At 31.9% G+C, this 71328-nt stretch overlaps 7 protein-coding genes and 1 long non-coding RNA gene across 14 annotated transcripts; 4 read left to right on the top strand and 4 right to left on the bottom strand.

Moving 5' to 3' along the window:
- Positions 1-12496: 12496 nt before the first annotated feature.
- LOC109787955 (putative E3 ubiquitin-protein ligase RZFP34) lies at positions 12497-19204 on the bottom strand. Of its 4 annotated transcripts, none has more exons than XM_083063904.1 (13): positions 17332-19178; positions 16945-17236; positions 16636-16854; positions 16467-16554; positions 15968-16027; positions 15809-15841; positions 15054-15131; positions 14853-14896; positions 13684-13724; positions 13478-13560; positions 13291-13382; positions 13092-13203; positions 12497-12954 (listed from the first exon to the last, which is right to left on the bottom strand). In XM_083063904.1, the coding sequence occupies exons 3-13, from the start codon at positions 16821-16823 to the stop codon at positions 12844-12846; spliced, it is 930 nt and encodes a 309-aa protein (XP_082920030.1). In that variant the 5' UTR covers positions 16824-16854; positions 16945-17236; positions 17332-19178; the 3' UTR covers positions 12497-12843. The 4 variants fall into 4 exon arrangements, with proteins under 4 accessions (XP_082920030.1, XP_082920029.1, XP_020202157.1 ...); XM_083063903.1 differs by having other exon boundaries at positions 16636-16885; positions 16966-17236; XM_020346568.3 differs by having other exon boundaries at positions 16636-17236; positions 17332-17491; positions 17579-19177.
- A 10482-nt stretch (positions 19205-29686) lies between these two features.
- TAF7 (TBP-associated factor 7) lies at positions 29687-32890 on the top strand. 2 transcript variants are annotated; one of them, XM_083063200.1, is made up of 6 exons: positions 29708-29822; positions 30141-30161; positions 31560-31813; positions 31916-32035; positions 32125-32196; positions 32494-32890. In XM_083063200.1, the coding sequence occupies exons 3-6, from the start codon at positions 31562-31564 to the stop codon at positions 32650-32652; spliced, it is 603 nt and encodes a 200-aa protein (XP_082919326.1). In that variant the 5' UTR covers positions 29708-29822; positions 30141-30161; positions 31560-31561; the 3' UTR covers positions 32653-32890. The 2 variants fall into 2 exon arrangements, with proteins under 2 accessions (XP_082919325.1, XP_082919326.1); XM_083063199.1 differs by lacking the exon at positions 30141-30161 and having other exon boundaries at positions 29687-29822.
- A 249-nt stretch (positions 32891-33139) lies between these two features.
- On the bottom strand, positions 33140-36979 carry LOC109787942 (glucan endo-1,3-beta-glucosidase 4). Of its 3 annotated transcripts, none has more exons than XM_029269141.2 (5): positions 36694-36979; positions 36314-36392; positions 34445-35692; positions 33731-33758; positions 33140-33635 (listed from the first exon to the last, which is right to left on the bottom strand). In XM_029269141.2, the coding sequence occupies exons 2-5, from the start codon at positions 36378-36380 to the stop codon at positions 33476-33478; spliced, it is 1503 nt and encodes a 500-aa protein (XP_029124974.1). In that variant the 5' UTR covers positions 36381-36392; positions 36694-36979; the 3' UTR covers positions 33140-33475. The 3 variants fall into 3 exon arrangements, with proteins under 3 accessions (XP_029124974.1, XP_020202137.1, XP_082919324.1); XM_020346548.3 differs by having other exon boundaries at positions 36314-36420; positions 36694-36978; XM_083063198.1 differs by lacking the exon at positions 36314-36392 and having other exon boundaries at positions 36694-36976.
- Positions 36980-45207: 8228 nt separating this feature from the next.
- On the bottom strand, positions 45208-48861 carry LOC145951864 (uncharacterized). Its single transcript, XM_083064009.1, has 4 exons — positions 48189-48861; positions 48037-48109; positions 47861-47956; positions 45208-47774 (listed from the first exon to the last, which is right to left on the bottom strand). Exons 1-4 carry the CDS (start codon positions 48275-48277, stop codon positions 47685-47687), a joined length of 348 nt encoding a protein of 115 aa, XP_082920135.1. The 5' UTR covers positions 48278-48861; the 3' UTR covers positions 45208-47684.
- A 6-nt stretch (positions 48862-48867) lies between these two features.
- LOC145951863 (uncharacterized) lies at positions 48868-51099 on the bottom strand. The gene is made up of 4 exons (XM_083064008.1): positions 50331-51099; positions 49943-50204; positions 49666-49869; positions 48868-49583 (listed from the first exon to the last, which is right to left on the bottom strand). The coding sequence occupies exons 1-4, from the start codon at positions 50450-50452 to the stop codon at positions 49293-49295; spliced, it is 879 nt and encodes a 292-aa protein (XP_082920134.1). The 5' UTR covers positions 50453-51099; the 3' UTR covers positions 48868-49292.
- A 7694-nt stretch (positions 51100-58793) lies between these two features.
- LOC145951897 (uncharacterized) lies at positions 58794-60247 on the top strand. The gene is made up of 3 exons (XR_014429834.1): positions 58794-59302; positions 60039-60116; positions 60198-60247. It is a non-coding gene; the product is annotated as an uncharacterized LOC145951897 (long non-coding RNA).
- Positions 60248-61251: 1004 nt separating this feature from the next.
- On the top strand, positions 61252-62682 carry LOC145951839 (uncharacterized). Its single transcript, XM_083063950.1, has 4 exons — positions 61252-61430; positions 61519-61620; positions 61722-62006; positions 62406-62682. The coding sequence occupies exons 1-4, from the start codon at positions 61341-61343 to the stop codon at positions 62499-62501; spliced, it is 573 nt and encodes a 190-aa protein (XP_082920076.1). The 5' UTR covers positions 61252-61340; the 3' UTR covers positions 62502-62682.
- A 5649-nt stretch (positions 62683-68331) lies between these two features.
- On the top strand, positions 68332-70581 carry LOC109787949 (molybdate transporter 1). Its single transcript, XM_020346555.3, has one exon. The coding sequence runs from the start codon at positions 68639-68641 to the stop codon at positions 70109-70111; it is 1473 nt and encodes a 490-aa protein (XP_020202144.1). The 5' UTR covers positions 68332-68638; the 3' UTR covers positions 70112-70581.
- The last annotated feature ends 747 nt before the right edge of the window (positions 70582-71328 follow it).

Here is a 71328-nt window from a genome sequence, read left to right as displayed (position 1 = left end):
AATATATATAGCAAATTCATTCAAAAGGAAATGAGTCCAACATAAACACCAAAAAGCAAACAAAATAAGCTAAGTCTATTACAACAAAAAGCATGTAGGAAAAATAAAGGTTTAAGTAGCAGTATCCTCGCTAGCACTCTCGGACAGGTCATCCTCATTAACTAACTTCCCACCCTGCACATCTTTCTCAATGTGCATGGCAGAAAGATCCACCTCTCCCGTAAGTAGCCTAGCTTGACGAACTGCCTTGGAGAAACCCCGCCGGTGCTCCACCACAACGGCATGCTCAGTCTCGAGGAGCCTCTTCTCCAAATCTCGTTTTAAGGAGGCCAGCACATCAAACTCCATCTTCAGTGAGCCAATCTATTCCTCCCTACCAACAAGAAGCACCTCGTCGCAAAGACGCTTCTCAGTAGCCTCCCCCAGATCAGCCTTCAACGCCAAGTTCTCTTCCTCCAACGTTTGAACCCGGCTTTGCATAGCTTCTGCCTCACCCCTACAAGACTTGGCGACCTCTTGCAAGTCACCAACCTGGGTGGCATACGCCTCGTTGGCCTTCAAAGCAACTTCCAAAGACTTGAAGCTCGGCTTCACTCCTTTTTGCCTTCTCGAGCTCGCCCTAAAGCCTTGGCCACTTGCGCCTCCAATGGTCCACTATGGCAATGGACCTCTGCATAAATACCTCAGCAGAATCTAGGCCCTCCACCGGGCCGACCTTCTCTATCATCGCCTTGTCAGCAACGAGGGCTGGATCCTCCTTGTAAAATCCTTCAACGGTTAAGTTTGAACTCCACAGCAATGTCACGTCTGGCGACACACTCACGTGATCCAACCTCACAAGGGACGACTAACATCGAAGCGCTGAATAATGCACTTTGATCTCGGAGCGGTGGAAGAACCTGGAGGAGGAGAAGCAGCAGCGAGAGGAACTAATGTCGACACCTCAGAACTTGGACCTTCCCTGCAAACCTCGGCAAAAAAAGGCATTGAAACCACCTACAAGAAAACCAAAATAAGTTTCTAAGTTACAAAGCAGAATAACACACAAAGCAAAAGGAACACCACAAGGACAAAGTAAAAACTTGTTTCTCCAGAACGACCTCTACCATGGGCCCCCTCGGCGACCCTTCGGCCTGAGGACTCCCAGTCAGATCGATAGTAGCGGCGTCGGCAGCCCTCGATGTCACTTCCTCAAGAACAAGAGGAGATGAGGTCTCGTCGACCCCTTTCTCTGCCCTCTTCCTTTTGCTGCGAGTCTCCAAAGGAGAAACCTCCTCCTCGGCGGGCTCAGGCACGTCGAGCTCCTCTGTATTGAAGCGTGCTTTTAGATCACGCCACTTACTTTTCCCATCAGACCTAGAAACACAAATGGCACAACACATCAAAAAGTGAATAAAGGCACACAGAATCTAATAAGCAAAATGATGAGGTACTCACTCTCCAAACCCCTCTCCTTATTCGCCAAGTTAGCAAGAGAAAAGACGAGCTTACTGTCCAATGGGTGCGGAAGTTCGTCCGAATTGGCGATGGTAGCATTATCGGAATCCTACAATTCAAGGCAGCTCGACCCATTAAACTTGATCGAATTTTGCTGCCAAAAGAAAGGAAAACTCAACTCCCCCTCATTGTGAAAAACTTCGTCGACCCGCGGGTCGGCCTCGACAGGTCAGATTCGAAAAAACTCTTTCTTAAAGTTCTTATATGACTGAGAATAAAGTTGGAATAAGCCTCCAGCCTTACTCCCACTAAGGGACACCCAACCCAGGGGAGGCTCGCCCAAATTGAGTTAATAAAAATGTAAAAAAAATGGGGAAGGACACACCCATTCCTAGGGCCGAGCGTACAAAACTTGAAAGGCCCTTAAAAAACCCTAACTATTGGGGTGCAATTGGCAGGGAGCCACTTGACAAACTTGAGAAAAGCACACTCGAACTCAGTGAATGGTAAATAAACACCAAGATCCCTAAAAAAGCACTGATACATATAGAAGAAGGGGGTACTCAGAGTACCCGCCATATATACGCGCTCATCGGGCTGGAAGGGCTCAACCTAGATAAGCTTGGAAATGGCTGACTTACATATCATCAGCGATTTCCACATCGCATTCACATCGAGGAACAACCTAAACCCACTTTCAAACTCCCCGACATCCCCTCTAATCCACTCATACCCCGGAACGGAGATAGCGGGGTGAGAATCCTTGGGGTTGTTTCTGCCCCTTTTCTTCTTCTCACCATCAGCGGCAACCATTTCCCTGGCTGCCGCCTTGCCGCGCGCCTTGCCTTTGCCTTTGGAAGGTGTAGGAGGAGCAGAGCCCTCACCCTCCCCAGCCATCGAAAACATAGAAAACTAGAAAAGGGGAAGAACAAAAGCAAGGGCAAAGGGGTACATGCTACAACAACCCTCGGAGAACAAAAACCAGCAACGACAATAATGCAAAGAAAGCACTCAGAGCAACGGAGAAGGCACTCGGAGCGATAGAGAAGGCAAAAAAGACTAGAAGGAGACGAAGGCTATAGAGGAAGAATGACCACACGAAGAGGGAAGTGAAGTTTAAAAGTAAAAGGGACACGGGGATAAAGACATTAAATGGGGCTCATAATGACAGGGCGCATCCCATCAATACAAGCCGCCACTCTTCATTACAAGCTGCCCTCGCGTTTCGTGAAACGAGGCAACACCTTTGTGATACGTGGCGCTCTGCCCAAAAAGCAAAAATGAAAGGTCACGACCCTTCACATACTCGGTATTAACTCTTCGACCCGAGGTCCTCAGAGCTCGGGGGGCTAGTGTACTATCCGCATCAGACACCGAGCTCAAGCTCGGTGCCCAAGCACCGCATGACATCAGATAGGCATTACATGACATCGGCCAAAGCAAAGACCCATTATCTAAATGGGTCGTGACCAACCTCAGGCCCAGGTCAACCTTATCCTCGCCCAAGAGGGAAACCCTAATTTATATCAAGATACGTGCACTATATATATGAGACGCTTACACCATCAAATACTAACTTTAGCATCGGAGTCTCTTTTGCAGGTACGACCCCTACTTCGGAGCAGCCGACGTACCCAACAAGGAAGGCTCACCAATCATGCCTAGTAAATCGTCTCTCTCTATCGATCTCCGGTAAGAACACTTATAAATTAAATTTTAACATTTTAAATAAATTATAAATTAACTTAATATATTTATTTATCTTAAATCAAACATATAAAATTCAAAAATGTATTTATCCTTATTTTATTTTCTAACTATCAACCATTTATAAAATACTAACTTAAAATCTTATCTAATTATGTCATAATATTTTCATATCAAATTTAAAATCAAATATTAGTTATACAAAAATATCAAGATTATATAGTAAATTGTCAATGAAATTTTAGTTTAATAATTTTAAAAAATTAATGTTTTAATTATATTGTTAATTAGAAAATAATTTATTCCAAGCTAATTAATTTTTTATATATTAATTATTAGTAAAATTTAATAACTTTTAATTTAACAATTGGATCGATGAAATTCAACCCACACCATGAGTTATTAAGCGGAATAACTATACCACGAGTTATTTTGTAAGTTATTTGATTTCTCCTCTCTCTCTCTCTCTATATATATATATATATATATTCTCTCTCTCTCTCTCTCTCTCTATATATATATAGTTTTATTTATCTTTTTTAATATATGATTGTCAATTTTTGTAAATTTTTTTTTATATTTTCGACAAATATAAATTTGTCAGAAATATTCCATTAGTAATATAACTTTTCCTATAAATTTTTTTATCATAAAAATAAATTTTCCATCGATAATTTCCGACGGATATATCCATCGAAAATTTTTGACGGATTTATATCCGTCAGAAATTATCCGTCGGAAATATAAATTTTCCAACAAATTTGTATCTGTCGAAAATTTTCCATCAGAAAATTTATATTTTTCGAAAGATATATCCGTAAAAAATTATCCATCAGAAATTTACGTTTTTCTTGTACTGTTTGCTGCAATTATTTACCTTTCACTTTCTATTTTGCTTTCCTCTTCGTGAATTAGTCAACAAAAGTTTAAACTAAACACATGCTTTATTCTTTTGCAGTTTTTTTTATATATATTTCCTTGATAATAAGATATTATATTATTGGTATTAGTCGGGAAATTTAACATTCATTTTAATGAAAATTTTCTTCTTAATTAAAAACTTTCAACTTTAAGACCACTTTTTTTTTTTAATCTTTAAGAAAGATAATAAAAATTACTTTAATGAAAATTAAACTTAATTTTTTTTATGTATCTACTCGATCAATAGACTAATCTAATAGTTCAACTTTAAGATTATAATTTAAAATTTTACTTAAAAGGTCAAGTTTGATATAACTCTGATAACTTGTTAAAAGCAGTTTTTTAAGTTTAACTTAAAAATTACACATCAAATTCTCTTACTTTTATTTAGAACACTTTAATTCTTGATAGTTGTGAATGCATTCAGTCATTCACATTGTTTCATAAAATATTAATTAAGTTTGTTGTATATCAAATAAATTTTTAAACTTAATTATTTATTATTATTTTAATTTTTAAATGTATTATTATTTTACATATAAAGTTTTTAAGATTTTGAATTAATGTAATTGTTTATTTATATTTTTAGGGAATATATTTAATTTCTTTTAATTTAGAAATTAATATGAAAATGTATTTCATACTCAAAGATAAAATTAATTGTTTACTTTTTATATATATTAGTTATGAGTTTCAATAATATATACAAGTTCATAAACTATAATCTTGTTATCTAAAATTATATACTCTATGGTGAAAAAGTTATATAAAAAATAACTTAGGAAAATTTAAAACTATAAGAGCGTCTCTTATAGAAGTTCTTAAATAATAAAATATTATTTTGATATATAAGACATGTAATTTTAGGTTTATTATAGAATTTTTTCTTTGTGAATTTTTTTTAGCATTTGTATGTACACTCGTAAGAAATAGAATATGAATTATTAGAGAGGGAAAAATTATGTTTGTAAGTTAAACAAACTTTTTTATTGAATTTATATTGAAGTGAAAATTAATTGGATTTCTTAAAATTGAGGATGGCTTGATTGAACTGACTTGAAGAAATTAAACAAATTACTTATTTAAGGAGCACTAAAGATGCTCTAATAGAATAAACTAGTTTATTTAAAAGGATTTGATTTCAAGATATCCATTTAAATTTTGTGCATAAGACTAACATTCCTAGATATATAAAAATTGGTTATCGGATTTTTTATTTTTTTGAAAATGTTTAACACTACATTTAGTCTTATTTATATACAACATAACAAATTATCATAATAAAAAAATTAATTAAATTAATTATTTTTAATTAATTTTATTATAAAAATTCAAATCTTATTTTAAAGATAACCTTTACTAAATTATTAAGCACTTCATATCTTATGTCTTAAACTTTTGTATTTTGTAATTAAATGAATGCTCTTGTTTTACTTTCTAAGTTTTTTTGATGTTTCTTATGTATGTAACACTAGAAAGTGACCGATGCAAATTCTTTATATTTATCTTATCAGGTTGTCATGTCTCTTTGTTAGACCCTTTATCCTTCATGTATAATAAAATCAATATAATATTTATAAAAATAAAATATTTTATCGAATAACTCTAAATTAAGGTAAAAGATATCACATCTTAAATTCAAACACAAACCAAAAACCTAGCTATTACAAAATCAAGAAATATGTACAAAGAAATAAACTATAATTCTTAGAACAAAAGATAAAACATGTTTCCTAAATCTCTTATGTTGTAGGTATCAAAGTTATCCTTTCCATCAACCAAACTCCTCCAAAAAGGAAACATCCTACAAATACATGTAAAAATATCTATAAAAGAAAAGATATAGAGTGAGAACATATCTCACTTTGACTATCGGTGTAGAATAAGATCAGGTAGTCATACACAAACAAAGCACTTAAACATATAATCATATATTTCACCAAACAATACATAAGTAACAAAACAAAATTTTAACCTATACACTAAATTCATACTTCATCTCATCATAATATAAATCAATATATATAACTCAATACAAACAATATGTTATGATTATATCAAGACTAGACCCTCCTAACTATATGCATATAATGCTAGTAAAAATACTTTTCCCTGCCCAAAGGTTGAGTAATCTAGGAGTACATGTCGGGTCAAGCCATCATAGTACTCTTACTAAAAGGATATACTACTAAGGTGTCATCGAGATAAATGGGTCGTACAAGATACATTTCATGCACATAATTAACGAAATCGGGGCTTCCCAAACCAAGTTATTCTCAAGGAATAATCCTCAAATTTTAACACAAAGATGTCTTCCCTAGCTGTATATTCTGCATCATGCTCATCACAAAACACATATGCACATGATGTATGATGTTCAAGACTTTGTCCACTTTTAACAAGAAATCACTTATCAATTTATAATTCTCAACATTTTATGATTTATCACTTATCACATTCACTTAACACAAATCCCTTGTCATTTATCACATTATGAGTATCACTCATTTACACAATTCATACACATATACACACATATGAAACTTAAGTTCTAAGATAGGGTTGCACTGGCAAGACACCCTGCGTCCGGTGCGTGCAAGGTCGCGAGCTTCTGGAAAGATAACACTTGGTGTAATTTTCTCTATGCCATGTGAGATGCATCCAGAGGGCCTCTAGAGCTCTCGCATCTGGCGTGACCAAGCTCACGCTCGACATTAATATTATTGCAAGCATTTTGGGTGTCTACGCCCTGCGTGACGAAACTCACACTTGACATGGTCGAGGCTGCAAGCAATTCATGGTTCCTACACCTAACGAGCTTAAGTTGTCGCTAGTGCGGTATTAGTAACAACATTTTCTACATAATTTGCCAAAAAGGTTCTGTGTTGTCGGTTCGGTAGGACCTAGCCACTTAGACTACTTACCACGTTGTAGGAGATCTCCGAGTTGAAATGCATGACGACACATAAGTTGTTGATGAGTTGATTTGTTGTTGATAAGAGTTGTATCTATGTTGTTGTGTTGTTAAGCTGTGATTGTGTTGTATGTTGATCATGTTGAGGATGATGATAGTGCTGTTATGTTGTAAGTTGCTTAATTGTATACAAGTTGATGGTGATGCTAGTGTTGCTAGATTACCTGTGTTGTAAGTTATTTTAAACATGTGTTGATGAGAGGTGTGTAACACATGTGTTGGTTGTTGTTATGATGAATATGATAACTATTCCAATGGTTTGTACAATAGTTGCGTTGAAGTGTTGATACAACGTTGATATGTGGAATCAAGTTGAAATGATATTAAGATGTATAATATATGTGTTGTTTATCTTTGTGTCGGATGTGAAGATGATTATATAGTTCTGTTTCATATTTGATATTTATGAGTTGTTTATTGTCTCTAGCTTACCCTTGCATGTTTCCATGTGGTTTGGATTACGATGATCATACGTTGTATGGGAGCAAGGCAGGGATAGGCTGGGAGATAGTTGCTAGAGGCCACAGGAGGTGCCAGAAGATGGATATTTTTTTTTGTAGGCTACCTTATAGTAGCATACTTTGTTGTATATAACTAATTATTGTTGGTTGTTTGATTAGAAACTTGTGTTATAAATATTTTATCATACTATTTTAGTATATATATTCTAGTAGTATGTAGTGTTGTTTCGTAGTGTGATAGCCACGGCAGGTCGTTACACTTTTATGCTATCAAATATAGGTTTTATGATTTCTACAATTTTAATTCATTATAGGTGTATTTATGGTCTAGTTAATTCTCATTTTTAATCATGCAATTACAAATATTTCGAATTGCCTCCTACTCAATGGTTTAAATACATCCTTATGGATTTCTCCAAGAATCCATAAGCAGTCATAGATTCATAATTATATACAATTCATAGAACTAGCACATCACTACATGCATACCTCGTATTCAGGACACCACAATTCCATAGCAAATTCACACTAGATTTGGATTAAATCCCTTACCATCATGCATACAAGCAACCTAGGGATTAGGGGTTAATCCCATAACCCAACAATTACCTTACACCTTAAAGTGAGGTTTTCACTCTCCCTTATCTTGATCAATGCTAACTTTAAGGTTCTAACTTCTAATCTCCTCTCTAGTTGTCTCTAGTTCACCTCCCTTTTTAGACCGCAAATTATATGGTCAGATTAAAAGTGAGGTAAACCTAAAGTATTTAACATATTTAAACAAAACCCTAACCTTCATCCACATTCATAACCCGTTAGTAAAAACTCAAATAATTAACCTCACATATATTGAATTTAAAAAGATAATTAACAATTATTATCTTATCAAATCACTTAGAATATTTTATTCTCCAATCAATTAATTAGAAAATATTTATTAATGAATTTCAAAAATAAAGATAGGATGTTACACTCCCTATGTATTACTTCTTTGTGAGAAGATGTGTCTATTGGTGCATTTAATGTATTTCACTAAAATGTCACTTCTTATCTAATCAACTTTAGGATACAAAAAAATAAGAAAATGTAATGTGTCAGTTCAAAACAACTTTTAGATGACTTTACATACGCTAAGGGTTGTTCTTGTCCTTTATCTAACAAAAATCAAACCTCACCCTTTTAGAGTTGTTCCAAGTCACTAAGAAGCTTTTAATCTTTTGATCTATTAAGGTATACATTGAAAACAAGTTATAAACATCAGACATAATAAATATTGTAGTAAATTGATGATACATTTTGGTTGATATATGATCATACATAAGACTTAATCTAGTATAATTTTATGTATTCTTAAACAATTGTCTTATACATTAGTCTTTCTATGCTTTAAAAAAAGGAGTATGTTTGTTAACATTAAAAAATTGATTTTGAAGGATCCTAATTCATTCTTTGATCTAACTATGACTTTTCCCACCAAGAGACCTTTATATTCACAAGTAAGTAAATTTTAACTCATTCACACACTTTATCATAAAATGTTGACTTTGACATTAGAGTCCATACAAGTACAACCATTTGAGATGAACAATGATTGCTTTCTAGGCTCACTAGAGATTCATTCTTGGTTGTCGCACTCATTACTTATAAGGAGGTACATCAACTAATTGTTGATATCAGAAGCTCAACTAATATCATGTTCCATGACCTCACTTAAGATCCTATGGTTAGAGTTACCGTAGTATCTGTTAGAAAAGATGACCTAATCTAAAGGGTGTAAACTGGATCTTTAAATTTTTTAACTCATAACCTTCTTGGAAAATAATCTTTTATATAATATTTGATTGGCCCAATTGATTTAGCTCTAAATGGGATAAGGATGGCGAAATTGGATTATGCAATATGATTTATGATACCCTATATGATATGTATTTAAATCAGATCAAACAAATATATGATCAAACATCAATCATTGCAATCAAGAATAAACTAAATAAAATAAGACAAGGTAAGAAAAACATGCAAAATAATTTATATTGGTTCAGTAACTACCATCGTAACTCATATCTAGTTCCTTAATCAATTTGATTGAGATTCTACTAATCTTTAACTTTCCAAAATTTATAATCATAATCACATGTAATATACTTCAAAAAAAATTAAAGCTCCCACTTCTTGAACCCTTCAAGAATTACCCTAGTAGATACCTAGGGATGGCAAAAATACCCATACCCGCGGGTATCTGCGGGTAAAATCCGCTATAGATAATAAATGGATAGGCTAATTGGGTACCCGCGGATAATGGGGACAGATAATTTTTTACCCGTTTATAAACGGGACGGGGGTGGGTATGATGATATCCATACCCGCGGGTACCCGTTTAATAATATTTCTTAAATATCCTAATTATCCTTGTACCACATAACCCTAAAACTACACTCTCTCATCTTTTTTTCTTACAAAAGTGAGGTTGATGAAGTTACCAACATGTGTTAAGCATGTTATAGAATTATGTTGGATGTAATTTGATTAATTTTCTATCTTTGATTGGACCAATAAAATTTATGTATTTTAAGTTGTTTACTTTCATTTGAAATTATGAGATTGAATTATTGTAGCTTTATGATGAGACTTTAACTTACTTGTGAGATTGATGTATTTTAAGTTATTGATTATCTTGCATTTTTATTATTATTTCAACAAAATTAACGTTAAATACAAGTTCAAAATTAACATTGGATTTTTATTTTTAATATTTCAATTACATTAAATATAAACTTAAAATTATTTGTAATATAATTTTTTTAATTTCTTAAAAAATTTATAAATATCCATGGATATCCGCGGGTATTCAAGAAATTCATGGATACCCGCTTAATAAATACCTGTATGGATATGGGGTGGGTATGAGGCTAATTTTTATTTAGCGGAACGCGGGCGGGTTTACTATTACCGCCCTCATAGGGCCCCATTGCCATCCCTATAGATACCTATTACAAGAAATTTTTCTTTGAGAAACGTACTCAAAGATTATAAAAAGATATCACATAACAATCTGAATTAACTAAGGTGATAATTAAAACAAACTCAGTAATTAATCTTTAATCATTCATGTGAATTATGTTAACTCAAACACCTTGAATCTTAATGCATGATAGAAATCTCACAAGTGTTTCACTCTTATTTTTCAATAGATTCTACTAAGAATTTGTAGATTATAAGCTTACTTTAAGTTTTTAGAAAAATGAAACTCAAAGTCATATCAACTTCTCAATGTAAAATTTGTTTTATATTGAAAATCACTTAAGATAGTCAATTTTTATGGGATAATCATTTTTTTCCTAAGAAAATTATTTTTGTTTATCGTCTTGATTCTAGAAACCAATTAAAAATAAAATAATCGCCTATTTTGAGCTTTAATTGATTATTGTGAAGATTAGTATTTTCTACTTTGTAGATAATCAATTATTTTATTACGTAGTTAATTATTTGTAAAAGCCTTGTATAACTTTAATAAATCTGAGTATTATAATCAATTATATTAAGTATGTAATCAATTACTGTAAGTAAAATATAATTTTTGAAAAATTTTGAACTTAATTACTTTCAAAAATGCTTTTAAACACTTTGTTAATCATTTTTAATCTTCAATCATCAACTACATTAAGATTATAGACCAATTACTAGAGAGACAAGACAAAAAGTATAAAACAACACAAAATACAACTTTGCATTCTTTAAAATGCATTTTCAAAATTCCTAAGAGGTGATACTTAAGCAGTGATGCTGCGTGAAGATAGAAACACAAGTGCCAAAAATTCCATACTATTGTAAGAATTGGTATAAGAGGGAGAGAAAAGATAGTGAAATTAGCTACTAAGCAAGCGTCCAATTTAGCAATTGGTTTCCAGTAATTGATATAAATGATTCCTTTACATTTTTAAGCAAATCGTAAACCTGACTGTTAGCAACTTTTCAACTTATCAGGGGATTTTTCTGGTAGAGTTTAGCATGGGAATGGGATTAACACCGTGGTGAAGAAAAAGTAAAAACAAAAGGAATAAGGATTAGCGTGATAAGAGAGGAAAGATAGAGTCCAAACTCTGAAGTGATGAGTCACAGTTCTCTTACTGTCTTATATCCAGGGACAACAATTATAAAGAGGGAGCAGGACTTTTTTATTTTTATTTATTTTATTTTATTTTTATTTTTATTTTTGTTTTTTATTTATAATAAAATTATATAAGTATTAAATCATACCTCCTCCGTTCTTTATTATAAAAAAAAAAAAACTTTTATTTTTTAAATATAAATAAATTTTAACTATTTTTACCTCATTTAATAATATTATTTTAAAATATCTCCCTGACCTTTTAGTTGCATTACCTCATTTGACATTTATAATAAAAGATAATTTGATCTCTATTCATTGACATGTCACCACTATAATACTTAATAACATATATACAAGAATACAAATTTTTAAAATAACTTACCATTAGTATAATTTAACCTAGAAAAAGATGTCAATGCTATGCACTTGAACGCCTTAAATAATTTAATATCTACATTACCATTTGTATAAATATAGATCGTGGATACTACATGACACCCACATAGTTACAAAAAATATTACATATTTTAGAAATATTTTTCATTCTTATAAAATTTTCAAAATTTAATTTTAGTCACCATCAAATAACTAAGTTGAATAATAAAATCATAAAATTCAAATTTTTATTTTTATCTTATTTTAATCAATTCTTAAATTTACAATCTCTTCGCACTTCCACCCTACGTCACTAACATTACGTTCAAGAGTACGTTACTTTTAATACGTTATCGTCGTAAAGAGAAATGTTGCAAGCCAATTATAATCTACTCGGGTAAAATTTCTCTATCTTTGCCGAATATGCGAGGATCATTTCCCCAACGATGAAAATGTAGTTGCATCATTATTGTGACAAGATAATCGATATCTTGTCTAGAAAAATAAAAATAACTAGAAGCATGAATTTCACTTTAAAGTAATTTAAGTAGAATAACCATCGATTGAAACTAAAATTAGAAACAATACTTTTCGACAGACTCCTAAGTTATTATAATTACTAAAACAATTATCATACACGAAAACCTCTAGGGGCAATTCCATCAAGTGGCTCCAACAACACCAAATCAACACAGGAAACATTGTTCTATCCCTTTGAATGTGGTTCATCTTGCGGTCCAAATTCCACCTGTGCACATCAACATGGATTGTCACTGGCTTCACACGAATCACGACAATATCAAGAGAACTCAAGTGAAGGCTTTTGATGAAACCAATGAATAATCGTTGCCACTTCCTCAGCCTCTTGTTTGTCGTGTGTTGTAGGATTTGCAGTTCGGGCACTTCTGAGCCATAAAATGAAACTGGACGTTTGAATTTTTTCCACAATCGTTGCACAGGATCCAAACCTGTTGAGAGCAACACCATTAGGCAATGTGATACTTGATTGACATATATCAAAGTTGTAGGTTATTGAATTTGTTTAGTTTGGTTTGTATTAATAACAAGTAATACTACTCATCAGAGTTGAAAAAGTAACACTGACCATTTTGTTTTGATATGGCTCAGGCATTGGTGTAGCAGCAATCTCAATGTCAAATTTCTCCCAAACCTTTGACATATCACAGACTGACTTCGAGCAGAGAGGGCACGCATACCTGATATAGAATCAAATACAATAATCAGGATGAAGTTTCAGATAGAGAGGAAGAAAGTAAGGAGTTGAGAAACTTTGTGACACTCACTGGAAATGTTCTCTCATTTCATTCAGGCAGCTCTTGTGCATTGTATGTCCACATGGCATGACAGTGACATCATTTCTTGATTCAAACAAATACTGCAATCAATAAATTTGGTGTGCTTGAATCAGCCTCCAACAATTTGAAAAGATGTCAGAGTGATATTTAAATCATAAAAGATGTGACACGTTACCTCAAAACAGACAGGGCAGTCATGATGCATTGCTCCTTCTACGCAGGGGTGACTATTTTTAAGCAGAGTTGAGTAGCAACAACCTGTGCAGAAAATTACAAATGTAATGACAAACAGGTAGTGCATTTTAAAATAATCGCATTGCTTCTGTACTAAAACGCATAGGAATGATTTAAAAAAAGGGGGGAATTAAAATAATTACTTACCACACTTATAGCAATGGAAAAAATTCTCGCTTCCTCCAGTTCTGTATTATGTGAAAAGATATGAAAATAAATCAGTCTGAATTTTGATACAAAACCTAGTAACTTCAAAAGGGCAAAAACCATTAAAGCTTAGAGATATACTTAAAAAAGTAAGGGTGGGTATGCAGACTAGTTTGGCCCATTTAAGACCCTCCCCCACAAAGCCTACATTTTTAATGAACTAAATAAATCCAGTCTATAAAATAAGTGATCTTTTTTTTACTAAGCTTGCATACGTCTCACAAAACTCATGATTAAACGACAAGCTCATAGACCCAAAATTTTTTTTTTTAAAGTATTTTTTTCCTTCCTTTTTATGCCATGAAAATATGAGGAGAAATGCATAAAAAAATATTATATAAAAATATAAACATCAAACAATATAAAATAAATTTTTTTTATGACAATCTTAACATATAAAGGTTTATACATTTAAACTAAAACATTAAAATATTAACATATCAAGCTTGTACATTTAATCTAAAATATATTTATGCATAAAAAATCTAAAACATATTAAAGTAGTAAAAGTGCAATATATTTTAAATAGAAAATATATTAAATTTATTACTTATTACTTATTACTTATACTTATTTATTAACAAAATACGAAAATAACTCTCATTTCAAAATCTATCATAAAGTTAGAAAAAAAAAATTATTCTCTTAAATGGGTCAGCTTGCAGAGTTCGCAGATTAAATCTGTGAAATCTACGGGCATCTCTGATCAGCTTAACTCCTCTTATAATTACATAGATTTTAAAAAATAAGTCCGTTAACCTTGCAAGTCACAGGCTTAGATTTGAACCTATATTAAAAAGTGATCTTAAGTACAATACAAAAACAGAGTACCATAATCTAGGAGCAATTATAGTCTGCATTTCCATTTTCACAAAATTCCCTAACATTGTGTACAACTGCTAGACTAGATTAGTTATTAATTAGGGTGGGTAGCCAAGTGAAGTGAGAAAATATTATTACTGGGGGCCACATTAACATCTATCATAACAATAGATTGAAAAACGAAATTGATAGAAAAGGTGGAGCCCCCTTCAAACACGTTATATTCCCTGCCTAAAATGCACAGATGCTGATATTTCAGATGAAGTAACTAGATTAGCAATTCATACCTGCAAATTCCACAGCCACTGCAATGGTACTGCTGCTTAGAGATCTGCAGCACATAAAAGAAATAAGTAAATAACACGATACCAATTCAAAATCTCCGTAGCTTAAAAGTCTTATAATCATTCCCTTCTACAGATAAAATAAAAATATATATAAAACGAGAAAGAAACAAAATATCATTAGTTCCAGTATTATTTACTTACATCATCATCAAAAAGCTTGCATGTTCCACAGAAGTACTTGCCCATACAAACACCACAATTTATACAGTATTTCTGAACCTAGAAGCAGTTAGAATCAACAAAGAAAGTTAGCTTCAAATATTCAATGCAGATTGTAAATTACAAAATTCCAGCTTTCGTAATGGATGTTTTCTTGAATAAAATAAACAGAAATACTTTCAAGCAGCCTATTGTCTAGAGTCAATACTGTTTCCACAAAACATCTGGCAGCAATTTCAGAAAGTAATAAGGGTTTAACTACCCTTTTAATCTCTATAGTTTCATACACTTTTACCTTTTAGTCTTTATAATTAAAAATGTTCCATTTTAATCCCCATACATACTGTTTTTGTTTCCTGTTAGTCCTTGTTGTCCATTTTTAAAGAGATTAAAAGGTATATTTTATAAAACTATGAGGACTAAAAAATACAAAAACAGTATATAATGGGACTAAAATAAAAAATATTTTTAATTATAGGAACTAAAATGCAAAGTTTACAAAACTATAGAACCAAGAGTAATTAAACCAAGTAATAAGCTGTAAATTTTCTTTATCAACAGCACCCTTTGTTTCCTTTAGGCCTGTGAATGCACATATGAATTAACATACTAGGACTTTCTTTTTATTTCAAAATAGTAAATATTTTTCCTCAAAAGCTATCTAGACCCTCCTTTACAATATCTATATACCACAACATGAAGAACTTATAAAGACATTGAAGAAATTCTAAACTCACCTCTTGTTCGGTTCCACAAAGTGAACAAATCACCTGAGTATGTCAAAAAAGAAAAAAAAAATCATTAGCACTAAGGAATTCCTTGTCCACGATAACAGAAAAAATGTGGAAAAGAAATTGAGGATGTTCCAATCAGAGATGTCCATATAAATAAGCAACCTGTTTGACTTGGTGGCGGGGAATGTCATGTCTATGCTTCTGATCAATGTTTATATCATTCTGTAGAAAAAGTGAAATCATAATAACAAACGTAAGTTCCCCAAAAATAGAAGAAATGGTACAATTCAAGAAATAAACATAATCATGCAGTTTGTTATGAATGGAGAGCTTGGGCTCACTGTAGGAGTATGCTCTGTGGCAGTAGTGTGCTGAGGCTATTCTAATTTATACATGCTAATAACGCACACTTGATTCTCTTTCATTTATTCAGATATAACTGTTACTAGGGGTTTTGCGTTTGCATCATATACATGTTGCTAATGGTATAAAAGTAATCAAAGAATGGAAGTGGCACGGCAATTAACAAAAGGAGCATCAAACAAAATTGGGCTGAAACATAAAACAATATGGAACTATATCATTTGACAACAACAACCATAGATTAAGTATTATAAACATACAACTACCAATACGAGATTTGTTTGGGGAATTTACTTACTTTTGCCTCATTGTGACAATGGCGACAATCAAAAATCTCATTACAACAGGGGGCTCTGATACGGCATCTTCTCCGGTAATGTTGACATCTGCAGACAAAGCCTAATTTTAACAAAATAACAGGAAACACAAACTTAAAGACGGAGAAGAGTTTATGAATACGAAATTACCCATGCTCCATGTATCCTTTCTCTCGCAAGTCATTGATATCTTTGTGATCCATAGATTGACTTAATTCTTCTCCAGGTAAGTGCTCTGCATTTGATTCTGAAGGATACACTTCCTTCTCGGTCATGTGTTTAATGTCATTGCACTCAAACTGCAGAGGCTCAGAGTGCATCACTGCAACCTCTCCCATGGTACTAGCTACCCTCAGATAAGATTACGAACTATCTAGAGGCAAGAAGTAAGCTTAGGAACCTGCATGCAGGAACACATTTAGAAATAATCCTAAAATTTCTAAAGGCATATTTAGTCACCCCATCAAGCCAGGTAAACACCAATGAATCGGTGGTTTCTTCTACATTGCCGCAGACCAATTGAAATCAGCAACAACAAAACGCAGCTCCAATCAGCACTACTCCACGAGGGGAACACATCAAAACAAGTGTATATACAAGAATTCCATATACTACTACAAGCAGAACTGGGCTACTTGACAGCCTGCAGCTGTAAATAGAAAATCCATAGCATTGAATGATCACTTGAATCCTTGAAGAACTCCCAGAACCAAATCCAACTATACTGGAGCGAATCAATAGACACTCCAACCTATGTTGAAAGCAATAAATCACTCAATCAAATGCATCCCATACAATATAAATAGTATATGTGTTGATTTTATTGTCCATGAAGGGCAAGCCTACCTGAAATGCAGTTCTGCATTGACTCCTCCAAGAACTGAAACTTACCAAAAGGAAATACTCAATAAATTCCATATCATCTGCACCTCTGTAGATTCCTTTGGATCAAATTATATCCCTTTACTTTGTTAACTAGGTAACTTGACAGTGGACTATGCGTTCACTGCCAAAAAGAACATTAACACTTCTTCAGGGGACCAGGTTATCAATAATCAAGAACGAAATTGTTATCCACGTAGGGAGGACCAACCACAACAAAACAAAGGCTGGAAGAAGGAAACATTGGCACCGATAAACAATGGGAGTAGGATCAAGCCAGCCTTGTCACTGTCCATAAACTGGCAAAAAATCATATGAATAGTTCTAGGAAGAATGCACAAGGGATATCCCACATTCCCACCCATTAGAAGCTTTAACAACATCAACTGGCTCCAAAGTGATTCCCCACAGTACGGATCATAGACGAATAGAGACAGCTAAGGCAGTAAAAGGTATACTTGTTTGGTCAGTCTTCCCTTCAAAGGAGTAGTAGTATCCAAGCAGCAGTAGCTTTCTGCAACTGGGTAGTCCCCTTTGGATGCAAATCGCATTTTCCTGCAATAGACTTCTACATAGAATCTAAACTGATATAGCCATTCACCTGCCTCGAGTCTCCTAAAATTTTCTCTGAAAGACCTATACAGATCATTCCTATCCATTCAAGTAACTGGTAAAAGATGTCCAACTATCTTATTACTTTAACCACAACCTGCTTTGTGCCTTATTTTTCGCTTAGATTCTTATCATAACCCACTAAGGGCTGTGATTTGCACAAAGCACAGCAAACCAATGTTTCAAATACCGAACCAGATATTCAACAGGGGTTTGGATCATAGTTCAAAACTAGCTAAACCAAAAAGGGTTTGGATCATAGTTCAAAACTAGCTAAACCAAAAAGGGTTTGGATCATAGTTCGAAACCATCTAAGTCAATGATTCAACAGGGGTTGAAATATAATCAAACCGGTTCATGGTTCGTCCAATTGAACACTGATTTTTAAAAACATTGCAGATCGCGGACAACTAACGGTTTAGTTTTAGCTTTTTCCAACAATTCAACACAATATGAAGATACGAACTGTCACAATCCGAACCTTACAGCATTATCATATTCATAATTTGAATTATAAAACCCGAAAATTAAATAATAACCGTTGGAAGGAAGAACTACACAAAGTGCAGTTTTTGAACCGAACCAAAACCTTTTGCCACCAGCCACCGGTTGAATCGAGGCTTCATTTTCTGACTCAATTTCTATGATATTATTACACAACCTATACAATGCCATCATAGATCATCCACAGTAACAACAACAACAACAATTCATGCCAGAAAACCAAGGTTTTTATAAATTCCACTAAACCAAACAAAACCTTGATTTTCACAACATCGAATTGAGCAAGCAGCTACGTACCACAAAAGCAAACAAATCAATCACACAACCAAAACAAACAAACACTTAGAATTCAAAATTGCACATAATTCAAACACCAGAAAACGTAAAACGCAGCAACCGAAACGACTATCTTCGCCTACAAAACGGCAACGAAATTAATAATAATTAATTAATTAAAAAAAAAACACAGCAACATTACCTAACAGAGAAAACAGAATTATTAGTAATATTATTATTCACAAAACGATCACAGCAAGGAAAATAATAAAACCGCAATCACAGAACAACAACGAACTTTCGACTCGACGGCGACGCAATCGGCGATTGAAGTGAGTAGCAAACGACGTCGTAGTCTCGCTTTGAATCTCCGGCGACACGTTTTGGTTGGAATGCAGAGGGGAACGAAACGACGTCGAATTTATAGGGCAAGTGAATGTTCTAACTTGGATTCGAGAGGGTTCGAAATTGACCGTGCCTACACGAAAACAAAAATTATTATTATATACAGTAATTTGAAAGTGACTGCGGCATAATCATATTTGCCCCGCAAAATATCTCCATTACGATATCGATTGAGGTGCCGCCACGTGTTGCCTCGAACTCAGTGCAAGTATCTTAACATGCTTGGATTAATTAAGGAAATGTGATTAGCGATCTGACTCAGCAAGAATGTCTTTAGATTTGGATTGGATAAAAAAAAAAAAAATTTGTATAATTGTATAATACAATAAATGAGAATCGTTGGTCAAAATTGCAGGATCTAAATATAAAATTTTATATGTGTCAACATCAAAACAAATAAAACGTGTCAGAGGATTCATCACAGGAAAATATACGTGATTGTGAAGTATGAAATTGGGTTATTGAGGTCTAGCATTTTGTTTTTCTATTTTAAAAGAAAAGTTGGTATGATAGTTTTTACAAACACCTTAAGAATTGAAAAAATGATTTAATTTCTATAAATAAAAATGAAAGTAGTTTTTTTTTTTTTTTTTTGCTTCATGAAACTAGATAAATGAACTCTAGAAAAATTAGTCTCTTTTCTCTTTCCATTTTGTAGTTGTGTAATTATATATAATAAGATGTCAGATTAATTAAAAATTATAAACAGCTTATTTAATAAGAATTTTAAGATGAATTCTAGGGTGGACAATTATAATAGGTGATTTTGGTAGTTAAATAATATATAACATAATGTTGTTTTATACTATCTGATTTAATAATATGTCATTTGTAGTGAATTATTTATTTATTTATTTCCTTTTTATATTTCCTTTACCCTTCCTCCCCTCTCTCCTCATCTTACAACTAATCACCATTCTACCATGCACACACAAATGGAAGGTGTTATAAGTATGGCTTCAACAGTGTTACTCATTCCCAAATGAGGATCCACCATTTGCAACCCAAACTTCATGAACAAATCCAATAAGGGCCTCATCATCACACCTTCATCCCAAGGAAACGTTCCAAGACTACCATTTTCATAACCAACAATCCCCATGCAACACTAAATTTGGCTGAGGGTGGTGTATTCTTAAATTTATAGCAAATTAAAATCCTATATATGGTGTGTTGACCACCATAAATCACATGTCACGTGGATACAAAATTTAATGGTGTCCAATTTGATTCATAAATTTACTTATTAAGTTAAGAGTTCGCAGAAATTCATTAAAGGAATTTTTCCCTAATACTAAAGGATCTTCTTGAATATATATAGTAGGATTTTAATGGTCGTATGAGGTGTAAAATTGAGTAAAATTCTTTATTTTGTAAAATTTGATTTTAAACTTTTTTTTATGAGAGTAAAGATTTTACTAATGTTTTTCTAGATAAATTTTATTTGTGACTCTCTTTTTATTTATCGGCAATATTATTTTGAAATCATGGGTTGTCCTTTTATTGATAAATTTACGACTAAAGTAGTTAATAAAGTTGTTTACACGTTATTTGTTTTGGAAAAATTTAAAGAGAAAAATGACACAATAATAAAGGATGTAATCATATTTTTAAAAGTGATATTCCTAAATTGCTTGTTTTATCCCATGTTTTTTGGGTTATAAAGTTAAAGATTAAAATAGAACAAAAATTGTATTAAAAAAAATGTAATATAATAGATGCAATGAGTGTAATGTCATCCGAAGAGATCCTAAATTCATTTGACAACATTCTCCAACAATGAACTCACTCAATAAGTTTTGAGGCTCGTCCAACAAGATTTCTAAGTTATACGACAACTTTTTTTTTTTTTGTTTCAATATTACTCGCTGATAGTTGCCTAACAAGTTTTAATAGTCGCCCAATGAATTTTAATAGTTGCCTAGGAAATCTAGTTTTACAAATCTTGGTTTTTATTATTTTAACGTTGAGTTTTGTTAATATAATGAAGTAAAAAAACTCAAATTAAGTATAATAGATTAGGGTTCATAAATGGGATTAAATCATTTATCACTTAAGGAATTAGAGTTAAACTAATTTAAAGAGCTTGAAAGTAACTTGTTTAACAAAAAAGGACTTAGAATGAAAAGATATTATCTTAAAGAAGAATCAACAAGATTCTGATAAACTGTTTTAATTCATAGAGTTTTTTTTGAACATCTTATAAAAAATTAGTTGGAAAATATCAAGCCCAAGAGACTTATAAGTTTTCATAATCATATTCATTTTATACATTTCTTGCTTAGTCATAAAATTTAAGAGAAACTTCATATCTTTGGAGAGAAAAAAGAAACACTAAAAAGAGGTTGAATAATGTTAATTAAAAACTCAACATTTTTTTTCAAAATAGTGAAATAGTATCAATGTCTTACGAGTGTAGACGAAGAGTCAAGAGAAAAGAACATACAATATTTGTATACTAATTCATCTCAATTACTAAGACCACACCAGTTCTTGATCAACCTGATCAAGTTTCACTATTTTTTTTTACATAAATACAAATATTCTTTCACAAATTACTTTTGGCTCAACCTAAGTATTCTTTAATTTGTCTCTTCAAGTAATTATCCAAGTATTTTTTGAATAATAAAGTCTCTCCAAGCTTCAATAACCAAGCATTTTTTTAATCAAGCCTCTTTCAAACTTTAAGCAATAATACGAAGTTAAAGTTGAGAAATCACTTGTTATTTTGTTTAACTACCAAGATGTGATACAACTAATTTAAGTATAGAGCTTTTTACAAAAAAAAAAAGAATATGAATTTTACACTTGATGGTTTTGTCTTTATGAATTTTACACAAGCTTATTTCGTTTGTCTTCATATTTTTTCCTTGTGAAAAGAGGTGTCCATTGGAGCATCAAATGTGGACATTAAATGTGTTTCATCAAATTGCCAGTTTTTTATCTGATCAAGGAAACTACTTGTCACTTTTATGGTTCTAAACAAAAGAAATTATTGTGTGCATCAGTTAGAAACAACTTTTTTGAGACTTTGCATACTTCAAGGGATTTTCTTGTCCCTTTTCTAACACAAAGCATGTCCATGGTCCTTTTTGTAATGCAAGTATCGAAAAAAACTTTTTATTCCTTTCAATTTGTTAAGGAATAACATAGACATATACAATTTTATTATCAGACATGATAAATGATATATATTACATGTTTTTGTCTTACAGACAAAGCAATTCATCTGAGAGACTAAATGTTTTTATAATCAACCGTTTATAATGATACGTCTTATAGTATGACCCGAAAAATGTTTCTCTGAAAAACATCTAAATTTGTTATCATTAAAACTTATATTTTAAGATTGTCTTTTGGTCTAACAACATCCTAATCATCAAGAGAAGACATGGAGTTTAAGTTATTGACAACTTGAACCTTTTTTGTATCATCAAAAAGAGAGGTTATTTAAATAATTCATTGCTTCTTACTAGAGAACCTCATCATTAGTGCATTGTTTTCCAAAAAATAAAAAATTATGTGGATTTATTATTAAATTTGTGCTTAATCATTTTCCATGATTGACACTCATCATTAAGAAATTGATTTTAATCTATATCTTTGAATTGGGAAATTGAGGTTTAGGTTGTTCCAATTCAATAATAATACAATTCTTGAATCTAGGGATAAGGATTGATTATGTCTTTATGTGAATTTCCCTCTATTAATGTTTTTTTAATTGATTTTTTTTGCATAAGGAATTAGGTTTCATAATTGGGATTAAAAAGTTTATCACCTAAGAAATTAAGGTTAAATTATACTTTAGAGGGATTGAAGGCAAATTGCTTTATAAGAAAGAATTTAGAATAAAAAAAATATTATTTTAATTACGAATCAACGAGATTCCAATACTTAACTATTTTAATTCATAAAGTATTTTAAAGAAGATTAGTTGGAAAGTAGTATGCTTAAGGGATTTATAAGATTTGATAGTGTTTTATACATTTCATGGTTAGTTGTAGGATTTATCAAGATAAGCCATCAAACTTAAGAGGTAAAATAATTCAATACTTCCCCTTCCTGCTAGAGAACCTCATTATTAGTGCAACATTGTTAGTCAAAGTCTGTTGCTTTACGTGTTCTATTAATCCACATTTGTTAATAAGCCCTAGTTCCAAGGGATTCTATTTTTTAGGAAGAGTTTCTTTCATTCCTAGTTTGTTGCCATGTAGTACGTGGCTTTTTGTTTCATTTTTGTTTTGTAAAGGATTATATAAGCCATTATTGGTTTTCCTAATGAATAATACATTTTTCTCTCCTAATATTTTCTTGAGTCACAATTACTCCTGGTTCTAATAATTGGTATTAGAACTCCACAAGGGGCCTGGTACTGTGTGTGAAGTGAGTGAGAGAAAAAACTATGTGTGAGGAGAAGAAACATCGAGAGATCAATATGTCTACAACTGAGAAGTTCATACAACCGACCATTCCAAGGTTCGATGGCCATTATGATTATTGGTCTACGAAGTAAAGAAATGTGGCACCTCGTAGAAGAAGGAATACCGACACTTGGGACAACACCAACTGAAGCGCAATGGAAGAGTGTGGAAGAGGCCAAGCTTAAAGATTTGAAGGCCAAGAATTTCTTGTTTCAAGCTATTGACAGAGAGATTCTAAAAACAATTATTGACAAGGGAACTTCGAAGGCAATATGGAGATCTATGTAGCAAAAGTATCAAGGATCCACAAAGGTGAAAAGAGCACAACTCCAAGCATTGAGAAGAGAGTTTGAACTACTGGCCATGAAAGAAGGCGAAAAGGTCGATAGCTACTTGGGAAGGACTCTTACTGTGGTAAACAAGATGAAATCAAATGGTGAAGCAACGGAGCAAAGTACGGCTGTTAGTAAGATACTCAGATCTTTGACCTCTAAATTCAATTATGTTGTGTGCTCAATAGAGGAATCAAATGATTTGGGTGCCTTAAGTATTGATGAACTACATGGTAGCCTTCTTGTTCATGAGTAAAGAATGCAGGGATTTCAGACAAAAAGAACATGTATTGAAGATAACCAATGATGATAGATCAATCAGAGGCAGAGGAGGTAGAGGTCCATTTAGAGGAAGATGTGGTAGAGGAAGAGGAAGACAATCTCTAAACAGATCAATCGTTGAGTGCTTTAAGTGTCACAAGTTGGGTCACTTCCAATATGAGTGCCCTAACTGGGAGAAGAAGACCAATTATGCGGAGAATGAGGAAGAAGAAGAACTTTTATTGGTGGTGTATGAAGAATTGCATCAAACCGTACAAGAAGAAGCTTGGTTCCTAGACTCCGGCTACAGTAATCATATGATCGGAAACAAGGAATGGTTTTCAGAAATGGAAGAAGGATTTTGTAGAACTGTAAAGCTTAGGAATGATACCACAATGGCTGTTGTAGCAAAAGGAAGTATTCGAGTGCAAATAAATGGCATTACTTAGTTAATATCCGATTTTTACTTTGTCCCTGAGCTTAAGAACAATTTACTAAGCTTAGGACAACTCCAAGAAAAGGGGTTAGCAATTTTAATTAAAAAGGGCACTTGCAAAGTATTTCACCCAGATAAAGGATTAATTATGCACACTCAAAAAAACTTCAGGTAATTCATGCCGATATTTGTGGTCCTAACACACCATCCTCAAATAGTAATAAGAGGTACATCTTAAACTTTATTGATGATTTTTCTTGTAAAACTTGGATCTATTTCTTACATAAAAAATCATAAGCATTTGATGTGTTCAAAAAGTTCAAAGCTTGTGTTGAAAAAGAAATTGGTGCATTCATCACTTGCTTAAGGGTAAATAGAGGTGATGAATTTACCTCTAAGGAGTTTGAAGATTTTTGTAAGGATCAAGGAATTTTTAGGCAATTGACGGCTGCCTATACTCCTCAACAAAATGGAGTTGTCAAAAGGAAAAGCAAGACGATCATGAATGTAATAAGGACAGTACTAAACGAGAGACAAGTTCCAAAAGTATTTTGGCCTAAAGTAGTTAGATGGTGTGTACACGTACAAAATAGAAGTCCAACTTTAATAGTAGAACAGAGAACCCTAGAAGAAACATAGAGTGGTGTAAAGCCAAGAGTTGTCTATTTTCGGATCTTTGGATGCGTAGCTCATGCTCATATACCAGACCAAAAGAGAAACAAGCTAGACAACAAAAGCAAAAGGTGTGTATTTTTGGGAGTTAGTGATGAATCTAAAGCTTACAAATTATTTGATCCTATTGCAAAGAAAGTCATTATGAGCAGAGATGTAATTTTTGAAGAAGACAAGAGTTGGGATTGGAAAAGAACTAAAGAAAAATACAAAGTTGATGTTCTAGACTGGGAAGAAAAAGAAAATAGTGATGACCAAGAACCTACACAAAATGAAGAAGCAGACAGTGGTAATATCAAACAAAGTGCATCCTCAAGCAGTTCAAGTGAGATCAGGCCACCAAAAAATGAAGAAAATGATGGTGAACAAGAATTTCCAGTTGAAGGGAGAACAACAAGGAATAGAAGAAAACTAGTTTGGATGGTAGATTATGAAGAGGAAACAAACTTATCTAAGGAAGAAAAAAGCTTAATTGCGATGATGATGGCTAAAAATGGAAGTGATCTTGTAATATCCATTTTTTTTAATTATTATTTATTAATGACATTTTCGTAAATTTTTATAAAGGTATAGGGTGTTTTGGTAATTTGGAACGGGCTATTCCAAAAGCGGAACGGGCCGTTCCAAGCACAAAAAATGAACTAGGTTTAAAATTGAGAACGGGCCGAGAACGAGCCGTTCCAAAAGGAGAACGGGCCGTTCTGGTTTTGGAACGGGCCGTTCTGGAAGGAGCACGGGCCGTTCCGAAAGGAGCACGGGCCGTTCTGGATGAGTCCCGGAACGGGCCGTTCCGGTTCTAAAATTTACGTAGATTTTTCAGGCCCAGAACGGGCTTTCCGCTTTCGCAACGGGTCGTTCCGGGTTAGGTAAGCAGAATTCTATAAATAGGGGGATGGGGGTTGGAAAATTGGGGATTGGAGACGAGACCTTAGAGAGAGAAAGAGGAGAGAGAGAGAGAAAGAAAGGAAGAGGAGGGGAAAGAAAAGAGGAGAGAGAGGAAGAGAAATCCAGAGAACGAGGTTCTACCTTAGTTTCGGTTCCTGTTTAAGAAAGAGAGGAGGAGGTTCTGCCCTAGTTTCGATTCTTGTTTATTCAAGTAAGGATAGTACTTATAAGACTTAATCTAGTATGTATGAGCATGATAGGGGTAGTATAATTTTTAATATGCTATTTTGTTTATATGAAGATTGTCATGTGTTTAAGTTAATGGTTGTTTTAGGTGTTTAATTATTTATGTTATTATATTGAATGATTTGGCATGGTTATGGAAAATTTTGTATGTAATTATGGAATATGCTATATGTGTGTGGTTTGGAAAGCTAATAGAACTCAGAGGAGTAAGGTTATGGTATGGATTAGATCTCTTGGTGAGATCAGGATATAATCTTTGGAAAAATATGGAATTAGGAGTCCCATGGTGAGGATTCCAATATGGAACTTTTCCAAAGGTTATACAATAAACCACTTCAGATGTTAGGTGGATTCTGAAGTACTCCTTTAAGTATTCTATTTGCTACCGTATGGGGGCAAGGCCGAGTCATACCGATGGATGAAGTGGCCACGATCACCAGGGTTACGTGACGACGTAATCCAACTGTATATTTTCCATGAGAGGTTAGGTGTGTGACATGGGTTGATGACATGTTTCACCGAATCAACACTTGGTTTGGATGTGTTGAGGCCAACATTTGGTTTGGATGTGTTGGTTACATCATGGATTATATAGTGGTGTGACTTTGTTTTGGATGTGGAATATGTATACATATGGTATGAATTGTATACATTGGTTATGGATTCTTTATTATCATAAAATATGTATGCATTGGCATGGATGTGTATACATTAGATTCTGGATTGGTTTATATTTGGCATGGAAATAACTGTTTATAATGTTCATTTCTTTGGTATGGATACATACTGTTGAAAATATCTAGTTTAATGATATTCTATTTTATTGTACTATGGTTGGTTTTATATGTGCTAACCTTTATATTTCCATGATGTGGACTGTGATGATCTCACTATGTGGGGGAGCAGATCAGGTGTGAGGCTTTGCGATAGCAAGAAGTCTTTTTGGGTAACTGCTTTAAGAGGTGGTTAGACTTAGAGCTTGACCAGCACCTAGGGTGTCTCATTTTGATACTTTCATAATATTGTAATTATATTATCTTTTTGGATTATTGTATAATCATTACTGAGGATGATGACTCTGCTATAAAAATATGTTATATATGTTGGAAACAATTTATATATTATTGTATATTTACACTCTAGCGTAGCTGGTCCTTGCTCTATTTTCTTTATTATATATTATTTTATTTTGGTTGGTTTTGCATGTGACGGCTTAGGGTGGGTCGTTACAGATCTGCATTCCTTCGAAGAAGCATCCAAAAGCATGAAGTGGAGAGAAGCAATGAATATGGAAATAAAGGCAATTGAAAAGAACAAGACGTGGGAACTAACTGATGCCCCAAAAGGAGTTAAGCCTATTGGAGTTAAATGGATTTTCAAAACCAAGCTCAATGAAAGTCAAAATATTGAAAAGTATAAGTCAAGATTGGTGGCAAAAGGATATGCATAACGATATGGAGTGGATTATATGGAAGTATTTGCACCAGTAGCAAGACTTGACACTATGCAGGTACTATTAGCTTTGGCGGCTCAATGTGGATGGGAAGTGTTTCAACTTAATGTAAAAAGTGTTTTTCTTCACGTGGAGCTCAAAGAAGAAGTATTTGTACAACAACTTGAAGGATTTGTCAAAAAAGGAAAAGAAGATAAAGTCTACAAGTTGAAGAAAGCATTATACGACCTTAAGCAAGCACCGCGAGCTTGGTAGAACCATATTTTGCAAAGGAAAATTTCAAAAGGTGCTCTAGTGAACACACTTTGTTCACCAAGAAAAATGAAGGTAACATTTTGATAGTTAGCCTTCATGTTGATGATTTGATCTTTACTAGAAATAATAGAAGCATGTGTGAGAAATTCAAAAGTTCAATGATGCTAGAGTTTGACATGTCCGACTTGGGAAGGATGAGACATTTTCTTGGAATAGAGGTGATACAAAGTGATGCTGGGATTTCTATTTGTCAAAGAAGATATGCTCGAGAAGTTTTAGCAAGGTTTAACATGGCAGACAATAATCCAGTAAGGAATCCAATAGTAAGAGAGGATTATGATCAAAATGAGCTCTTTGAAGCACTTCCACCATTGCCTCAAGAAAACCTTACCTCTAAAAATGATCACAAAGAGCTTAATCGAGCTTTTTGTGAACAGGATTCATGTTAGACACCTTATGCCAAGTGAAATGAGACCCAATATGGTCTAAACCACACCCTACCAACAACTGGTTGATTCAACTAAATTTTCACACAAACCCACACACCTTACCAACAACTAGTTGATTCGACTCAATTAATTTTCACACCATTAATACATTATGATTATAATATTCCAAGACTTGAAAATGTGATTCAAACCAAGGTCTTGTTAAATTCACCTTAACATAACAAAATTCATAACTCATTTATGAATTGCTAATGATTAAACATCATCCAAGATCCTCTAGAGAACCCATGACCAGTATCCATTGCGTATCCCCCTTATAATCTCCACACCCATTTCAATCTCTCATTCATGGTTACATAGCTAACTAATTTCCCCAACAACTTCACAATAACAACTTCTACCCAAGGTGCTGTAAGATTTTGCACAACACTTTCATTTATGTAACACTGTGGCTTAAAACAATTTCCTTCCTCAAACTCAATTGGGAATACATTTTGTCTAATAAGATTCATTTTCACATTCCTAAATATAGATACTGTATTCTTCATCAACTTATCACTAAAAGACATGGGTTTAGAAATCTCATTATCTGTGCTTGTTTGGATTATTATTTAAAATGATGTAAAAGAAAATTCTCTCGTTCTAAAACAGAAAAATGAGAAGTAACAATTTGTTATTTTCATGTTTAATGACTGTTTAAGAATTTTTGACGATAAACTAATCACACTACTAGGTGCAGTAGTCTTGGTGGAAAACATAAAATTTTCCCACCAAAGGATTCTTCACATTCTTCATCACTAACTATTCTAATTTAATATATAAATTGAACTAAATTATGATTAAAGCTTGTACTAATTATTCTTTTATTATCAGGTGATACAAATAATTTTTATTTATTCATTATTTTTAAAAATATTAAAATACTCTTGTTAATAAAAAATAACTAAAAATATTTTCAATTAAAAATGATCTTTAAAATTACTCTCGTTAAATAAAATTATTAATTTATATAAAAAATTAATATTTATCAACATTATCAATGGTAGATATAATTCAAATTTAATTTATAAATAAACGGACCAATTTACCCTCAGTAACATTGTAATTTTACGTCTAATATCTGTTGCAATTGCCATTGGTTTCGAGGCTTCACGTTTTTCACTCTTTTTCTGCCATCTCTCTTACGCTTGTTTCATTTTCCGGCAAATCTTAGCTTCACTTCGCGGAGTTCAAGCTTTTGTGTTCCAGGTCTCTTTCTATCTTTTATGGGTTCGATGAACCATTTTTTTTTTTAAAATTTTTAATTTTTAATTTTTTTTTACGTAGTATTCGTGGACTGTGGTTGATGTTGCGGTGAATGATTGTGCGTGTATAAATCACTTTTTAGTTTCTAATTGTTTGGATTTTGTTTATTTCATCATATCCGCACTTGCTTTTGAGGATTTTTGTGATTTTGAGAATGGAGCATTAGGTTAATAAACTTACGATCTACATGTAAACACTCGATTTTTTTTTCCCACTGTCTAAAATCCCCTTCTCCGATCTCTTTCGGTCTTAATTTTGCAGATTCAATTGATCTCGCACCAGGTATTTCCGTTTTCTTTTACTTAATTGCAATTTGTTTCCGATTCTATCAGTTTGATTTTTTCTATTCATTCCTTGATTGCACGCGCTATGCTCTTTTTATTTTATTTTATTTTTAAAATTTCTGGAATATTGCAATGATTTTTGATTCTGTGTTTCTTGTAGATTTGGATCTTTATTTTTATGGTGCTAGTTAGATAGTCTGGTCAAGCAGAAGGAAGATTATTAGGAATTGACCTTAATTTGATTTGATTTGATTCAGCAATGGCTGCTCCTGTGGCAGTAACATACCATAGCCACCTCCCCCTAATTACATCCCTGTTATTAGGGGGACTTCCGATGCACTAGCTGATAATATGCACAATTTGAAGCTTAATCTGTCTCCTATGACCTCAAATCCTGTTTCTAGACCTCCCCCCTGCATTATGCTTCTTTGGCCCCTTGGCTGGGGTTCCACACCACCATTGTGGTTCTTATAATTTTTAATTCAATTATGATTAACTTTAGCACAGGAAAAATATGTTAATAAGTGACTTACTACTGTTATTTAATTTCTATTATTTCTATTTTATTTTTTAAGCAAAATATATAGAGGTATAATGTGCTTCTTTTCCACTAGTTTGCTTAATGCTTATGGTTGATGTGAAATCATAGTGCTAATGGTGTTACAAAAATATTTCCACTTATTTTTATTTGCAACAGTCTTTTATTTGTAAGATGGGGATGTTGAGTTCCTTTCCATGTTATCTTTGTTCACGACTGTAATCGTTGGAAGAGCTAGTTCTAAATAACTTCTTTCTGTAATTCATATGAATTTAACTCTTTTAATACTCTTTTGTAGCAACTGCTTTTTGTTGCAGGTTGCCTTTGACTGTTTTTGTTTTCACTCTTTTGTTTTCTCTTTTATGACTTTTTTATGTTCATTGTCCAATCACTGCACATTGTCCTAAATAAGTTGTTACAACATGAATTCATGCGTTTTATCTTCTGGGAAGTAATGAAGTTAATAAGTGTGTCACTCTTTTATTTCTTAGTTCTTGTATTAATATCCTGATTGATGTCATTGATAGCAAACTAATCAGGAGTATTACTTTTGCTGCTCGTCTTCCAGTTTTGATGATGTGGGATACTGAATACTGATGTTTCATGTTTTCTTTATATGTTTATTTTATGTTATGCCAAGGGTAGAAAGGGAGCTTAATGTTATAAATTCATTCATAACGACATATTGTATTAAAATGGTAAAAATGAAATGAAGTCAGTTCTATTTTAATAAACAGCAACCATAAGAAATGACATATAGGATTTGATTTCTAAATCAATTCAACTCAGTTCTATTATTTATTTTCTAAATCAAATCATTTTGCTTATCAAATTCCTACCATGTCCTAATGGATTTAGTTATGGAGGAGCAATTCATACTTCGTGTTCCACCTAATGTGGCAGAGCGGATAGAGCGTCTTCTGAATGAAAGCAATCCTTCTTCGTCTGAAGACAAGTCATTAGATTTGTCATTTAGTGAGGATGGAAGAAGCGGTACATTTGTGATTGGGAATGAACACTTCCCAGCTTCTCTATTGGACCTTCCTTGCGTTGTTGAATCTTATAAGACTTATGATGATAACTCTTTGATTAAGACTGCGGATGTTGGTCAGGTTAGGTATCCATCATTATTTACATAGTTCATTCATTCTTAATCATACTCTCAGATTCATATATAACTATAAATATAACTGCTTACTGAATCCAACTAACAGATGATTATGGTGAGGGAATCTGGTGATGCTGCTCCAGATGTAATTGAGTACAGACATGGCCTCACCCCACCCATGAGAGATGCTCGCAAGCGTCGATTTCGCAGGGAGCCTGATCTTAATGTATTATATTTATTTGCATATCATTGACATTAACATGCCTCTCTGCCTATGTGTATCTGTGCTCTCATAGTAACCTTTTATATTTTCAGCCTGAGCTTGTCTCTCGAGTTGAGAAAGATCTTCTCAAAATCATGGCTAGAGGAACTGCTGACAATCTTGATATCCTTAAATCATTGTTTGTGTCAAACAATTTAGTAAAATTTTCAATTCTTAAATACAAACATATGATTCTACTTTGAATTTTTATCTTTAAAAGGGACAGTAGTTATTTTGATCATTGTTGTTGCTTTTTTCTTTTTCCCCTTTTACTCCTTCCTTTCCTCACTTATAGACATGGGGTTCATGGGATAAACTAGAGTAGCAATTTGCATAAGTGACATTGTCATTAGCTAGTTTGTTGCCTTCTTGATAGTGGAAGCAATCTTAATTTTGAATATTTCCTTGACTGAGATTCACATGTAGAAGCAGCTGAGCAAGAAGAAGGCGATGAGAATGCCCGAGGCACTAACAAAAAACCTGCACCAAAGCCTGCACCAAAACATGATGCTCCAGAGAATCTTGCTAATGCAGGGGAACCTGACAGGAGTGATTCTGAGGAATCTGATGACTCAGTCTGACCGAAATTAACTACAAAGGATATTTATACAACAATGATGAAATGAAAGCATCTATAGTATAAACTTTGGCAGTTAAATTTGAATTTCACCCACCCGAGATCACCTACAGTGGATTTGCTGTTCCCCATCGTGCATTTGACTAGCTAAGTGTTTTGTACTAAACATTGATCGTTAATCTTTGAGGTCCTAAATTTCCCCTGGATATATGAGAATCAGGGTGAGCATGTGTTTATATGAAGCCATTTTGTTTTTCTTATCTAGGGCAGCATGGAGGATATGAAATTAGATGCAATGATGAAATGAAAGCTTGTATAGTATAAAATTTTGCAGTTTAGGGTGAATTCCATCCACATAAAGAAAATAAATAATAGAAGCTCACATTTAGGTTATGCCCATTGATAGAAACCCACATAAACCCACATTTAAGTGAGTCAATCCTTTTCACTCAAGCTTTTCAATCGACTCAGATCGTAATTGAAAATGCGCGTTTAAATAAAATATGCGGTTATGTACTCAAGTGTTGTAAGAAGTTGCAAAAGATATTGTGGAGAAAGTAAAGTAGAAATAACACTTCTCCTTACACATGACAAATTAACTACATTTGTATGTGACGAACACAATAGCAATGAATTCTCGAAGGCCCCATATCCCGTTTGGTCTTCTCCAGCTAAAGCACTGAATTCCTGCAACTACCTACCTAGAGAATATAAACTACAATGATCCCAAATACACCATACAAGATGGCATGTAGATCTGAAGAAAATTTTTTGACCAAAAAGAACAATTTATGAAATTGCAATCTAAATTAGTTTCGACCTTTGGGTCATGACAACACCATAGCAAAAAATACACTAATAGACGACATCAAATACTGAAGGGTGGACACGTGCAGGTTCCAACTACCTCCAACAGGACTTACAGGTCCAGGTCCAAATCCAAGTGCTGTAGAAGATGAACTCCTTCCACCAATGCTTGAGTTTGCACTGTTATCAAAATATTTAAGGATCAAATTAGATTTGAAAACATAAATACTTGCAATACTAATTCATAATTGATGTGCATAGAGTCATGTTCTCACCTTCCCGCATATATACAGGACCCATAACCTGCAATGCAGCAAAATATCCATCATTAATTGCTTAACTCTTCAATTCCTCAACAGAGGGCACGATAATACTCTTGGTAAAAACTTTAGTGAAAAACACATTCCCAGTTTTTACTAGAAAAATCTTTGAAAGAGTCCATCAATATTTTCTACCCCTTTTGGTTATCATCTGTAAATTATACAAGGAAAATGCTGATCCATACGAAAATTATTTTCATCAAATACATGAAACCGAAATTTCTTAGCCTTTAACAATTTTTATCTCCCTTAAAATGACTTTCCTTCCTCTATTTTATACTCCTTTGCCTTTTGATTGATTGAAAATCATTTGTAATATCAAAAAATAATTATACCAAATAGGGTAGCCGATTAGGACAACCAAGCTTATCAATGTCAGGTTGCAATAAGAAAAAAAAAATTCTAGGAACACATGCTTATATACAAGGTTTTAAATCACGGTCCAAAACTACAATTGAGGCCACAAAATCAAGGACTTTGTGGTCTCCTAAACTTCATTGCCTATGTAATTGTAGCTACATTTATCTGCCTTTTTGTGTAATGTAGAAGTTTAAAACTATGCATCTATGATACTGCAATATAAAACCTTGGTTACATATGGTTGGAAATAAAAGTAACTTCCTATGAAATTGGAAATAAAACAGAAAAGAAGAAGGCACACGGACTTACTAGGATCCTCGGTAGTAGTTATAGCTGTACCATCAAAGTCACATGTTCCACCAGCATTATGCATTTTTTGATAATAATCATTATAAGCATAAGATGCATGGCTTTTCAGGTTATTGGGGGAATAGCATGGTCTTCCTTGTTGAATAGCTACACAGTTAGCTTGGCCTTGTCCACAAGCCCAGTTCAAGCCAGCTTCCAATTTATCAGTGTCTGCATCATCTTTAGCCACACAAAAAGACCCCAGAGAATTTCCATTACTCATGTTGGAAGCACCAAAACTCAAAGAATACACACTACTTCCATTAGTATAAAAAACACCCCAATTCTTTTCAGATATAGGACCTTTCCTCTTGTCCTCATTAAATAATTCATATAGGTAGGTGTTAATGGCCATCTTTGGCTGACTAGGGGGACCTGAACCATTGAGTACTCTCACAATTAAATTATTATTATAGGTCTCAGCATTATTTGTAGTAGCATCTGGTTCATATGTTCCACCAAAACTTGGCCAACCAGTCTCTGTGACAACAACAGGTATATCATTGAAATTGAAGGCTTCTATAGCATAATAGGTAGCGTCCACCATAGCCTCAAACATGCTATTATAATGGAATAGTGTGTTTGGATCAACAATTTGCTTCACTGGAGAAAGGGGTCTGAATAGAGCATATTCAATAGGGAAAATGCCATCTCCTTTAGTGTATCCATAGTAAGGGTAGGCATTTAACATGTAAGAGGAATTTGTGTTCTTCAAAAACTGAAGGAGTTGGTAGATTGTGGAGTTCCATGAAGAGTTAAAGGTGGCTGTAGAAGGAGGAAAAGGCCTAGAAATTATGTCCATGGACTGTGGTGTTGAAACCTTAACCCTAAAGTTAAGGTTTGAAGCAACTAGTGCTTTGTGAAGGTGGTTCATGGCAGGAACCAGAACAGGTGCAACATTTGGAACTGAGGTGAGAACCTCACTGCCAACTGATAATGCTGTGATGTTTGTGGATGGCATATAAGCAGCCACATTCTTACTAATCCATGCTGCAGCAACTGATGCAGATTCTCCAATGCCAAGTATCTCTTCATCTGTGACACCAACAATTATCTCAATGCCAGTGTTTGAAAGGGCTTGTAGCATGTGCTCATTGGCATTATACAGACGCACGTGTCTAATTTGATGTGCTTTTAGAATTGCAACCACGTTTGAAGCAGATGGCAGATCAGTAACATCAGTGCCAATATTCACCCCCACAAATGCACCTACATCATAAGAGTTTCAAAAATGTGATGCAACATTCATTAAGCGTATATTTGGATAAACTACTCTAAAAGTACTTCTAAGAGAGAAAAATGGAAAGAAAAAATAAAATAAACTTCTCTATAAACTAATTTGTAGAAGTTTTTTTCTATTAACTTCTCTAAAATCTTTTTTTAACTGACATAAGCTAGTTCTAACTTAAAAACTTATTCTTATTTTTCTTCCAATTTTTCTCTCCTTAAATAGCTTCTGAATAAGCTTATCCACACAGACCTTAAGAGAACATGATACACATTATTCAAGTATCTCTTCCTTGTAATTGCATCTACTTATTCCTTCTCCTAACCTAGTTGTTGAAACAACTAAGCAGAAAAAAGTACCATGGATATTGTCAACATTTATGTAAGAAAATCAAAGGTTTTCAACTTATTAAAATCATTGATTCTAACTATCAACTGAATCAGATAGTTATTTTTTAATTTATGGATATGGTCCACAGAGTATCCTAAAACTAATAATCAAAAATTAATCTGGGTTCGTAGAACATAGCTTCCACTTTGAATCAGATGATTTAGTAGATGAACAAGCAAACCATAAAATAAAAAAGTGAAAATGTGATTTACCAACTGCATTGCTCACTGTGGCAACAATGAGGAATGAAACACACGTGAGCCACCTTTTAAGCTTCATCCTCTCCAATAGCTGCCAGGCAAAGCCTTAACAATGAAGGCTTCAGCAATAAAAAGAAATCACATCTTTAACAACTAAAATGGGTAACTAACAAATATATAACAGTTGCAAAGGTCAAGAGTTTAACAAGCAATGCAAGTTGAAGAAGTATAGATGAGAACACAAATATTTGTAAGGAAAAAGATCAAATGCTCGTGTTTGTTATTGTATTATATAACCTACTTTCCATTAATGAACAAGTTTTACTATTTACCATTTTTTGCCTTTTCATGTAGAAATCAAAACATGGGTGTATAAGGCAAATTGTTAATACCTCATCTAACTTGTCAAAAGTGAATGTGATGGATCAGAGGAAGTGGAAATGGAAGCTTCACTTGATAACAGTTTTGGAGTTGAGTTGGGTTTGGGTTGTGAATGTCCTTCTCCTTTCAACACTTCATTTGAGAATTTAGACTTAATGTTATGCCTTCCTTTACCATTGTTTTTGCTTTCCAATCCCAAAAGTCATTCATTCATTTTATCTTCTTTTGTTCTGCAATCATGTTCATAAGTCAGTCACAAATCACAGTGCTCATACCAAAACTAAAAAGGAGCCGAAAGGTCAAAGACGCGTTACTATATTTTATCATTGTTACCACTGTTTGTTCACAAGCTAAGCTATTCAATGAATGGGATTTGAAAAGCTCAAGGAGTTCGTAAGATGAGAAATGACAAACAAAAACGTATAATTTTCTTAAGAAATGTATAAATTAATTTGTAAAATGTTGTATAAACAAAAATTGAATAACTTCAATTTTGTGTGTATATTTCTCCATCATTTCATTTATTTTAAAGAAATATTATTAATAACGAAGAGAGATACATAAAAAAAAAAATAACAATGTCGTCAGTGTAACATCTACGGTAACAAAAATGTACAATATTATTTTTTATTTATCATTTTTCATCATTAATAATATATCTGTTTATATAAAGATAAATACAAAAGTGATGTTATATAAATTTTTGTATAATTTTTATTATATATGTAATATTACTAATTTTATTATATTATTTAGTTTTGTTATTATCTGTTAAAATTTATTAAAAATAAAAAAGTTAAAACTTATTTCTTTTATAAAAAAAAACAAAACTTAAATACAATATCATTTTATTATTAGTAGTATTTTCAATCAAAATTAGCATTTTAGTTTGAAAATGTATATTAACACTTTAATGCAATTATTTACGGTACACATTATCGTAAAATTATTTTAAATGGATAATAAGATAATCAACGATATATATATATATATATATATATATATATATATATATATATATATATATATATATATAATCTTTTGATTTAATAAAAAAATATAACTTTTTTTTATCAGATCAAGTATTATAAAAGATAATAATGTGATAATCATGACTCGTACCTAAGACGACAATCAAATAAGTAGTACTACCAACTTTTGATTATTATTTTTATTTTTAAATAAATATATTTCACATGCTTATTAATATATATATATATATATATATATATATATATATATATATATATATATATATATTAAAATGATGGTGGTACACGATAATTTTATTTGTACTATTTTAATCTATATATTTATTTTAATTTAAGAGTTATGATTGAGTATTTTAATTTTCATAAAAAAAATGATATCCTCAAGAGAAAATGAGTGATGTACATTAGTATAAAGTAGTTTTACACTGAAATCTAATCATAAACCACTATTTTTAGTAAATTGACTTTTATTATAAGTAAAATGTCATAAAAAAATAATATTTGATTAATTGATAATATAAAACTATTTTACATTATCACCATTAAACTATATTCTCCCAAGTGTACACACACATATACATTTGTATATATATCCTTACCTCTTAAAAATGAGTTATATTATTCTTACAAATTTTTATATAATAGTAAATTTTACTTTAGTATTATTTTGTCTTTTTTTTTAATCATGTTACTTATCCATTATATATTACATCTGTTCCTATTTATAAAATTCAATTGAAAAAATTATTTATAAAATCTAAATTCATATTACCTGATCTATTAATTATGTTTATACTAAAACATTCCTAATTAAAGTCAGTTATGTTAATTTGGTTAAATGAATTAATTATAAACTTTTTAAAAAAACATACACTCTAATTTGTTAGAAAAAAAAAGAATATTAATTAAGAGAGAAATAATATAATACATGTATTATAATTGGTTAAAAAATATATAAGTACTAATAATGAAAGAAAAGTAGTATAAGAGTAATTTTAAAAAATATGTATACATAAATAAGATAAATTTATTATTATTATTATTATTAACTAAAATAACTTTTTTTTCTTCTTAATTTTGATAAATCAAATAATTGAGTGTTATATATGAGAATGAAAGCAGTATTTTTTTCTCCAAAATTCTAAAAAAAAAAAAAAAAACTTAAAAAAATAGTAGTGAAAATTGTGGTTGTGTCAAGTTGTTAGGAAGCAAGAGAAAAGGAGTGTGAAGTGAATCGAAATTCAAAAGGGCGACAGAAGAAGAAATTTTGGGGCCATTTGGAGAACCGAGCGTGGAAAAATGATCCTCCTTCGTTGTAAAGTGCATAAAGCTCTCACACTGTTCCCTATCAAAGCATCAAATGTCAAAAAGTGATTTTAATTCTTTTTTCAGTACTTTACCACAACACGCCAATACCTACAATTGCTCCTCATTTCCCTCTTTCAAATTTCAAATGACTTGTGACTTAATTACGGGCGTCATGGTTACATTACATGATACATCCACTCAAGAAATAGTGTGGAGAGAGAACAAATATTTGACCAAAAATATGCTTGAATGTTTGTTTAAGAAGAGATTGGTTAGAATTTAGAAAATAATTTTATATATGTGGAATCTATGTCCTAAAATTTCTTCATAAATATGAGGAAAAGTAAAGAAGAAAGAGTAGAATTATTATTATTATTATTATTTTTTTTTACATTTTTATCCTTGATTGAAAGTTTAACCAAAATTTGTTGAATAGGAGTTGTTGTTTGAATAAGAGTTGTTTTGTATTCAAATAAAGATGAGAGTAAAATTGTTTTATATTCATATACAGTTGTTAACAACAATAATTTGTTTTTTTATTTTTATATATATTCATTTTATTCGAACATGATTATTCTTTTATTCAAATAAAACAATTTTAGACATTGTTTTATTATAATAAATATGTTGTTTATTTGAATAAAACTTCTTTTAGAAAGTTGTTTATTCGAATAAAATAACTTCCAAGAAATTGTTTTATTTAAATAAACAATTTCATTTAATTGTATTTTGATATGTAATAAAAGGTTTAAATGATATTTTTTTTATTAATTATAATTTATTTTCTCTTTATTTATTTAAATCAAATGATTTTATAATATTATTTTTCTTATATATATATTTTTAATTAATCTATTTTTCTCAAACCAAACAAATTTATTTTCATCCTATTTCTTACTTATTTTTACTCATTTATTTCTCTTCATCCTTTTTTTTTTAATCTATTTTTCTCCTCACAATCAAACACATCCATAAATGTTTGTTTAAGGCTCATCTCAAATTCTAAAGCTATTGAATGAAAAATCTATCTCATATAACTTTTCTATACAATAAATAAACATGATAATACAATCATGCTATTAATATATTTTTGTCTTATAAAAGCTGTAACTTTTTAACAGTCTACATTTTTTATTTGACTTTGTTACATAGTTTTTTTAATAAATAAATACTAATTATGTTGCTAAAAGAAAAATAAAAAACTTTGATTCTATTTAAATACAAGACCAAAAATCAAATCCTTTGAAGATCAAAAGTTTATAGGCGAAAATTAGGGTGGGAGACGCATGCAATTTTTTTTTCAAATGTCTCATGAATAAGTTTTAAAATCAGTGTATGAATTTATTATTATTTTTTCTTTATTTCTTTCATGATTTGCTTATGATACTTTTTTCCTGTCATATCACTTAGGCACCCACCCTTCCATCTCCTCCGACCTTAGTAAAAGGCAATTTTCTTATTCACTGCTTCATTTTCTTTCAATCCATTGAGACACTCTTCCTCTTTCTCACCCTCTTCCACCTCTTTGTAGATGTCCTCCATGATTATGCTTTTGCTCTCACCTTTTATTGTTTTTCTTATGTTTTTTTCCCTTCCATGTCACCTGCATATTTGTGACACCTTCTATTATGAAATAATTTATTATTAAAGCATTGTAAAATTATTATATAAAATAATGTGTTTATTTTTTTTTGCAAATACAGACTATCACAATTTTAGCACTCCAAAGACCATTAACAATGAATCAAACTCAAAGTAAACATAATAGTAGAATTCATAAAGGAAAATTTGCATGTCCTATTTTGATGTTACAACATATTAGAGCATAATCAATCCAAAATAAAACAACAGTTGAGAGGAAGAAACCACCTTATAACATCATCATCAACATCTAATTGAGCTCTCTCATGCAAATGATGATCAACCCAAATACAAACAAACATGGGGACTGAGATACATATCTCACATCTTACTCAAAGTAGAGTAAAAGTAGCGAATTAAACGCACACAATTACATATTTCATTCACAATTCTTCAATCATATGCATATGATTGTAAACACACCAGATTTCATCCAGGTTACCCTTACTAAGGTCGAGGGGCCTCTAGAACTAGAAGAGCAGCCCTTGAGGGCCTAGTAAGGCACTAAAATGGATTGAGACAGAACCTAGAAAGCCCAAAAAAACACTACAACACAAAAAACCCTAATTTCAGCCCAGAACGACCGTTCCTAACCTTAGAACAGTCATTCCTAACTTGAAATTTGCACATAAACCCTAGTTGGGAACATTCATTCCCAATTAGGTAACCTAGTGCTTTTTTAAGGTGTAGAATGGTCGTTCCGGTGCTGGGAATGGTCGTTCCCTTTCCATGGGTGACTATATAAGTGTGCCCAAGGCTCACTCTTCTACACACCTCTTTCCTGGCACACACACGTATCATATTTGACTGCCCTTTCTCTCTGTAAATTTCTAAGTGACTGTGAGGCTTTTGTAGAGCGAAAGGCTACCAAAACACACCCTTGTACACATTTGTGAAGTTTCTTTTATAAAAGCTTTCTTCGAATGTTCTAATTTTTTCTCTTTTTCTCTCTTCTCTTTATTTGCTTTATTTATAACCCTATTCACATATAGTGAATGATTCGTCATGTAGATAATAAACTAATGTATGTTTTGTAGATTAATAAAATGTAAATTATTGTATGCTTAATATAATAAAAGGGGGTAAAGATTTAATTATATTGTTATTATGCTAAATTTATCATAGGGTACCAAGTTAGGGAATTGTGGAGTGCCTAATACCTTTCCCACACGTAACTGATCCCGAACCCGATTCTGGCTATGAAGGCCATAATCTATTTTTGAAAACCTTTTCTTTTTTTCTTTTTTGTTTCCTGATGTTTTGAACAAAATATTGATGGCGACTCCTTCGAACCTTTTCAAAAACCATTGGTGAAGGATTAGTCCGTCTTAGGGCATTCCAAAGCTGATGAGATTTTCAAAACGAAGTCCAAACCATCTGTGGGCAAGATCAGAATTTTTTGAGTTTCGATAGATGACAACTCCATTAGGAAAGGTAAAAGAGGGTCAGGCCCATTTAGTGATGAATTTAACACAATAATAAAAATAATTAAAATTTTAACCCCTTTTACATTGTTTGTAAATATTTGTTTTTCTAGTATGACTTTAATATCTACATGCTTGTTTAAATTTCCTCATTTGTTTAGAAATAAAATTGTACCCAAACCCTTGCACACAACAAGTTCTCTCTATACCTGGGGGGAAAAAAGATGACCTTAGGGAGTGGTTGATGTATGTCGTAACTCGAAAAATTCCAATCTTACGACCAATGGTTTGGACTACTTTTTAAAAAAATTTATCAATTAGGGAATGCCTGGAAACCAGACTAATCCTTAATTAATGTTTTTGAAAAATGAGTTCATGAAGTCGCTACCAATGTTTTACTCAAAAATCATTGGAAAAAGAAAATAATTTTAAAAATCCAATAATGGCCTTGATAACTAAAATTGAGTTCGGGGGTCAGTTTTGTGAAGGAAAGGTATTAAACACCCCTACAACTCCCTTAATCGGTACCTTATAATGAAACTAACATAATAAGAATTGGTAGTTTAAATATTTGATCCCCTTTATTAATGTTTATTTACATGAAATTTAAATTACACGATTGTCCCTAGAATATCTACATGATTATTGTTATTATAATAACATTTAAAATAAAATAAAAAAAGGTGGTAGATAATAAACTAATGTACGTTTTGTAGATTAATATAATGTAAATTATTGTATGCTTAATATAATAAAAGGGGTAAAGATTTAATTATATTGTTATTATGCTAAATTTATCACAGGGTACCAAGTTAGATCGTTGTGGGGTGCCTATTTAAATGCTGTTAAAGATTTTTTTTTTTTTTGTAGTAGTAGTGTAAGTTCTGTTTGTTGTTTTATAATTAGGATTATTATTCTATTATATGAACTTGTGTTAGGACCTAACTTAGTATCATTGTAATTACCCTTTCAAACCTTGTTTTTATTTATTGTTGTTTTGATGCATAATGTGATACTTCTACCCAATTGGCCTATTTTTATTTAGTAAAATTATTTGTAAAAACTCCTTTAAAAGTCATTGAATTGTATAATATGATAGCATGTGGGGTGAAAGGTGTTACATTAGTACTAGTGGATTAGCATGTACTCTGCAAGGTCCAACCACAAAACTTGATCTTTACTGAATTATGGAATACACACATATGATTTGACACATTTTTTAAGTGTAGTAATACATGCATGTTAATGATGGAATCATGCTTTGGAGTGCAAGAGGTGAGGAGGAGCTAAGGAGAAGAACATTCATCACTTCTCCCTACTTTTTCTATCAGTTAAGCTTACACAAGTAATGTCCATTTTCATAAATGTGGAAACTAATGTGATTAGATATTTGGGTATATGTTAAGTATGTTACTTTTACTCTTGGATTAATGTGAAATATACAAGATCTATACATTAAAAAATGGTAACTATTTATTACATTAGTTGTTTAAAAGTTTGGATATTGAATCGTCACAATTCAATAACACACAAAACCACTTGATCTGTTTCATTTAGATACTCCATCCATTTTAGATGTAGTCCCACAGTTTGAGATATCCTATTTTTATAAGATGAATCTAGTGAGATCAATAATTTCAACTAAATTAGAGTTTAATTAATCAAACAACACTCTAATATAAAGTCATAACTAAATAAATAAGTAAAAAAACTTACCATGCAAAAAGTTATTTGACCTTACAACAACACCTTATTATAAGAAATGAAAAGTTAATTAGTAGGGATGACAACAACACTTGTTTCAATGTGTACACATGAATGTATAGACCATGTATACAAAAAAACTTGCAAGATATATTAAAAGGTCACAATTTTATTAACTTACACAATTTTTTTTTATATAACATTAAAACAAAGGTAATATACTACACTTAATTAACCCTTTCCTACAAGCATCTCAAATAATTACCTATAAAAGTTTCACTAAGATATTTTTCTTCAATATTTAGACTCATTACGATGACAAAAGTAACGTACACTCCATTAATATTTTAACAAACAATTGAAAAAAGATATAAATCATTAAAATATAAAAGTTTGATGGCATAAATCGCAAGAAAAATTACTTGAAAACAAAACTCACTAAAAAATGAAAGTTGGTAAGCACATGCAATTAAACCTCGGCAAACATGTTACATTATTAAATTTATCCATGTGAATACTCGTTAATATTTTGTCAAACTTTTTATAAAAGAACACAAATCGTGAAAATCTAAAAAATTGAGAACATAATTTGTGAGAAAAGAATTTACAAAATTAAAAAAATAAAAAAATTAAATCTGATGATACCAAATTACCAATCTACCTATATGCATTATAAAGAGAGAAACTAGGCACTATCTAATATTAGGTGTGTACCAGCAAGATCGTTATTGGGCAAATAGGTCAATGACTGAGATGATTGTTCTATTCAGTCATGGATGTAAATCGATATTGCCATAAATAGAATTTCCTGGTGACAGTGGAAATAGGCAACATTTTGTGCTTGGTGATTAGACATTAATGGTTATTGAGTATAGAATTGAGGATGATATTGTAAGTCATGTTGATTAATGATTATGGACATTAGACAATGTAATATAAGTGGTTTCACTAGTTTGATTGCTTGGTGACAAGCTGTAGAATTCAATAAAATCCTACCGTATCATAAACACTACCTCCATGTGCAAATGGTTAATGCATTTTTACTATTTCTTTCAGAGTATTAAAAATATTTTTTTAATTATTTGTAAAAATAATTAACTAAAAAATAGTACGAAAAATCGAACATAATTAGACTCACCATAAGATTTTCATAAAAGCTATGATATATTTTAATTAATATTAAAGAAAAACATATCTAACTAATAACTAAATTCATACACAATGATGATAGCTTCGCTTATAAGTAGTACACATCCTTCATAAAATCAGTACTCCTTAAGTATTTCACAAATTTTATTAGATTAGTTGTTCTTAGAGCGATTTATTTTGTTGTGCTATCTTTTGCCTGTTTTTATTTTTTTTACTCCAAAATTATTTTTATAGAAATAATCTTATTTAAATTAAATAAGACTATTATAAATAACAAAGTTCTTTTATTATAAATTTACACAACTGAATTCGAATTTCAAGATAATTAAATAAACTGCATCAATATCGTACTAGTTAATATGAGTTCAATAATTCTCCTCTCTATTTGAATATCTCATATCTTTTTCTCTTGAGCTTTAATATTCCTATGAAACTTTTAGTTTTGTTCAATTGAAATCTATACGCACAATAGATTATTAAATAAAAAATATTAAAATAATGAATATATGTCAAATAAATAAATTCATTTTTCTATTTATGTATTTATAATATATATATAAATTAAATATATATACTTAAAAAAATTACGTCTAACATTTTTTTAGGTTAAATTATACTTCTAATATTTTATTTTTTGATTTTTTAGATTTGTTTTAGTTTTCTCTTTTAAAATATTTGTTTTGGTCATATATTTTCTAAATTTAGGTAAATTAAGTCATTTTGATACAATAATTATTTTAATTTTGAAACACGATTTTAAATTATTTTTTTTTATTAATTCAAGATGTGAAACTTGTCTAATTGAATTCATATATATAAAAATTATTGAATCAAATATGAAATTTAAACAAAAAAGTGTTATAAATATGATAAAGCTCGCATAAAAATGAGTCAAAAGAAACAAAAAATTTTAAAATATGTAACTTCATAATATTTTCTAGTTACTCGTGGGGTATATTTTTACATAATTTTTTACTACATTTATAACTCTTTTGGACCCCTAGTGCCACAAATTAAATGAAATTTGTTGTTAAAAAAAAAAAAACTCTTTTAGATTCAAATCTCAATTGAATTCCATAACTTTCATATAAGTGAATTTAATGTTATAAATTTTATATATTGATTTAGTTAAAAATAATTGACTTATATCTTAAAATTGAAATTGATCAATTTTGTTTTTTGAATGACTAAATCAGCTCAAATATAAAAGATAAATAACCAAAGTAATCATTTTAATTTAACACATAAAAAATAAAATAAATGGAAAATGTATAATTTATAATTCTTTTTATCCTAGAGTTCAAGAATTGTTTTTTCTTTTCAAAGAGATTTCTTTCCGAGCTCAATGCCCCTTTCCTCATTAGGTTTCTTGATTATGTTTCACCAAAAAAAGATTCTTAATTAGGAAAAAATCAAGCAAAAGAAAAGTAAGAAAGCATTCAAATGACAATGATCATAATTTTTTTTCCAGAGATATGGAATAATGATTAAACATTAGACCATGAATATTACCTCTAATGATCTACCTGTAATACCACTAATACGAATATTGACGACTGTCTTTTATTCTCTTTGGTATATTCAAGTTTAAATTTAATGCCCGGTAGAGACTGCCAGAAATTATCAATCGAAAAGGTTTCTGAAGAAAACAAAAACAAGTTTATTTAGTTACAAATTGGTTTCGTGGAATTATCAATTGCCGATTTGACTTGTATTATTGTTGACTTTGGATCAAGAAAAGTTAGGTGACATCATGCTTCCTAGTGGAGGTTATATACCACTTATAATTGCTCATGGTTTATAATGTCAAAATGAGTTTTGTGATCTATTAATGATAAATTAGTAAAATATTATGTTAGAAAATGTAGGGTCAAATAAGTTTTCTTCATTTTTTTTTTATATAATTTAGTTCTTAGGATTAAGTTATTTTTGTTAAATGATGATGTATCTCTACATGTGATTTAAATAACATTTTGATAGCGGTCAGTAACTTGATAAGTCTAATAACACATGTTAAGGTATAAACTCTGAGATGTTCTGATGTTATCTTAAGATGGTAAATGGATTATGAGTCTAACTCTGTCTTATAAAATTGATTTATAAAATGAGATTTGCTCCCGCTTATAAATTTTTTATTTGTCTTATCTCTAGTCAATGTAATGCTTGATTTTTTTTCAACAATGTGTACTAATAAGTCATGATTGAATAGATTATTGATGCCACGTGGCTATCTAGTAAATGTCAAATTGTCACTAGTACACAAAGGGTGTTTTACGTCGTGTATTTTGACCATTTTACGTCGGAAAAGGGTCCGACGTTAATACGGGAGTCGTAAATTTACGTCGCCACTGGAAGACGACGTAAATTTACGTCGGGCAACTTTTCAGACCGACGTAAAAAGGGTCAAAATCGTGCCACAAATTTACGTCGGACGTGGCCTTGTCCGACGTAAATTTACGTCGGTCTTTGCCAGGCCCGACGTAAATTTACGTCGGACAACGCCATGTCCGACGTAAATTGTGGCAGTTTTTTTTTTAAAAACGTTTGTAAATTGATATACCCAACACCTGCATATAAATATAATCCAGAATACCAAATCTAAACCAGGCAGTCCAGAATAGAAATTCAAATTGTATTTCAAAATTGAATGACAAAAAGAAAATAATATATAAATCTTAAAAAACATAAATTATGACAATGTAAATCCTATTATCCTAAAAAAGCTATAAAACATGTTTGTCAATGCTATCTAAATAACTAACTATCAAACTATAAACATAATATCTAACTAACTAAACTTAGAAAAAAAGTTGCCCATTGTTCTCTTATCTTGAGCATCTCATCTTCGGGCAATGGAGATGGATCTTGAAAGACCTGAAAGGGTAATTTAAGTGTCATTAATATGCAATGTTAATTATTCTAAAGGTAAATATAGTTAAATAAATTTTGATATGAATTACCTGCGCCCAAGAATCAATAATACCCGCAGAAACTATGGCTTTCATCCAATACATGATGTAATAGCCACATTCAAACGAGTCTTGTTGCTTATTACACTAAAATGAGAAACAAATAACTATTAATTCCAAAGTCAATAAATTTAAATATTATTGACTGTATGAATTAATTTGCTAACCTTAGGGTATATGAAATGCAATGACTTTGATGATCTGGCTCTTCCACTTAATATATTAGCTCCAGACACGATTCTAATTAATTGAAATAAAAATAAATGTTAGCCAATATATATAATTACAGTGTTAAAACATAATGAAAAAATTTAGTTACCCATGTAATTGGCTTTTAATTTCCTGGCTTGGTTTTCGATGAAGTGAACAAAACCACACCACGGTATATTCCTTAGGAATGATTACCATTAACTGCCAATGAGACCTACATTGTATGACAAACAAATCAGTTAAAAAATTACCATGATTAAAAAATCAATTAAAAAACTAACCCGTCAATGTATGGAGCCATGTATATATGTCTTCTTGAGTCACTCATCCATGTTTGCATATATTGTTGGATCTGGACCTGAGTGTTTCCTGATTTTTGGATGGATTGAGGCTCAATAAATCCATATACTTCTGCTTGTGCTTGCTCCACACTCAATTTGTCCATGTACCTAACACAAATAATTATTATAAGTTAAATGTAATTATTGTAAATTTAGACTCATAAAAGAAAATATGACTTACATGGCCCACAACTGTATGATAGATATATTTAACATGGAGGTTCCCCCAACAATCTCTAATGCATCAGGCAGAGATATGTATAGTGGAACATCAGAGCTATCAACTCCAAAAACTCTAATGTCCCACTGCAATTGAATTGGTTGCTTCTTTAATCGTGGTAATTTGATTAGAAGCTTAGATATGGGATCATCCTCAGCTTCTGCGATATTAGCATCATGAACATGAGGTTCTCTCATGACCTCCTTACCACGATCGATAAAATCCTAAGAAATTTGGTACATCAGTGTGAGCATGTTCCCCTGAGAAATTTGGAGCAGCACAACTCCCTTTAGTGCTGACTCGAACACCATCATGAGCAACTGCAGTCTGTTGCTGAGAACGAGCCAAAAGTTCAAACTTCTCTTCAAACTGTTTTTCAATATTCTTCAGTTTCTCTTCAAACTGCATCTCCAATCTCTGCTCCAATTTCTGTATAACCTTTTGACTGCAAGAGTCGACAGTGCTCCTCGATGATCGGCCACCAAAGAAATCTCGGTGGCTCCAAGAACCACCAACACCACGCACACGACCTCCGTGCTCTGGCTTTCCTATGGCCGTTGTGAGGATATCATTCCGACCATCGGAAACAAATGAGCCTTGGGTGCTCTGCTCAACTAAATTCTCCTGCAACAATAAGGAAGATTAAAAAATCTTATGAATTAAATGAGTTGAAATGAAGAGTCTTAATTTGTATATTTTTACTTACTATTTTATTAGCAACGACCCTTGCAGACTCAGAAGTCATTTGCCCATCTGGTTTTGTCCGGGCTGCTATCCACATCTCATGGCGGGGAGGTGACTCCACACGGTCAGCATCCTCAACCCCTGCTGCCTGTGCCCTAGCCTTCTTCATTTGCTTTTTTTTTCTTTCATATCCCCCTCTTGACAATAGATGGGGTGCATCATTCTTGGCTTGTCGTTCTTGGGCAGCTATTCTTTTAGCCTGCAATAATACAAAAAAAAATGAGATAAATTAAAATATACCTTAAGTATTTGTGTCAATGTAAAAGTTATCGATAACTAACCTGCCACGAAGGGTCCAATCGAGTGGCACAAAATTGCATCCACTCCTCATCAGTGATCTGGTACTTTAGACAGGGAGTCTCATTTTGGCGCTCTCCAAATACATACTCCCGTGTCAAGAAAGTCTTGAAGTCTCTCCACCTGCTGGCAAGGGCAGATAACATCTTCCTCCTCATGCCCTCAGTGTTGGGAATGTCAAAATTTTGCTATGAAAATAACAACAAATAATAAATAATGTATTTAAGTTATATAATATTGAAAGGATGTGAAAGTATATACCTGAATATCCTGCCACATGAGGTTCTTGTCAACCTCCTGAACGTCATCCCATGATGGAATGATAATAGAAACATGTCGTCGAGCTAGGACTCCCAAATAGCTCTTAAACTTGGCAGCATTTGGGCCTGATGCCTTGCCAGAACGAGGATCCACCTCAACCGATGTCCTCTCCTTGGCAATGCGCCCAGCTGTCAACCCAGACAATCGAGTGACAGATCTACCTTCCCTCCTTCCACTGCCAGACCCAGAATCCTCCATAATCCTGAAAAAATTAAACTGTCATTATTAAAACAATGAATTAATTGAATAGACAAATAAAGTAAAAAAGATAATAACAATATAGCAACAAAATAACTAATAAAAAAACAAATAATACATAAACAGAAACCTATTAGGTTGGAATGTTTTCCCATATTCCTTCAGCATGATCACTTCGAATAGCATGTATTTCGTCCACTTCATTGTCCGCAATAGGACCAAATGATCTGCTTGAAAAAGACGGTGTCTCATGCATATCTAGAGACTCATCTTCGTGAGTTCCATGCATGGTTCTTCCTTCGAGGACCACTGACCATTTCTCATTACATGGATCATTTACATAAAAAATTTGTCTTGCTTGATATGCCATAATAAAAGGTTCATCCTTATAGCCGACCTTATTCAAATCAACCAAAGTAAACCCTAAATCATCTGTCCGCACACCTGTATTGCCATCAACCCATTTACACTTGAACACAGGCACTCTAAACGTAACATAATCAATTTCCCATATGTCTTCTATGACTCCGAAATAATCGAACACATGGACAATAATATGCCCCTTTGATGGGTTTCCCATTTTCTCTTGCAAATTGTAAGAACTCTTCAACTCCATTTCTGTACTCTTGACTAATGCGACTTGCATTCATCCAACTTCGATTCATTATCTATATATTAACACAAATTAACTATTGACTCAGTTATTCATAATTTTTTTAACCTAAACTACAACCCTAAAAAATCGATGGTAAACTAAAGGTCAATGCCTAAAAAAGTCTCTTCTTTAATGCATCTGGAACGGCCGTACTGAAACTAGAACGGGACGTTCCAGATCATCAAATTACAACAAAAAAAATTCCAGTAGAACGGGCCGTTCTCCATGCGGTACGACCCGTACTGCTTGCAGAACGGCCCGTTCTGCAAGGAGAACGGCCCGTTCTGCAAGGAGAACGGCCCGTTCTCCTTGCAGAACGGCCCGTTCCAGAGGAACAAATAGCAAAAAAAAAACAAATAAATTACGGGGACAACAAACTAACCTCAAACGACCAACGTGCTGACACTTACAAACTTGGATACGTTGAATGTAGCCGTAAACGCAGAGGGAGACTCAAGTAATTCAGAGGATTTCGTATAAACTGTGAGCGCGGGAATGAAAATGGGACTTTGGGGGCAATATAGGAGAACTATTACGTCGGATAAGGCGTCGCCGACGTAAATTTACGTCGCCCTTGTTGAACTCCGACGTAAATTTACGTCGGATTTGGGTGGGACCGACGTAAATTTACGTCGGACTACAGGGAACCGACGTAAATTTACGTCGGAATAGTGGTACTCGACGTAAATTAACGTCGGATTGGAGGTACCCGACGTAAATTACCTAATTTACGTCGGTCTAAGAGAGGTCCGACGTAAATTAGTCTCCACTTATTTACGAAACTGCCACCGCGTTTTTACAACGTCGGTGTTTGTGGTTTGCGACGTAAATTGGGTGACGTAAATACCCTTTTTTGCACTAGTGTGTATTTGTAACATCCCAAATGTTTATAATAAATTAATTAAAAAAAATAATTTAATTAATTCAAAAATATTTCAAAAATGAGAGTTATTGATAAAATGATATTTTTATAAATTAATTATTATAGATAATTGTAATGTTTTTAAAAGAGCAATAATGGATGGGCTCTGCCGACAGGTTATGCGTGGGTTAGGGATAATATTTTTATATAAATATGTTAGTAAAGTTAGAGTTGTCTCACATACTCTTAACGAGTGCTCTTATGATCTAAAAAGGAGAGACAACTGGAGGCAGTTGGAGACAATCTTAAAGATGCATATTTGGAGTTTGGCATTCATTGAGGTAAAGAGGAGTGAGAACCTCGATCTGGGTATGAGTTATCTCCATAGTTGCAAAATTGATCCTCAATTCTTTTGTTTGTATTTGAATGCATGAGGGATTAAATCCAAAATTGATTGTGAATTTTGTGTGTATGTATACATTTGACATTCCCTTGTTTTTTGATGATATTATTGAGCCATGAATGCATTTTTTATCTATACATTTTTTATGTATTGTGGATTTTTGGAGAACCCTAAGGATTAATTCAAAGCAAATTATAGGAGAAACAAATATGAATGGGAAACTTATTGAGTAGAATGAAATAACTATGTAGTAGATTCCCCTTAATGTCACATAATTTTGTAGTCATATGTTTAGGTTTTATAACTTGTAATTCACAAATTATGCAAAAAAAAAAAAAACTTGTACTAATATTGTGTCAAGCACGAGCATCATGCAATAGGAGACTCTTTGTGACAACCACATTGGGTGTGAGGGCCATAGAGTGCTCGCGATATTGATGGCATCGAGAGTGAGTATGGTCACGTCAGGCATGGGAGCTCTAAGGGGCTCCATGTTGTCAAATTTATCAGGCATAGGGAGGGCCACATTGGGTGTGATTTGTCCAAAGGCTCTCAGCCTTGACTATGTCAGGTGTAGTGCACCCCATGCCAACGCTATCTTATGCCTACAACAAATATGTATGTAATTGATTGAAAAACGTGAATAATCTTAATAAGTAAAACCATATGAACTAATTGATTATGATAAGTGAAATATGTATGTTTAAGGATGTAGTGTGGAAAGTTGACAATGTGTGTGATGCTAATGTAAACCCGTAAAATTGTGAGATATGCAAATGTGACAAAATTGCAAGTGATCATGTGATTAAGTCTAAGTATATCTTAGCGGTGTAAAAGTCTAGGTGAATTGCCTAGTAGAGATGTGAATAATGTGAATTGAGAATTGTAAACATGATTAATAAGAATATGCATTGAGTTTGTATGACATATGCATCACATGTTTTGTGATGGGTACGATACAGAATACGTTGTTAGGGAAGGTTCCCTTTGTGTCAAAGCTTAAGGATTGATGACCTTAGGGATAACTAGGTTTGAGAGCTACAAACTTGTCCATTGTGTGCATGCAGTGAAACTTAACCAACATAGTTATCTCGATGTGCCACCGGCGTATATACTATTAGTGTAGAGTGTTGTGATGGTTGTGAGTCAACATGTTCTCTTAGGCTACTTATACCTTTAGGTCGAGATAAAGTGATTTTACTGGAACCAAATGCATATAGTTTAGGAGAGTCTTGTTCATTGCATGAACATAACATACCTAATAAATTTGAATTATGAAATTGATATATGCTGAAATGTGATGAATGATAGTGCTACAAAATGTGGTTTGAAGTATATTGCCTTGACTATTAAAATCTATGGACGAAATGATTGTTGATGAGCTATATGCATGTACATTATTGTGTTTATTATGTGTGTAGCTACCCAACCATTTCCTATATCGATAATCAAAGTGAGATGTTTCTCACTTCCATTTTTTTTGGAGTTTTGTTTTGTTGTGTGTGTGCAGGCGAATTTGACTATGATAATGTTAGAGTGAAAGTTTAGGTCTTATATTGGGAATACTTTGATAAAATGTGACTAAGGCGGCAGTTAGGAAACTGTTTTCTACTAGTATTTGCGTTAGAAATCTAAATGCCAATAATTGAATTTGTTTTTAGTATCAATTCAAATTTCTTGTAATCATTTTTGAATTTGATTTTGTTATTAATTGTTGAGTTTTAATCAATACCATACTTCTATCTTAAGTTTTAATTTATTCAAAAAATTATTGTTATATTTATTAATTTAATGCATGCAAGGATAAAACGTGTTACAGTACAACACATAATTTTTTCTATTAGGTCATGTCAAAACATTTTTTTTTGAAAATAAAAATGTTATTAAAACAACAATTCTCTGCTAAGATTGTGAGCAAATAGAAAAATTATACATGTTATAGATTTGACATCTACTAAGTAGTCATGTAGGCATTTGAATCAATTGTGGCTTATTAGTACATATTATTATTTTATAGATAAAACTTAATCTTAAAGACCGATTATGTGACAAAAAGTTAATGAAAAATTGAAAGTTGGTAAATTTTTTTAAAAAAACTAAAAATTAAATTAATTAAAAATTAAAGAACTAAAAACTTATATTTAAGTAAAAAACTTATGATTCTTTTTAAAAATGAGATGAATTTGGATTTAATCTTTGCTATTCAATTAATGTGGACATTTATATCCATTATGATTTTTTTAAACGTACAAATATCTTTTTTCTTAATAGTTGGAAGTGTTATATAGTGTAATAAATCGATAATTTAAGTGATTTGATATTTGAGTTCTTTAATTGAGAAAGAATTGAAGTTCAATCTTCGCTTTGGGTATGAAATCGTGATTGGATATGTCAATTTTCTCCCATAGAATCTGACTCGATAAGAAAGAGTTATATCTCTATAAAAAAAAATTAAAGAAGTTGCCAAAATGAATGGGGTATAACAAAGTAAGCTGAGTTGCATGAATGTCATAAACTTATTATTTCTTTCATTTTTTTTTTATAGTTGTTTTAGCACTATTTTTTTTAATTCTTTTTTCACTTTTACTTTTCTAAAACCAACAAATTATTATTATTTTTTTCATTTTTACTTTTGATAATTAATATATGTTTATTGAACAACGTGTCTATTCATTTTTTAATACTTATTTCTTATCCAACCACCTAAAAAGTATAATAGAAAAATAGATAATAAATATTTTAAAAAATTAAAATATTAATTATTTTCTTAATTCTTGTGCATAATTTTAAACGTCAATGAAAAAAAAAATAGAGGGAGAAATTCAATTTCTATGCTAAAATAGTTGTGGCTAAACTGTATTATTCGGTGTTGATTTCAGGTGATTTGGAATCCAATCGTTTAAGCTTCTCATAATTAGACACAATGTGAAAAACAAAATCTTAGACCAAGGGTCCCATTTTCGGGTTCTGGACAGAGAGAAAAGAGGGAACTGGAAAAAACCTTAATTAATGATGTTGTACGAAGATATATAGTAATTAAAGATTAATTTGATTAAAATGAAACATATATATATAAGACTAATACTTAAAAAAGATATTCATATATTTATATAAAACATTTGTAAATTTACTATTCTTTAAGTATATATCAATATCTATAACTATTGTTATATTTATAAATATTCAAATCTATTAAATTAAAATTATTTTTAAAATCATAAAATAATAGAAAAATACAATAAATTAAAATCATAATAATATAATTATTTTTATAAATTATAAGCATAATAGCTGTGTAGCATGCGAATATACATTATTGTACTATTCTAATAAAGTTAAACATTTTTGGTTACGTAATAAAGTTAGAAAAATATTCTTTAGACAATTTATTTCTATTTGTGAATTTATGAGTGCTTGTGAATTTCTAGAGAACCCTAAAGATTAATTCAAAACAAATTATTGGAGAAACAAATATGAATGGGAAATTTATTGAGTAGAATGAAATAACTATATAGTATATTCCCTTAATGTCACATAATTTCACAATTATATGTTTAGGTTGTATAACTCGTAATTCACAAATTATGCAAAAAAAAAACTTGTATTAATACTATGTCGAGCATCACATGAGATTGTCTAGCGCCACATAAGGTTGTTGAGCACAAAGTAATAGAGGACTCTTTGTGATGACCACATTGGGTGTGAGAGTCATAGAGTGCTCACGGTATTGATGGCGTTGGGCATGAGCATGGTCACGTCGAACATGAGAGCTCTAGGTGTAACACTCTCTACCCCAACATACATGTACAATAATTATTAAAACATATTCTCTGGGTTTTAAAATCTTTTGAATCAAAAGAATGATTCCACTAACAGAAAAGTCGAGAATTCACATTCATGAACATAAATCTTGGTCAAATGCGGAATTTACAAGAAAATGAAACATGAGTTTTTCCAAAATAAAGTAACAATGATGAAATCCTAAACTAAGCCTAACTATGCCTAACTATGCCCTAATATGACATATCCTATCAGAGCACGCCCAACTGAAGCTTACGCCTCATCACCAACATCCTCATACTGATGATCACTTGTAACACCATTTAAACACATACAAAAAACAATATGGGAGTGAGAAACATCTCGCTCAGGTTCAGGTGTAGAAATAAAGGTTAGACAGCACACACACAACAAATATAATACAAGTCACAAGCATCAATCACATATAAACAATACACATACACAATCAGTATCACATGGGCACTCATTCATCATGCAATGATGTCATGGACTCGACTCATAAATGCATGCATGTGGCGCCAGTCACGTGTCTCATAATCACATATAATGTGGTATGCTGCCGAAGCAACATACTTGGAGTAGTCTAGGAGTACATGTCAGTTCAACTGTGCACTCTCAACTAGAAGGATGTACTGCTAGGGTTTTGTCAGGATAGCGAAGCCACGCAAGATACGTCTCATGCACACAAACGGGCAGAACTAGGCCTTCCAAACTGCATTATCCCCTAGGACTCCTCCAATATGTTTCACACTTGGAGAGCCTTCCCTAACGATGTACTCCATATCGTACCCCATCACATAAATGCATATGATGCATGTCACACATTCACAAACTCATGGACTCAACATTTTACTTGTCAAGAAACTTCATGACTTATCTCATTTCATCACGTTTCACATTCTTATAGTCATAGTATTCACAATAGCACGTAATTCACATCATGTCTCATGTCACTTGTTCACATTTCACATTTCTCATAATCATACTCATACGATCATTTGGAGACTCTTGTCCTTATCATGCTCATAAAACATATTACTTACATTAACACGATAATAAGGCAATTCCCACATAATTTGCACCTTCAAACAAGACATAAAACATGTAAAACATCACAAGGGTCACGCCCGGCGCGTCCTAAATAGCGCCCGGCGCATTAGATGTCGCACCAAAAGTGGAGCATTACGCCCGGTGCGCCTTGAGCGCTCGCGGCGAATTTAATGTCGTGCCTAAAGCGGAGAATTTTGCCTGGCGCAGCTTCACACGCGTTTGGCATGACTTTCTTGCGCTCGGCACAACTTTCCTGAGCCCAGCTCAATTTTTCTGAGCCCGACTCAATTTTCCTAGGAAACTATAAATTTGTGCCTGGTGCGAAGAACTGTGCCCGACGCTCTTAGTACGAACCTACACTTCGCAATCAGACAATTTTTCACAACCAACATGTAATCATATAAATCAATCGGTAAAAATCTTCCAAATAACACTTAGAACATAAATCCATACTCAATTTTACATAAAATACCTCAAATCTTGTCAAAAGATCATACCCCTAATTGTTTCTCATAGGGTTTCTCACAGGAACTCACATAGCACTCTAGTTCATATCAAAACTTATCTAATTTCGAAATCAAACACATATTCATGCATCACATCCAACAAGGAACACAACAGAAAAGTCATACATCAAAATAGAAAACATTCATATTTTGTATGCTCTTAGAAGCATGCATCAGGCAAGGGATTGAGGGTCAATCCTTCTACCCAACAGTTATTCTCACACCCCCGAGTGAGGTTTCTCACTCCCCTCTTACCTTGATGAACAGAAGATGAAGCACAAGCGGAATCGGGTTGGTTCTCTCCTTCAGGTTCTCCTTGGTCTTTAGAAAGCGTAGGAAGAAAATGAGTCAGGAAGAAGTGGATACGTGAAATGACTTGGTAACCTCTGATAACCTCTCTTAACCCCTTTTTTTCTCAATTAATAAAATAAATATTAATAATAAATATCAAAAGACCTTCAGGTCCCTCCTTCCTTTCTCATAAAAAAATAATAATAATAATATTAAACATACCTTCTTCCTTTTATAAGATAACTTAAACATAATTATTAATAATACAATACATTTCATAAAAATAACTCCTGTTCCACTAATTAAACAAAATATAATTACAAATCGTGTCACGTAATTAAAATAGAGTTCATCTCACTAGTTAAATAATATTCAAAACTCTAAAATAAATACATTAAACGTGAAAATAATTTCTAAAATACTATTTATTATAAGATATGAAATTCAAGGTGTTACACTAGGGGACTCCTATTGTTAAATTCATCAAGCTTAGGGAGGGTCACATCAAGTGTGATTTTGTCCAAAGGCTCTTAGCCTTGATTGCGTCGAGCATAGTGCACCCCACACCAGTGCTATCTTATGCCTACAACAAAGGTGTATGTAATTGATTGAAAAATGTGAATAATCTTAATAAGTAAACCATATGAACTGATTGATTGTGATAAGTGAAATATGTGTGTTTAAGGATATAGTGTGGAAAGGTGAGAATGTGTGTGATGCTAATGTGAACCTATAAAATTGTGAGATATACGATACATGACAAAATTGCAAGTGATCATGTGACTAATTATAAGTATATCTTAGCAGTGTAAAAGTATAGGTGAATTGCCTAATAGGGATGTGAATTATGTGGATTGAGAATTGTGAACATGATTAATAAGAATATGTCATACAAACATACATTACATGTTTTGTGATGGGTATGATACAAAATACATTGTCGAGCCCCTTTGTGTCAAACCTTAAGGATCAATGACCTTAGGGATAACTAGGTTTGGGAACTACAAACTTGTCCATTGTGTGCATGGGTGAAACTTGACCAATATAGTTATCTTGACATGTTATTGGTGTATATCCTCTTAGTGTAGAGTGTTGTGATGGTTTTAACCCGACATATTCTCCTAGACTACTCATACCTTCAGGTCGGGATAAAGTGATTTACTAACACACTACAAGAAAATAGTAAAATCGCGACCCAGAGATTGCGACGGTTATACTATAACCGTCTCCGCTTCTACATTGCGACGGTTTACATGGCAGTTCCCATTAACTGTCGTTAAATTGTTAAATATTGAGGCAGTTTAGTAGAGTTGTCGCAATGTATAAAGAATGAGCCACAAAACGAAAAGCTTCAATTTTGTTCGCGCCTGTTTCACTGAAATGCTCCGTTTTCACAAAACCCTCCTCCTTCATTGAGACCGCAGCCCACCCCGCCGCACTGCGCACATTGTTGACTACGCTCCTCTACAACAAAAGCTATTGCGCTCCTCTACAACACAAGAGCTATTCCACTCCTCTACAGCACAAAACCCTGGTACATATCTTTTTTCTCTTTTTACCCCCAAATTGGTAGCATTTATGTCTCGACTCAAAAACCCCCAAACACGAGAGTCTTTCATAACTCGCCAAACCAAAAATCAGTTTATTTATGTTACAATGCGAGAGGGAGCGAGAAATACACCTTACATTTCATGGTTAGGGTTGCCTTGTTTTTTGATATCAATGTTTGGGGTTTCAATTTACCTTGATTCCCTATGGTGTGAACCGTTCTCAAGTCTTCGTAGTGTTCCTTTGTGATGGTTAGTGAATAACAATCTATGTTTTTACGTGTATGATTGAACAATTTGAGCTTTTTCCTTTCATGTGATGTTCATTTCTGTTGACCCATAAATTAAACGGTGCAAAAGTGTATAAATACCTGTTAATCAGCACCAGACAGACATGCATATGACAGCCAGAACGGTGAGTTCAATGAATATATATAAATATTCCAATAGAATATAGACCACAGGCTCACTTTTGTAATAGAATAAAAATATGTTTTAAAGTAGAGTAATACTAATGAGAATATATTTTAGTTTTTAAGAAGATCATTTTCTCATTTTAAATTAAAAAATAGCTTTACATCAAGTGTTGGGTTTGCTTGTTTCCCCATGTGAATTGGTCTGTCTTTTTCATGATTGTAGTTTTACAAAGGAGCATCTTAATTTTCTTGGTACTAAACTCATTGATGATTAAAATCTTATTTTCTATTTATTCAACAATGTTAGGTCCTAGCTGTTCAGGAGAATAGTGGACAATTTCAGGGAATTGGAGTCTACAAATTCCCTACTGGAGTTGTTGAGCAGGTAGATGTGTTCAATATCTTTGTTATAAAGAAATAAGGATCTATACTACGTGCATATAATCTACTTGTTCAATTTATGTAGGAAGAGGATATTTTTGTAGTAGCAGTAAGAGAGGTCAAAGAAGAAACAAGGGTAAGTAATCTCATTGTTGTACCAATTAAATATAGATTATTCCTGAAATTAATTATATGATCACGTGTCAGTAAAGTTTATTGTTGTTATAAGCATAATTATTTTGGGTTCTCTCAATTTTTAGGTTGATTCAGAATTTCTGGAGTTATTAGCATTTAGGTAGCATGTTTATATGAATATATTTTGATTCATGTACTAAATGTGATGTTCTAATGATTTAGGTAGCTAGCATTTAGATATTAGCATTTAGGTAGCATGTTTATATGAATATATATTCCACGTATCTTCCACATATCTTTTAAAATATTCTGTGCTTATGGATAGTAATAAACTAAAAATATAATTTTTGTTACTCTTTCCACTGTGAAGGTATCATTTAAAAGCTTTCTCTGCCCATTAAAGCTTTCTCAGACAAAAAATATGTACCATCAATTTGAATTGTTTTCTTTTATAATCCATTTTCTTAAACTATATAATGTTAGTGTTAGTAGTAGTTAATTCACGAGATAGTATCAAAGCTTTTATGACCATGTACTATCAATAGTGTTAACCACCAAAATTATCCTGAACGTGCAAGAACCATATACCCATTTTTTAAAACTAGTCTGAATCCCATTCATTAATTAAGGTTTAATTCCGCTGTTGGCCAAAAAAAGAAATCAGGCAAGTTCTTTAATATAAAAGGAGAAATTTAGTATAAAAGAAAAGAAGTATGTGGGGAGGTTCGATTTTTTTGTGTGGGGTTTTACTTGGTAGGTTCGATTTTTTTTTACATCAAAAAGAAGATCCTAAAACAATTGGTCACATATGATTTGGATGCTTGTGTGATTTTTGATGAGTTTGGTATTGTCCCCTGCGAGTTAGACATGCTCTATGTTTTTTATGCAAACTGTACTGCTATAACAACAATTATATTTCTTTGGCACTTTTGTTGAAAGTGGACTTTGTGATGGTTCTAATGGTTTTGGAAGCACCTATTTTGTGCGTTATAGGCGAAGCAATAAAGCAATGGTAATAGCAATTTCATTTGAACATGGTTCTTTACGTTGGATAATAATCATATTAACCCTGCTTATTATTGTCTTATAGGATATGTCTAATAAAAATGCTGCAAATCGTGCAAAGCTAATGATCCCCCACATACTAGGCTCTAAAACTCTTGCAAGGAAAAGGGATGAGTTGGTATATATGGTTCAATTTCTTATTTTAACTAGCTAATATGTTTATTGATAATTTGTATTCTTAATCATTACATGATGCTTATTGTTAGGAGTTGTTACATGGCCGAGAATTTAGTAGAGCAGAAATGTATCAAGTTTCTCACAAAAAGCCTGATGGAAATTTTGTTAATGAAGAGGCTAGAGAGTTACATGTAAGCTTAATGTGTTATTTGAACTTTATTGTTATTTGAACTTTATTATTATTTGTGGTCTAGTACTGTTTAAATGTTATTATGTTTAATGTTATTTACAGGAAAAGTTAGAAAATGAAATGCAAAATTGTTCTGAAAATGAAGCTTTTGAGAGAGTTTGTGGGAAAGAACATCCTGGCTATGTACGTGGTATGGGACTTGGAGTTAGGCCATCTCAAATCATTGGATCTTTTTCTTATGCAACATCATCAACTACTTCCTTTCAGTCTAATGAAAAGATGGAACAAATGCAAACTGAAATTGAATCACTCAAGGCACAAGTTGCAGAAGTCGATGTCTTAAAGGAGCAGATCGCATTTCTTATGCAACGTGTTAAGGGAAATGAGGTAAAATAAATATTATTATGTTTTTTAAAATTTGAAAGCATAGAATGACCTGTATTGTTGTTAGTTGTATTTTTTTTATGTCAATAAGAATAATTGGATACTGATTGCAATTTTGTCTACATTCAAATGGGTAACTTATATTTATAAGAATTTTGAGTATTCTTATGTTTAATGGGTTATTAGTGGTATTGCATTCTGGGGAGGTCTATGGTGTGATTGAAGGCTTTGGAATTATAATGGTTGATGGTATTGTTATAATGCTTGATGAATTGTAGTGTATGTTGCTGCTTATTTTGTACTCACAGTGAGAGGTGGAAAAATTGAATATACTTGATAAATGTTGACACTAGTATGCTTTTGATTTTTACTTATTTTTATTAATTTTTTGTTTTGTTCCAGGCACCTGACTTGGAATCACCCAGAAATGGAAAGCCTTCCTCTGAAGGGAGTCATATTCCTGAAGGCCATGACTTAGATTCACCTAGCACTGTTTAGTTTATTTTTTGCTTTTAATTTATGCACTCTAATTAAGAAATTTAAATACATACTTCTATGTTTTCTTTGAATTTGTTTAATGTTGTATGATACTTTTGTGTTTTCTTTGAATTTGTTTAATGTTGTATGAGAAGCATAATTTAATACTCTATATGTTTATGAATTTTATTTTATTTTATTATTAGCTTATGTTATTTATTTTTGTTTAGTTATATTACAGTTTAAATAAAAATAATAATTAGACAAGTATTGTAACAAAAAAATATATAAAATGATTGTTGTATATATTATTGTAATAATTCCTAAATTGTAATTTAATTAATGTTTAATTGTATTGTAATATATATATATATATATATATAATATTAATATAAGTATGCATTAACCTTTATTAAATTGTGATACAAAATATTTATAAAATAAAATAAATAATGATTGATGTATTTTTAAAAAGTGATATGAAATTTATTTAAAAGTATAAATTAATTTTTAGAAAATAATTAACAGTTAAAGAATAAATTAATTTTAAAAAATTATATAAAATGTATTTTTAAAAATTATATAAAAAATATCACGTCATCTAATACAGAGGCAGTTTGTGTGACGGTTAAGTGAATGGTCGCAATGTTAATTTAGAGGCAGTTCGTGCGACGAGTATATAAGGGTCGTAATATTAATTTAGAGGCATTTTGTGCGACAGGTAAAAAAAGGGTCGTAATATTAATATAGAGGCAGTTCGTGCGACGAGTACATCAAGGGTCGTAATATTAATTTTGAGGCATTTCGTGCGACAGTTGATAAAAGGGTCGCAATTCAAATATTGCGACGGTTTGCGCAACGGTTTTAGTAACCGTCGCAAAATTGCTTGGTGACGGACAACTCTGCGACGGTTCCCAAACCGTCGCAATGTTGTCTTTGCGGCAGTTGTAACCGTCGCAATGTAGGCCATATAACCGTCGCAAAATCGTTATTTTCTTGTAGTGACACCACATGCATATAGTTTAAGAGAGTCTTGTACATTGCATGAACATAACATATCCATTGAATTTGAATTATGAAATTATATGTTGAAATATGATGATTGGTATTGTTACAAAATGTAGTTTGAAGTATATTGCCTTGACAATTAAAATCTATGCACGAAATGATTGTTAATGAGCTATATGTATATATATGTACATTATTGTGTTTATTGTGTGTTTGGCTACCCAACCATTTCCTACACTAGTAATCGAAGTGAGATGTTTTTCACTCCCATTTTCTTTTGGTGTTTTATTTTGTTGTGTATGTGCAAGTGAATTTGACTATGATAATGTTGGAGGAGAATTAGTTTAAATCTTATGTTAGGAATGCTTTGACAGGAGGTGACGAGGCGGTAGTTAGAAAATTATTTTCTTCTAGTATTTGCATTAGAATCTAAATGCTAGTAATTGAATTTATTTATAGTATCAATTCAAATTTCTTGTAATGACTTTCGGATTTAATTTTGTTATTGTTGAGTTTTAGTTAATGCGATACTTCTATACCTTGAGTTTTAATTTATTCAAAAAATACTATTATATTTATTAAGTTAATGCATTCAAGAGTAAAAGGTGCTACAATACAACACATGATTTTTTTTCTATTAGGTCATGTCAAAACAGTTTTTTTGAAGATAAAAAATGTTATTAAAACAACTATTCACCATTATGATTGTAAGCAATAGAAAAGTTATACATGTCATAGATTTGAAATCTACTAGGTAGTCATATTGATATCAATAGTTGAATCAATTGTGACATTAGCACATATTATTATTTAATAGATAAAAGCTAATCTCAAGGACTAATTATGTGACAAAAAGTTAATGAAGGATTAAAAATTGATAATTAAAAAAAAACTAAAAAAAATCATAAAAAATGAAGAACTAAAAACTTATATTTAGCTCAACAATTTATGATTCTTTTTAAAAATGGGATGAATTTGGATTTAGTCTTTGCTATTCAATTAATGAAGGAATTTTTATCCATTATAATTTTTTAAAACGTATAAATATCTTTTTTCTTAATAGTTGTAAGTGTTATATAGTGCTATAAATCATTAGTTCACATAATTTGACACTTGAGTTCTTTAATTGAGAAATAGTTGAAATTCAATTTTCACTTTAGATATGAAATTGTGATTAGAGGTGCCACTCTTATCCTCTAGGGTCTAACTTGATAGGAAGGAGAGTTATATCTCTTTATAAAATAAATAAATAAATAAAGAAGTTGCCAAAATAAATGGGGTATAACAAAGTAAGCTGAGTTGCGTGAACGTTGTAAAGTTACTAAATTTAATTTATAAGTATGTAATAAATAAATATTTATAATTTTATAAATTATATTATCATTATAAATTATAAAACTAAATAATTTAAATTATAATTTTAAATAGAATTAAGTAGATGTTAATTATAAAAGTAAGTACATATAAATAAAGAATAATTAAATATATATATATATATATATATTATTATTATTCGTAATATAAAATTATTATATATTATTATTATAGTACAAATATCAGATTGTATATTGGAGGATGACTTAAATGAATTAATTTGTATAAGTTATACTAACAACATACATATACATTTCGGTAGCTTACTCATCAGAACTTCACAATTAAGCGTGCTTGACCTGGAGTAGTACAGGGATGGGTGACCTTCTGGGAAGTTTCCCAGAAATTGTACAAGTAAGGATAAAACACGCTAAACAGTGAAATATCGTGAAATAGAACCCTTGAGAGGCCAAATATGAGGATTGTTACATTAATAAATTTATTAAAATTAAAAAAAAAAATTATTATTTTCGATGAATTTTTTTTTCTGACGCCACTTTTTTCGACGGATTAAAATCCGTCAAAAATCCTTCAAAAAAAGAAAAATCCGTCAAAAATTTACCTGTTTCCGTCGGAAATCAGCATTTTTCTTGTAGTGTGTGTTTAAGGATATAGTGTGGAAAGGTGAGAATGTGTGTGATACTAATGTGAACCTGTAAAATTGTGAGATATGCGATACATGACAAAATTGCAAGTGATCATGTGACTAATTATAAGTATATCTTAGCAGTGTAAAAGTCTAGTTGAATTGCCTAATAGGGATTTGAATTATGTGGATTGAGAATTGTGAACATGATTAATAAGAATATGTCATACAAACATACATTACATGTTTAGTGATGAGTATGATACAAAATACATTGTCAAGCCCCTTTGTGTGAAAGCTTAAGGATCAATGACCTTGGGGATAACTAGGTTTAGGAACTACAAACTTGTCCATTGTGTGCATGGGTGAAACTTGACAATATAGTTATCTTGACATGTCATTGGTGTATGTCCTCTTAGTGTAGAGTGTTGTGATGGTTGTAACCCGACATATTCTCCTAGACTACTCATACCTTCAGGTCGGGATAAAGTGATTTACTAACACCACATGCATATAGTTTAGGAGAGTCTTGTACATTGCATGAACATAACATATCCATTGAATTTGAATTATGAAATTATATGCTGAAATATGATGATTGGTATTGTTACAAAATGTAGTTTGAAGTATATTGCCTTGACTATTAAAATCTATGCACGAAATGATTGTTAATGAGCTATATGTATGTACATTATTGTGTTTATTGTGTGTTTGGCTACCCAACCATTTCCTACACTAGTAATCGAAGTGAGATGTTTTTCACTCCCATTTTCTTTTGGTGTTTTATTTTGTTGTGTATGTGCAAGTGAATTTGACTATGATAATGTTGGAGGAGAATTAGTTTAAATCTTATGTTAGGAATGCTTTGATAGGAAGTGACATCAAGGCGGTAGTTAGAAAATTATTTTCTTCTAGTATTTGCATTAGAATCTAAATGCTAGTAATTGAATTTGTTTATAGTATCAATTCAAATTTCTTGTAATGACTTTCGAATTTGGTTTTGTTATTGTTGAGTTTTAGTTAACGTGATACTTCTACCTTGAGTTTTAATTTATTCAAAAAAATATTATTATATTTATTAAGTTAATGCATTCAAGAGTAAAAGGTGCTACAATACAACACATAATTTTTTTTCTATTAGGTCATGTCAAAACATTTTTTTTGAAGATAAAAAATGTTATTAAAACAACTATTCACCATTATGATTGTGAGCAATAGAAAAATTATACATGTCATAGATTTGACATCTATTAGGTAGTCATATAGGCATCAATAGTTGAATCAATTGTGGCTTATTAGCACACATTATTATTTAATAGATAAAAGCTAATCTCAAGGACTAATTATGTGACAAAAAGTTAATGAAGGATTAAAAATTGATAATTTAAAAAAAAACTAAAAAAAATCATAAAAAAATGAAGAACTAAAAACTTATATTTAACTCAACAATTTATGATTCTTTTTAAAAATGGGATGAATTTGGATTTAGTCTTTGCTATTCAATTAATGAAGGAATTTTTATCCATTATAATTTTTTAAAACGTATAAATATCTTTTTTCTTAATAGTTGTAAGTGTTATATAGTGCTATAAATCATTAGTTCACATAATTTGACACTTGAGTTCTTTAATTGAGAAATAGTTGAAATTCAATTTTCACTTTAGATATGAAATTGTGATTAGAGGTGCCACTCTTATCCTCTAGGGTCTAACTTGATAGGAAGGAGAGTTATATCTCTTTATAAAATAAATAAATAAATAAAGAAGTTGCCAAAATAAATGGGGTATAACAAAGTAAGCTGAGTTGCGTGAACGTTGTAAAGTTACTAAATTAAATTCCTATGCTAAAAAAGTTGAGGAACCTAAACATTTAGAACGGTTCAGATAGATAAACATGTGAACACTCATTTATTCAACAAAAGCGTATGCTTAATATGTTGGCATGTTTTTGTGGCTGGAAATGTACTGTTTTTTCATGCTTAATGTTACATTTTATTGACTGTATTATTTGGTGTTGACTTCGGGTGATCTGGAACCCAAGCGTTTAAGCTTCTCATAATTAGATACAATGTGAAAAACAAAATCTTAGACCAAGGGTGCCATTTTCTGGTTCTGGACAGAGAGAAAAGAGGGAATTAGTTGCTGGAAAAAACCTTAATTAATGATGTTGTACGAAGATATATACTAATTAAAGATTAATTTGATTAAAATGAAGTTTATATATATATAACTAATACTTAAAGAAGCTATTCATATAATTATAATTATATAAAACATTTGTAAATTTACTATTCTTTAAGTATATATCAATATCTATAATTATTTTTATATTTATAAATATTCAAATCTATTAAATTAAAATTATTTTAAAATCATAAAATAATAGGAAAATACAATAAAAATCATAATAATATAATTATTTTTATAAATTATAAGCATAATAGCTGTGTAGCATGCGAGTGTACACTATTATACTATTCTAATAAAGTTAAACATTTTTGGTTACGTAATAAAGTTAGAAAAATATTCCTTCGGTAATTTGTTTCTGTACGAAACTGAAATAATCCATATATTCGGTCCACATCGTACTTGTACAACTTGAGCTGTGCTTACGGCACGGAATTATTGACTTGCCTGTTGCCATTGTTGTTTATTAATAAAACTAGGAGTTCACATAAATAAAATCAGATATTATTAATAATTTATCATTTTTTATATTCTAATCCATAGATTCAACAATAATTAACCCGTAATATAATATAAACTTGTACACATGTATGTACTAATAAAATCAACAAACAGTACATTGTCAAAGGTGATTATTTGTACGTTTTTCCTTTGCAAGTTGCTCCTAACATTGACTTTACAAACCCCTATAAATAAACGAACAATTCCCTCATATCACATTCATTCACTTCTCTTATGTTATAAAGTTTATCACATTCATTCACTTATGTGTTTGATTTCTATTGTGTGTAAACTTCTTTCGAGTCAATGACAAATATTGTTGAGTGTAACCAGTCTCTACCTTATTAGTGAATTATGTGTTCGATTCTTATTGTGTAAAAATCTTTCAAATCAGTGACAAAAAGTGTTGAGTGTAATTAGTCTCTATCTAAGTGGATTGATATTGTGTCACGAACAAGAAATATACTTGAGAGTTTCAAATTAAACCAAACACAAAAGTTTCCATGGCATACCAAAACCCTCCTTCAATTCCAATCACAGATCCTGAAGCACCGGAAATAACTCCTACTACTCTTGCTCCTACCACTCCACCAGCCTCAAGTTTCTCAACCAAAGTGGTGGTGAACAAGGTGAAAAGCAACTTGATTTTTCACTCAAAATGGGCTGAACTCAATGGTGCCATGGGTGACCTAGGCACTTACATACCAATAGTATTGGCCTTGACCCTAGCTAGGGACCTCAACCTTGGCACCACGTTGATCTTCACAGGTGTGTACAACATCATTACTGGTGCCATTTATGGGGTCCCTATGCCGGTCCAGCCCATGAAGTCCATTGCCGCCCAGGCCTTATCCGACACCGCCTTCGGCGTGCCGGAGATCATGACTGCCGGCATATTAACCGGTGGCGTGTTGTTTGTTTTGGGTGTCACAGGGTTGATGCAGCTTGTGTATAAGCTGATTCCCCTCAGTGTTGTGAGGGGAATTCAACTAGCACAAGGCTTGTCATTTGCCTTGACAGCAGTTAAGTACGTGAGGAAAGTTCAAGACTTGCCAAAGTCTAAGTCTTTGGGTCAGAGGCATTGGTTTGGCTTGGATGGGTTGGTTTTGGCCATTGTTTGTTTGTGTTTCATTGTGATTGTGAATGGGGCTGGAGAGAATAAGAATAGAGGGTGTTGTGATGCTGTGGGAAGTGGTAATGATGATGATTTGGGTGGCCAAAAGAGGGTTGAGTGTGATGAAAGAAACAAGAGAAGCAGGTTGAGGAAGGTTATTTTCTCACTACCTTCTGCTTTCATTGTGTTTGTGTTGGGTGTTGTTTTGGCCTTTATAAGAAGACATGAGGTGGTGCATGAAATTAAGTTTGGTCCTTCCTCTATAGAAGTGGTGAAGTTCTCTAGACATGCATGGAAGAAAGGGTTTGTGAAGGGTGCAATTCCCCAACTTCCCTTATCAATTTTGAACTCTGTGGTAGCTGTTTGCAAGTTGTCATCAGATTTATTCCCAGGGAAGGATTTCTCAGTCACTTCACTTTCAGTGACAGTGGGGTTGATGAACTTGGTTGGTAGTTGGTTTGGTGCAATGCCAAGTTGCCATGGTGCTGGTGGACTTGCAGGGCAGTATAAATTTGGTGGAAGGAGTGGGGGGTGTGTGGCACTTCTTGGTGCTGCAAAATTGTTGTTGGGATTGGTGTTGGGAAGTTCTTTGGCACACATTTTAAAGCAGTTTCCTGTGGGAATTTTAGGGGTGTTGCTCCTATTTGCTGGAATTGAACTAGCCATGTGCTCTAGGGACATGAATACAAAAGAAGATTCCTTTGTGATGCTTATTTGCACTGCTGTTTCACTTGTGGGGTCAAGTGCAGCTCTTGGCTTTTTATGTGGAATGGTTGTTTATGTGCTTCTTAGGCTGAGGAATTGGACCAGGGATAAACCACTTTCTACTATTTGGATGCAGAAAAGTCCTCAGCAAGTATGAAGAAAAGGAGTACTATAAACTGTTTGGATACAAGTTAAAAGTGTTTATGAGAGTTTCTCTACTAAAATAAACTCTCAAAAGTACCTTTAAATTTGGATTCAATCATGTTTTATGTGCGTGATGATATTGTTGCATATTTGATGCTTCTAATTTGTGTGTATGGTTTTAAAGTGATTGTTGTCTGAGAGATTAGTTTGTTTTACTTTGTTGGTATTTGAAGCCGAAAGGGGCATGTAGGAGTTTTAAGACATTATGGTATTTGTAATTGTTAGGAGTGTGGAGCATCGTAGGTAGGAACTTATGTTGCTGCTGGCTATTGCTGTTTATAGTCTGCGTATATATTCGTGTGTGAGAAATTGTATATATAAAATAAATAATTTGATTGGAATATATTGATAGTGTAAATTTTGTTTACACTGTCATCCAATTAAAAGTTGTTACATAAATAAAATTATTTACCTTAATTATTACTTTAAAAGTTATGTTTCAAGTGATTTCTGAATTCTAATTAATTGTTAAAAGTATCTACAGTAATAATATATTTAAAACTAAACACTATACAATAATTTATATAATTTTAATACTGTATATAAAGAAAGGGTAGGAACAAAAAGAGAAAAATGTCAAATATAATAATGAATGTGATAGAGACAGAGAATTGAAATATATAATAATTAATTAATGTACAAAAAAAAAAGTTATATAAATAATATAACTGATCAGTCACGTAAAGTTTACTAAAATAATAAACAAAAATCATAGAGTTGTTGTTTCAGTTAACAGATTCTTACACGAAATTCTTTTATTGGAAGATATTTTTTTATATATATTTTCTTATCGTATGGAGTTTATTTATATGTGGATGACGTCTTGTTGAACTCATCGCAGCAAAGAACAATAGAAATGGTGAAGAAGTATGAATGCCTTTCAATTATCGATGAGCTTATGTGATATATACCCTTGCTTTCAAATTAATTATTGATCAGCTATTATGTGATATATACTGATACCTTTGCTTTCAAATTGTGACTGCAAATGGGGTTGGTGTGATGATTGCCTTTGTGACTGCTCTAACACAAACAGTTTCTGATGTGATTATATTTTTTTTAATGTTTATATACAGTTATAAAATTATTGTGTTTGATAATAGATTTGTTTATTGAAACTTAAAAATGATTATTATAAAAAAAAATATTTTTATTAAAAGTAAATATTGT

Source organism: Cajanus cajan, chromosome 9 (genome assembly GCF_000230855.2).
Source record: "Cajanus cajan strain Asha chromosome 9, NIPB_CcT2T_4, whole genome shotgun sequence".
Lineage (NCBI taxonomy): Eukaryota > Viridiplantae > Streptophyta > Magnoliopsida > Fabales > Fabaceae > Cajanus > Cajanus cajan.
The sequence above is the reverse complement of the archived record's forward strand: the minus strand, read 5'-3'. Positions and strand labels throughout refer to the sequence as shown.

Bases quoted from the DNA above. Each gene is read 5' to 3' on its own strand.
- LOC109787955 (XM_020346569.3), bottom strand. From the start codon at position 16,823: ATGGGAGAGGTTGCAGTGATGCACTCTGAGCCTCTGCAGTTTGAGTGC. The intron at 13,725-14,852 runs GTATGAATTGCT...CACATAATACAG, and splicing joins AGTGGCTGTGGAATTTGCAG to AACTGGAGGAAGCGAGAATT. The intron at 13,204-13,290 runs GTGAGTGTCACA...ATTCTATATCAG, and splicing joins GAAATGAGAGAACATTTCCA to GTATGCGTGCCCTCTCTGCT.
- TAF7 (XM_083063199.1), top strand. From the start codon at position 31,562: ATGGAGGAGCAATTCATACTTCGTGTTCCACCTAATGTGGCAGAGCGG. The intron at 31,814-31,915 runs GTTAGGTATCCA...TCCAACTAACAG, and splicing joins AGACTGCGGATGTTGGTCAG to ATGATTATGGTGAGGGAATC. The intron at 32,197-32,493 runs ATCCTTAAATCA...TGAGATTCACAT, and splicing joins GAACTGCTGACAATCTTGAT to GTAGAAGCAGCTGAGCAAGA.
- LOC109787942 (XM_029269141.2), bottom strand. From the start codon at position 36,380: ATGAAGCTTAAAAGGTGGCTCACGTGTGTTTCATTCCTCATTGTTGCC. The intron at 33,759-34,444 runs GTAAGTCCGTGT...GCTGCATTGCAG, and splicing joins AACTACTACCGAGGATCCTA to GTTATGGGTCCTGTATATAT. The intron at 33,636-33,730 runs GTGAGAACATGA...TTTTGATAACAG, and splicing joins TCCTGTATATATGCGGGAAG to TGCAAACTCAAGCATTGGTG.
- LOC145951864 (XM_083064009.1), bottom strand. From the start codon at position 48,277: ATGGTAATCATTCCTAAGGAATATACCGTGGTGTGGTTTTGTTCACTT. The intron at 47,957-48,036 runs GTTAGCAAATTA...TTCTCATTTTAG, and splicing joins TGCATTTCATATACCCTAAG to TGTAATAAGCAACAAGACTC. The intron at 47,775-47,860 runs GTAATTCATATC...TTACCCTTTCAG, and splicing joins TTATTGATTCTTGGGCGCAG to GTCTTTCAAGATCCATCTCC.
- LOC145951863 (XM_083064008.1), bottom strand. From the start codon at position 50,452: ATGAGACACCGTCTTTTTCAAGCAGATCATTTGGTCCTATTGCGGACA. The intron at 50,205-50,330 runs GTTTCTGTTTAT...TAATTTTTTCAG, and splicing joins AAAACATTCCAACCTAATAG to GATTATGGAGGATTCTGGGT. The intron at 49,870-49,942 runs GTATATACTTTC...TTATTTTCATAG, and splicing joins TCATGTGGCAGGATATTCAG to CAAAATTTTGACATTCCCAA.
- LOC145951839 (XM_083063950.1), top strand. From the start codon at position 61,341: ATGTCTAATAAAAATGCTGCAAATCGTGCAAAGCTAATGATCCCCCAC. The intron at 61,621-61,721 runs GTAAGCTTAATG...TGTTATTTACAG, and splicing joins AAGAGGCTAGAGAGTTACAT to GAAAAGTTAGAAAATGAAAT. The intron at 62,007-62,405 runs GTAAAATAAATA...GTTTTGTTCCAG, and splicing joins AACGTGTTAAGGGAAATGAG to GCACCTGACTTGGAATCACC.
- LOC109787949 (XM_020346555.3), top strand. From the start codon at position 68,639: ATGGCATACCAAAACCCTCCTTCAATTCCAATCACAGATCCTGAAGCA.